This window comes from Bombina bombina, chromosome 4 (assembly GCF_027579735.1).
Source record: "Bombina bombina isolate aBomBom1 chromosome 4, aBomBom1.pri, whole genome shotgun sequence".
NCBI lineage: Eukaryota > Metazoa > Chordata > Amphibia > Anura > Bombinatoridae > Bombina > Bombina bombina.
In genome coordinates this window covers 1,053,665,573-1,053,737,661 of record NC_069502.1, presented here as the reverse complement: position 1 = coordinate 1,053,737,661, position 72,089 = coordinate 1,053,665,573, and positions in this window count along the sequence as shown.

Here is a 72,089-nt window from a genome sequence, read left to right as displayed (position 1 = left end):
AACTTAAATATAATTAAAATAAATTAAATAAAACCTACTATTAATAACTATATAATTCCTATTTAAAACTAAATACCTGTAAAATAAACCCTAAGCTAGCTAAAATATATAACTAATAGTTACATTTTAGCTATCTTAGGGTTTATTTTTATTTCACAGGCAAGTTTGTATTTATTTTAAATAGGTAGAATAGTTACTAAATAGTTATTAACTATTTACCAACTACCTAGCTAAAATAAATACAAATTTACCTGTAAAATAAAACCTAACCTTACACTACAATTAAATAAATTACCTAAATTAAATACAATTAACTAAATTAAATACAAATACCTAAATTACAAAAACAAACAAACACTAAATTACACAAAATAAAAAACAAATTAAGAGATATTTAAACTAATTTCACCTAATCTAATAGCCCTATCAAAATAAAAAAGCCCCCCAAAATAAAAAAAAACCTAGCCTAAACTAAACTACCAATAGCCCTTTAAAGGGCCTTAAAGAAATCAGCTCTTTTACCTGTAAAAAAAAAATACAAACAACCCCCCAACAGTAAAACCCACCACCCACACAACCAACCCCCCCAAATAAATCCCTAACTAAAAAAACCTAAGCTCCCCATTGCCCTGAAAAGGGCATTTGGGTGGGCATTGCCCTTAAAAGGGCATTGAGCTCTATTGCTGCCCAAACCCTAATCTAAAAATAAAACCCACAAATAAACCCTGAAGATCCACTTACAGTTTTGAAGAGCCGACATCCATCCTCAATGAAGCGGCAAGAAGTCCTCAACGAAGCGGGGAGAAGTGGTCCTCCAGACAGGCAGAAGTCTTCATCCAGATGGCATTGTCTATCTTCATCCATCCGGCGCGGAGCGGGTCCATCTTCAAGACATCCTGCGTGGAGCATCCTCTTCTTACGACGACTCCCGACGAATGAAGGTTCCTTTAAGTGACATCATCCAAGATCGTGTCCCTTAGATTCCGATTGGCTGATAGAATTCTATCAGCCAATCGGAATTAAGGTTGAAAAAAAATCCTATTGGCTGATGCAATCAGCCAATAGGATTGAAGTTCAATCCTATTGGCTGATCCAATCGGCCAATAGGATTAAGCTCGCATTCTATTGGCTGAGTGGAACAGCCAATAGAATGCAAGCTCAATCCTATTGGCTGATTGCATCAGCCAGTAGGATTTCTCCTACATTGGTGTGTCCGGTCCACGGCTTCATCCTTACTTGTGGGATATTCTCATTCCCTACAGGAAATGGCAAAGAGAGCACACAGCAAAAGCTGTCCATATAGCCCCCCCTCTGGCTCTGCCCCCCAGTCATTCTCTTTGCCGCTCTGAACAAGTAGCATCTCCACGGGGATGGTAAAGAGTATGTGGTGTTAGTTGTAGTTTTATTTCTTCTATCAAGAGTTTGTTATTTTAAAATAGTGCCAGTTTGTACTATTTACGCTACAACAGAAAGTGATGAAGATTTCTGTTAAAAGAGGAGTATGATTTTAGCACCAGTAACTAAAATGCATTGCTGTTCCCACGCAGGACTGTTGAAACCAGAGAACTTCAGTTGGGGGGAACAGTTTGCAGACTTATCTGCTTCAGGTATGACCAGTCTCATTTCTAACAAGACCTAGTAATGCTAGAAGACTGTCAGTTTTCCCTTATGGGATCGGTAAGCCATTTTCTTAGACTCAGTAACAGAATTAAGGCTTATAAATTGGGCTCTATGCTGGTTGACACTATTGTGGGCTAAATCAATTTATTTTTATCATATTTATATGACATTTGGAGTGTTTTGTGAACTTTGAAACACTTTTGGGAACGTTTATTTGCGCCTGGCAGTTGTTTATACGCCTAATCTAGTCAGAAAGGCCCCTTCACTCTGGTATGCAGAGGGAGGAGGCCTCATTTTCGCGCCTCAGTTGCGCAGTTACTTTCTATAGGCAGTGCATGCAGCTTCACGTGAGAGGGTCCTGTGGCTGAGAAAAGGACTCAGAAAGGCTTATTGCTGTGGTGAATAACCCCTAAGGAAGGTAAAAGCCGCAGCAAAGTCTGTGGCAGGGACTGTAGTGTGTTTAAACCGGTAATTTGAACTATTAGCTCCGGTTTGCTCATTTAAGGGTTTAGAGACTTGAAATTTGGTGTGCAATACTTTCAAAGCATTAAGACACTGGGGTGTAAATTTCATAAAGATCGGATATTTCTTTGATAGTTTTTCGAACATTCAGATATAAAGTGTGCTCTTTTTATTATTTAAAGAGACAGTAACGGTTTTGTCTAAATTTGTTTTTATTGCATTAATAACCTGCCTAAATCTGTCTAACATGTCTGTACCTTCAGATAGCATATGTTCTGTGTGTATGGAAGCCAAGGTGGTTCCCCCATTAAATGTATGTGCAAATTGTGCCATGGCGTCCAAACAAAGTAAGGACAGTACTGTCACATTTAATAAGGTAGCCCAAGATGATTCTTCAAATGAAGGTAGTGGGGATAGTTCATCATCCTCTCCTTCTGTGTCAACTCCAGTTTTGCCCGCGCAGGCGATACCTAGTACATCTAGCGCGCCAATGCTTGTTACTATGCAGCAATTAACAGCAGTAATGGATAATTCTATAGCAGCTCTTTTATCCAAACTGCCTGCATTTCCCAGAAAGCGTGATTGCTCAGTTTTAAATACAGAGGATGAGCAAGTAGGCGCTGACGATAATTTATCTGTTATACCCTCACATCAATCTGAGTTGGCAGTGAGGGAGGGTCTGTCTGAGGGAGAAATTTCTGATTCAGGAAAAATTTCTCAGCAGGCAGAACCTGATATTGTGGCATTTAAATTTAAGCTAGAACATCTCCGCTCACTGCTTAAGGAGGTGCTAGCTACCCTTGATGATTGTGATTCTTTGGTGATTCCAGAGAAGTTGTGCAAAATGGACAAATTCTTAGAGGTCCCAGTGCACGCTGATGCTTTTCCGATACCCAAGAGGGTGGCGGACATAGTGACTAAGGAGTGGGAGAAGCCAGGTGTACCTTTTGTTCCACCTCCTATATTTAAGAAAATGTTCCCCATTGTCGACCCCAGAAGGGACGCATGGCAAACGGTCCCTAAGGTAGAGGGGGCAGTTTCAACGTTAGCTAAGCGCACAACTATTCCTATAGAGGACAGTTGCACTTTCAAAGATCCTATGGATAAAAAATTGGAAGGATTGCTTAAAAAGATTTTTGTTCAGCAAGGTTTCCTTCTTCAACCAATTTAGTGCATTATTCCTGTCGCCACGGCGGCGTCTTTTTGGTTCGAGGAACTAGAAAATTCGCTCCAAAAGGAGACTCCATATGATGAAGTCATGGACAGAATTCACGCACTAAAGTTGGCTAATTCCTTTATTTTGGATGCCGCTTTTCAATTGGCAAAATTAGCTGCGAAAAATTCAGGTTTTGCAATAGTGGCGCGCAGGGCGCTTTGGCTAAAATCTTGGTCGGCGGATGTGTCGTCCAAAACAAAATTGCTTAATATTCCTTTTAAAGGTAAGACCCTTTTCGGGCCAGAATTGAAGGAGATTATTTCAGACATCACTGGGGGAAAGGGCCATGCCCTCCCACAGGATAGGCCTTTCAAGGCTAAGAACAAATCTAATTTTCGTTCCTTTCGCAATTTCAGGAACGGACCGGCTCCTAACTCTGCAGCCTCTAGACAAGAGGGTAACGCTTCCCAGCCTAAACCAGCATGGAAACCATTGCAAGGCTGGAACAAGGGTAAACAGGCCAAGAAGCCTGCTGCTGCTACCAAGACAGCATGAAGGGGTAGCCCCCGATCCGGGACCGGATCTAGTAGGGGGCAGACTTTCTCTCTTTGCTCAGGCTTGGGCAAGAGATGTTCCAGATCCCTGGGCACTAGAAATAGTCTCTCAGGGGTATCTTCTAGAGTTCAAGGAACTTCCTCCAAGGCGAAGGTTCCACATGTCTTGCTTATCTTCAGACCAGATATAGAGACAGGCATTCTTACATTGCGTAGGAGACCTATTAAAGATGGGAGTGATACACCCAGTTCCAACAGCGGAACAAGGTCTGGGTTTTTACTCAAACCTGTTTGTAGTTCCCAAAAAAGAGGGAACTTTCAGGCCAATTCTGGATTTAAAAATTCTAAACAAATTCCTCAGAGTTCCATCATTCAAAATGGAAACCATTCGGATGATTTTACCAACAATCCAGGAGGGTCAATATATGACTACCGTGGACTTAAAGGATGTGTACCTGCATATTCCTATCCACAAGGATCATCATCAGTTCCTGAGGTTCGCCTTTCTGGACAAACATTACCAGTTCGTGGCTCTTCCATTCGGTTTAGCCACTGCTCCCAGAATTTTCACAAAGGTGCTAGGGTCCCTTCTAGCGGTCCTAAGGCCGAGGGGCATTGCTGTAGCACCTTACCTAGACGACATTCTAATCCAAGCGTCGTCCCTTTCCAAAGCAAGGGCTCATACAGACATTGTTTTAGCCTTTCTCAGGTCTCACGGGTGGAAGGTGAACATAGAAAAGAGTTCCCTGTCTCCGTCCACAAGGGTTCCTTTTCTGGGAACAATAATAGATTCTGTAGAAATGAAGATTTTTCTGACAGAGGTCAGAAAGTTAAAGCTTCTAAACGCTTGTCGAGTTCTTCAATCTATTCCTCAGCCTTCCATAGCTCAGTGCATGGAGGTAATAGGACTAATGGTTGCAGCAATGGACGTGGTTCCTTTTGCTCAAATTCATTTAAGACCATTGCAACTGTGCATGCTCAAACAGTGGAATGGGGATTATGCAGACTTGTCTCCCCAGATTCAAGTAGACCAGGTAACCAGAGACTCACTCCTCTGGTGGTTGACTCAGGATCACCTGTCTCAGGGAATGAGTTTCCGCAGACCAGAGTGGGTCATTGTCACGACCGACGCCAGTCTCTTAGGCTGGGGCGCGGTCTGGGACTCCCTGAAAGCTCAGGGTCTATGGTCTCGGGAAGAGTCTCTTCTCCCGATAAACATTTTGGAACTGAGAGCGATATTCAATGCGCTCCTGGCTTGGCCTCAACTAGCGAAGGCCAGATTCATAAGATTCCAGTCGGACAACATGACGACTGTAGCGTACATCAATCATCAGGGGGAACAAAGAGTTCCCTGGCGATGAGAGAAGTATCCAAGATCATCAAATGGGCGGAGGATCACTCCTGCCATCTATCTGCAATTCACATCCCAGGAGTAGACAACTGGGAGGCAGATTATTTGAGTCGGGGGAGTGGGAACTTCACCCGGAGGTCTTTGCCCAGTTAACTCAACTATGGGGCATTCCAGATATGGATCTGATGGCGTCTCGTCAGAACTCCAAGGTTCCTCGCTACGGGTCCAGATCCAGGGATCCCAAGGTGACACTAGTGGATGCATTGGTGGCGCCTTGGTCGTTCAATCTAGCTTATGTGTTTCCACCGTTCCCTCTCCTTCCCAGGCTTGTAGCCAGGATCAAACAGGAGAAGGCCTCAGTGATTCTAATATCTCCTGCATGGCCACGCAGGACTTGGTATGCAGACCTGGTGAATATGTCATCGGCTCCACCATGGAAGCTACCTTTGGGGCAGGATCTTCTAGTACAAGGTCCATTCGAACATCCAAATCTAGTCTCTCTGCAACTGACTGCTTGGAAATTGAACGCTTGATTCTATCTAAGCGTGGGTTTTCAGATTCGGTTATAGATACTCTGGTTCAGGCCAGAAAACCAGTGACTAGGAAAATTTACCATAAGATATGGCAAAAATATATCTGTTGGTGCGAATCCAATTGATACTCTTGGAGTAAAATTAAAATTCCTAGGATACTTTCCTTTCTCCAAGAGGGTTTGGATAAAGGTTTGTCAGCTAGTTCTCTAAAAGGACAGATATCTGCTCTGTCTGTTTTGTTGCACAAACGTCTGGCAGCTGTGCCAGATGTACAGGCGTTTGTACAGGCGTTAGTCAGAATCAAGCCTGTCTTCAGACCTATGACTCCTCCATGGAGTCTAAACTTAGTTCTTTCAGTTCTTCAAGGGGTTCCGTTTGAACCCTTACATTCCATAGATATTAAGTTACTATCTTGGAAAGTTCTGTTTTTGGTTGCTATTTCTTCTGCTAGAAGAGTTTCTGAATTGTCTGCTTTGCAGTGTACTTCACCCTATCTGGTATTCCATACAGATAAGGTAGTTTTACGTACCAAGCCTGGTTTTCTTCCAAAAGTGGTTTCCAACAGGAATATTAATCAGGAGATAGTTGTTCCTTCTCTGTGTCCAAATCCAGTTTCGAAGAAGGAACGTTTGTTACATAACCTAGACGTGGTCCGTGCTTTAAAATTCTATTTAGAAGCAACAATGGATTTCAGACAGACATCATCCTTGTTTGTCGTTTATTCTGGTAAGAGGAGAGGGCAGAAAGCTACTGCTACCTCTCTTTCCTTTTGGCTGAAAAGCATCATCCGAATGGCTTATGAGACTGCCGGACGGCAGCCTCCTGAACGAATTACAGCTCACTCTACTAAAGCTGTGGCTTCCACATGGGCCTTCAAGAATCAGGCTTCTGTTGAACAGATCTGTAAGGCAGCGACTTGGTCTTCTCTGCATACTTTTGCCAAATTTTACAAATTCGATACTTATGCTTCTTCGGAGGCTGTTTTTGGGAGAAAGGTTTTGCAAGCTGTGGTGCCTTCCGTTTAGGTTACCTGACTTATTCCCTCCCTTCATCCGTGTCCTAAAGCTTTGGTATTGGTTCCCACAAGTAAGGATGAAGCCGTGGACCGGACACACCAATGTAGGAGAAAACAGAATTTATGTTTACCTGATAAATTTCTTTCTCCTACGGTGTGTCCGGTCCACGGCCCGCCCTGGCTTTTAGTCAGGTTTAAAATTTTTATTTTTCTGTACACTACAGTCACCACGGCACCTTATAGTTTCTCCTTTTTCTCCTAACCGTCGGTCGAATGACTGGGGGGCGGAGCCAGAGGGGGGGCTATATGGACAGCTTTTGCTGTGTGCTCTCTTTGCCATTTCCTGTAGGGAATGAGAATATCCCACAAGTAAGGATGAAGCCGTGGACCGGACACACCGTAGGAGAAAGAAATTTATCAGGTAAACATAAATTCTGTTTTTTTCAACCTTAATTCCGATTGGCTGATAGAATTCTATCAGCCAATCGGAATCAAAGGGATGCCATATTGGATGATGTCACTTAAAGGAACGTTCATTTGTTGGGAGTCGTCGTAAGAAGAGGATACTCCGCGCCGGATGTCTTGAAGATGGACCCGCTCCGCGCCGGATTGATGCAGATAGAAGATGCCATCTGGATGAAGACTTCTGCCCATCTGGAGAACCACTTTTCCCGGCTTGGATGAAGACTTCTCCCGGCTTCGTTGAGGACTTCTTGCCGCTTTGTTGAGGACTTCTCCTGGCATCGTTGAGGATGGATGTCGGCTCTTCAAAACTGTAAGTGGATCTTCAGGGGGTTAGTGTTAGGTTTTTTAAGGCTTTATTGGGTGGGTTTTATTTTTAGGTTAGGGTTTGGGCAGCAATAGAGCTAAATGACCTTTTAAGGGCAATGCCCATCCAAATGCCCTTTTCAGGGTAATGGGGAGCTTAGGTTTTTTTTTTGTTAGGATTTTATTTGGGGGGTTGGTTGTGTGGGTGGTGGGTTTTACTGTTGGGGGGTTGTTTGTATTTTTGTTACAGGTAAAAGAGCTGATTTCTTTGGGGCAATGCCCCGCAAAAGGCGCGTTTAAGGGCTATTGGTAGTTTAGTTTAGGCTGGGGGGGGGTTATTTTGGGGGGGGGGCTTTTTTATTTTGATAGGGCTATTAGATTAGGTGTAATTAGTTTAAATATCTTGTAATTTGTTTTTTATTTTGTGTAATTTAGTGTTTGTTTTTTTGTAATTTAGCTAATTGTATTTAATTTAGTTAATTGTATTTAATTTATGTAATTTATTTAATTGTAGTGTAAGGTTAGGTGTTAGTGTAACTAAGGTTAGGTTTTATTTTACAGGTAAATTTGTATTTATTTTAGCTAGGTAGTTTAGGGGTTAATAAGTATAATGTAGGTGTCGGCGATGTCGGGGGCGGGAAAATTAGGGGTCAATAAGTGTAAGGTTAGGGGTGTTTAGACTCGGGGTTTATGTTAAGGTGTTAGGTGTAAACATAAATTTTGTTTCCCCATAGAAAACAATGGGGCTGCGTTACGGAGCTTTATGCTGCTTTTTTGCAGGTGTTAGGCTTTTTTTCAGCCGGCTCTCCCCATTGATGTCTATGGGGAAATCGTGCACAAGCACGTACAGCCAGCTCACCGCTGACTTAAGCAGCTCTGGTATTTGAATGCGTTATGGAGCACAATTATGCTCTACGCTCACTTCTTGCCTGATAACGTCAGGTTTATAAAAACCTGTAATACCAGCGCTGTAGGTAAGTGAGCGGTGACAATAACGTGCAAGTTAGTACAGCACCCCTTATAACGCAAAACTCGTAATCTAGCCGAGAGTTAGTACCTGTAGTAGTTATTTCAGAGTAAGGGAGCTGTAGAAAACTATACTGCTAAGTAGTTGTCATATTGTATCATGGTGTATGTGTTCCGTATGTAGAAACCATAATTGTGAAGGAACGTAATAAAAGTGCGAAATCACAACCTCAATGTGAATGCAATTGTGCAAAATACTACGTGATAAAATCTAGAATAATGATACTCTTTAACTTTAAATATGTACTTAATGTATAGATATAGAAATCGGATAAAATACAATAAAGGGCTGTGAATCAAAAGTACTTTGTGTTAAGAGAGACCTACTACCAATGGCTGATTGGAACAGCCAATAAAATGCGAGCTCAATCCTATTGGCTGATTGTAATTAGTTTAAATATCTTGTAATTTGTTTTTTATTTTCTGTAATTTAGTGTTTGTTTGTTTTTGTAATTTAGCTAATTGTATTTAATTTATTTAGTTGTATTTAATTTAGGTAATTTTTTAAATTGTAGTGTAGTATTAGGTGTTAGTGTAACTTAGGTTAGGTTTTATTTTACAGGTAAATTTGTATTTATTTTAGCTAGGTAGTTAGTAAATAGTTAATAACTATTTAGTAACTATTCTACCTAGTTAAAATAAATACAAACTTGCCTGTGAAATAAAAATAAAACCTAAGATAGATACAATGTAACTATTAGTTATATTGTAGCTATCTTAGGGTTTATTTTATATGTAATTATTTAGGTAATGATAGTAATTTTATTTAGATTTATTTTAATTATATTTAAGTTAGTGGCGGCGACGTTGGGGGCGGCAGATTAGGGGTTAATAAATGTAGATAGGTGGTGGCGATGTTAGGGACAGCAGATTATGGGTTAATAATATTTAAATAATCTTTGGGAGGCAGGAGTGCAGCGGTTTAGGGGTTAATAAATTAAGGTAAGTGGCGGCGATGTTAGGCGCGGCAGATTAATGGTTAATAATATATAACTAGTGTTTGCGAGGCGGGAGTGCGGCTGTTTAGGGGTTAATATGTTTATTATAGTGGCGGCGATGTCCGTAGCGGCAGATTAGGGATTAATAATTTTATTATAGTGTTTGCGATGCGGGAGGGCCTCGGTTTAAGGGTAAATACGTAGTTTATGGGTGTTAGTGTACTTTTTAGCACTTTAGTTATGAGTTCTATGCTACAGCGTTGTAGTGTAAAACTCATAACTACTGACTTTAAAATGTGGTACGAATCTTGACGGGATAGGGTGTACCGCTGACTTTTTGGCCTCCCAGGACAAGCTCGTAATACCGGCGCCATGGAAGTCCCATAGAAGAAAGACTATACGCAATTTGCGTAAGTTGATTTGCGGTAAGGCTAAAAAAGTGTGCGGTGCCCCTAAATCTGCAGGACTCGTAATACCAGTGGTAGTAAAAAAGCAGCGTTATGAGGCATTACGCTGCTTTTTTACTCATAACGCAAGACTCGTAATCTAGCCGTCTATTTTTTAACGATTGTATTAGTGTGGATTTCTTGTATTTTCCAAGTTTTACCACTAATATTATTTATAAGTTATATAATTTTACGAGTATGTATATATCTTTTTACTAGGCTTAGATTTTTTTAAACTGATATAATATTCTTCTCACCTATCTATATTATTATGGAACTTTTATTAGCTGGGGATCACTGTAATCTAATATTACACATTTCTATATTTCTATACCTAATTCAATTTTAACAATCTGGCTAATTTTTCCATTCTGTGAAAAGTATCTATTCCAGTATACTCTATATAACTCATACCAATATTGCTTTTATTTGTAGGATTTTATGTTTTTTAAATTTAATTTTTAATTTGATTGTTAGCATTGAAAATTAGATACTCATATTGTATACTTAGTCAATGTGTATTTTTATATTGTATTTTATGTATAACATTCGGCTTGAGGTTATTTCCTATAGAAATAGATTTAAATGTTTAGCCATCATTCTATAATTGGCATCTAATATAGCTTGTATACATTCCCCGCAACAAAACTGGATTGTCAGACTTAACTCGTATTACTATAAGTGCCGCCAATTCGTAGGACGCTAGTAATATGTTGTTACACTGCAGGGATATATCGTCACATTACTATTGAAAGCTCTAACCAATAGAGTGAATAAACCACCACGTGGTATAACTTGTCACTCAGAAGAGGTCAAGTGACCGATAATCCACCAATCGGTTACTCCATTCCCAAAGGGGGCGTGTCGCCGCTCCGGTTGATTAAATGTACGTTTCCTAGCAGATGGTTAGATCCTCTGATGAAGAAGGTTGTCAAGACTGTACCTTCGAAACGCGTCAGGGTAAACTAGTCTTCTGCCCTATTACATCCAACTACATGATCTATGCTGTGGACTGTCCTTTTTTTGTGCCGTTTTACATGCTGTTATTTTGACTGTGGGTCTGTGGACCGTACATATCTATGCTTTTAATTACCTCATATGTTATTGAGGTCTCTTAGTGTGAGTAATATACTCATAATAAATTGATTTGTGTGCCTATTTCAAACAGGGTTGCACTATCATTCTTTATCTGTTTTACATGCATACAGCTATATGAGCAAAGACACCGGCAAGAGATTCTACCAACACTGCGCAATACTTACCTCATATAGATTGGGGATAAGGAGTGTAAGTAGATACCCTACGGGGTTTTCCTTCTCCAGGCACTGTGGATTTCTATTCTATTTTATATATATTTCACCATTCATCACACATTTGGCTTTGTTTTGGTGTGAACCTACCCTTTGAACTCTATGAACTGCTCCACCCATTACATAATCTTTTGCTCCTGGCATTGAAATTTTAAGAGACTGTATATATTTTAATTTTGGGTGTGTGCTTGTTCTTTTCGATGTCACAGCACTATTGGGTTTATACTTATGTGCACTATATATATATTATCGATATTGACCTACTGTGAATTGATATCATTCATTGTATATTGTATCTATTTTTTCAGTGTAAACTGTATATTGTATATATCAGGATTCTCTGAATATCAGGATTCTTTTAGTTATTTTCTCCTCGCTTCTGTATCTAACTACTTCTACACCTTTCCATACTTATCTATCTATAGGGGTATACATATATATACAAAGGGGTCTCTAAACAGATACTCTTGACACATCTCTGTCCAGTTAGTTCAGTGCGCCCTTTATTATCTATCTTTCCTCTTGTCTTCACATATATATTTATATTTGGGTTTGTTTAATTTTTTTAGGGACCTGCATTTATTAAGTTTATTGTCTCTGTGAACCAATACTCTTTAGGACCTTATGGATTCTGACAAAAATATATCTATGTCCTTTGATAAATGTTTATATTGTCTTGAGGTTCAGGTTATTCCTCCTGTGCAGTTTTGTTCCACATGTGTGAATAAAATGTTACTTTCCAAAAATAAAGATACCCTCTCTAAACAATCTGTCTCTCAGGATATTGTTGTCCAGGACATGCCTCAGCTTTCTCCTCAGACGTCTCTGTCCTTGGCAGTTATTAAAGCAGTGCCCTGCGGTTCCTCTCAGTCAGTACCTGGGGGTGTATATTTACCAGGTGATTTTGCTGCGCAACTTACTTCTGCGGATTCTGCATCTCTGAGTGCCTTACCTATTTCAGGTAAAAGCAAGAGAAAATCTAAGAACATTTCCTCTAAGTCAGGAATTTTTGATTACGCCAAAGCTGCCTTAGTCAGTTTGTCTCAGTTATCTGAGGATGACCATTCTTCAATAGCTTCTAAGGGCAAAATCTCTGATTCAGAATCTACTAGTACGGCGGATTCAGAGAACGTTAGTTTTAGATTTAAGCTTGAACACCTCCGTTTGTTATTGAAAGAGGTTCTAGCTACTCTGGAGTATTCTGAACCTACAGTTGCAGAGACTTCTAAGGTTAATAAACTAAATAGAGTTTTTGATGTCAAGCCTAGATCTGTGGAAGTACTTCCTGTTCGAGATCGCATGTCAGACATTATTTCTCAGGAATGGGAGAAGCCGGTGTCCCTGTGCGAGAACTTTGGCGCACTGTTCCTAAAGTGGATGGAGCTATATCCACGTTAGCCAAGAGATCCACAATTCCTCTAGAGCAGAGGTCGCCAACCTTTCGGACATCAGTGACCACTAAACTCACAATTTTGAATCCCGTGGACCACTAACATGATTTTTTTTAAAAGGTACAAACCTCTATAATGTGTGTATATATATATATATATATATATATATATTGTATATATATATATATATATACACATTCACACATACTGTACATAACTAGTATAACCATAGCTAAGTTTACATTATGTATATATTTACACATTTTTAAGAGTATTTTTTTGGAATTAACTAATTGAATGACAGAACTGAGGGGTACTTCCGAATGACAGATGAAGGGCGAGTGCCAACTTTTGAGCTGCAAATAGAGAGGCAGAAAGTGGGAACAAAATAATTATGTTTAAAATGACCACAAGACTTCCAAGTTACCTCCCCGGTTAGGAATTATTCAAAACTACTTATGATCATGGACAGAGATTGGAGTAATAAATGAAGTTATATCATAAAGCTCTTAATATGGATGTGTGCTAACCATGACTGATGTTACTGGCAATTACTATAATACTGGTGGGATATGGCTGATCTGCTGGATGGCAATTAATGGAATTCAGGTAGAATGGCTTTGTGTGCTGGAAATTTATTAGAATGAAAAATAATTAATATTTAATAATAAAAAAAAGAAAATGGAGGGGAGGAAGACAAACAGTGATGTAAATCTAAGTCCATCTGAAGGAATTAAGAAAACTATTACAAAGAGACAGGTAAAGGGAAGAAAATAAATGAAATATAAGAGATACAATTTTTTTTCAGATTTTCTTTTTTTATATACTATACTTCCACTATTTCAAGCCAAGACTATATCAACCTCTCTGAGCAGTGTGCTGGGCAGGATGAGTTAAATATATAATCTAGTAATGCAAGTTGTGCAGTACTATGCAACGTGCGTAGGGAGATTGTAATTTAACTCCTCCGTCGGTTTTCACTGATGTCCAGACAGGCACTGTAGAGAGTTGCGGCGCGACGAGGGTGACACCATCAGAGAAGATTAATTCCTACTTGATGGTGTCAGGGACCACCAACATCTTCTCGTGGACCACCAGTGGTCCATGGACCACTGGTTGGCGACCGCTGCTCTAGAGGATAGTACCTCCTTCAAGGACCCTATGGATAGGAAGCCGGAGGGGTGCTTAAGAAAAATGTTTCTTCACCAAGGACTACTATGGCAGCCAGTTGCTAGTATGACGGCAGTCGCTGGTGCGGCCTCTTACTGGTGCGACTCTTTATCAGAACTAATTTTAGAGGAGACTACAGTGGAGGAGATCCAAGACAGGATCAAGGTTTTTAAACTGGCTAATACCTTCATTTGTGATGCCATTATGCAAGTAGTACGTCTGAGCACTAAGACTTCTAGTCTTGCCATTCTATCTCTTAGAGCCTTGTGGCTAAAGTCTTGGTCAACAGATATGGTTTATAAATCTAGGCTTCTATCTCTTCCATTTAAAGGGAAGACCTTGTTTGTTCCTGGTCTTGCTGAGGTCATCTCCACGGTCTTGGGTGGAAAGGGAGCCTTTCTGCCCCAGGATAAGAAGATAAGACCTAACGGTTGTCAGACTTCTAATTTTTGTTCCTTTTTCAATTTCTAAGGACAGAAATCCTCTTCTTCATCTTCCAAATCTAAACAGACCAAGTCCTCCTGGAGATCTAACCAACCTTGGAATAAGGGCAAGCAGTCCATGAAGCCTTCCTCTGAAAACAAATCAGCATGAAGGGTTTGCCCTCCAATTCGATTATATATCAAGTCGGGGGCAGACTTTCTTTTTTTTCAAGAGGCTTGGATTTGCGATGTTCCTGATCCTTGGGTGGTGGAGGTAGTCTCTCAGGGATACAAGATAGGTTTCAAATTTCGTCCTCCGAGAGGCAGATTTCTCCTGTCCAGATTATCAGAAAACCAGGAAAAAAGAGAGACCTTCTTAAACTGCATCAGGGATCTCTCTTCTTTAGGAGTGATCGCTCCTGTTCCTCTAGCAGAACAGGGTCGAGGATTCTATCCCAACCTATTTGTGGTTCCCAAAAAGGAGGGAATTTTTCAACCCATTCTAGACCTGAAGTGCCTCAACAAATTTCTCAGGGTTCCATCCTTCAAAATATAGACGATTCGCTCTATTCTCCCCTTAGTTCAGGAGGGTCAGTACATGACCACTATCGACCTGATGCTTCACAAGGATCATTTTCAGTTCCTATGGTTTGCCTTCCTGGACAAGCACTTCTGCCTTGCCACAGCCCAAAAATCTTTACAAAGGTTCTAGGGGCTCTTTTGGCCATAGCCAGATCTCAAGGAATTGTAGTGGCACCTTACCTGGACGATATTACCTACATGTTCCTATTCACAATGATCATTTTGAGTTCCTACGGTTTGCCTTCCTGGACAAGCACTTCCAATTTGTAGCCCTACCTTGCGGCCTAGCCACAGCCCACAAATCTTTACAAAGGTTCTAGGGGGCTCTTTTGGCCGTAGCCAGATCTCAAGGAATTGCAGTGGCACCTTACCTGGACGATATCTTGGTTCAGGTGCCGTCTTTTCATTTAGCAAAATCCCATACAGATTCTCTGTTGTTGATTTTTCCGATCTCACTGTTGAAAGGTGAATCTGGAAAAGAGTTCCTTGGTGCCAAATACCAGGGTATGTTATTTTGGGGACGATCATAGACTCAATCTCCATGAAGATTTTCTTAATAGAAGTCAGAAAATCCAAACTTCTTTCTGCCTGTCTTTCTCTTTAGTCATCTGTCCGCCCTTCGGTGGCGCAGTGTATGGAAGTAATCAGTCTAATGGTGGTTTCCATGAACATTATTCCTTTTGCTTGATTCCATCTGAGACTTCTACAGTTATGCATGCTCAGACAATGGAACAAAGACCACTAAGATCTCTCTAAGAGGATAGTCCTAAACAACCTGACGAGAGACTCTCTGTCCTGGTGGCTCTCTCAGGACCATCTGTACCAAAGCACATGCTTCTTGATACCATCCTGGGAGATTGTGACTACAGATGCCAGTCTTTCAGGCTGGGGGGCAGTTTGGGTGGGGTTCCTTAAGAGCTCAGGGAATTTGGACTCAGATGGAGTCTGCCCTTCCAATAAATATCTTGGAAGTGAGAGCAATCTTCAATGCTCTGATAGCTTGGCCTCAATTGAGTTTTGTCCGGTTTATCAGATTTTAATCGGACAACATCACTTTGGTGGCTTATGTCAACCATCAAGGAGGAACAAGAAGTTCCTTAGTGATGAAGGAGGTGTCTCGCATCCTTCAATGGGCAGAGTCTCACAACAGTCACATTTCTGCCATCCACATCCCAGGGGTGAAAGGAAAGGCATATTATCTGAGCAGACAGAAGTTTCACCCAGGGGAGTGGGCTCCTTATCCGGAGGTATTCTCAATGATAACTCTCAGGTGGGGAGTTCTGGATTTGGATCTAATGGCGTCCCATCTAAACCCCAAGCTTTCAAGATACGGATCCAGATCAAGGGATCCGCAAGCAGCTCTGGTGGACGCTCTTGCGGTTCTGTGGGATTTTGGTCTGATTTACCTGTTTCCTCCAGTCGCCCTCCTTCCTCGGGTTGTCAGGGTATTGGTGAGTAATATTCAATATATATATATATATATATATATATATATATATCAACAGATATGTGTTGTATTTCAATTTTCAATCCATTTGTCAAGATTTGGAAGCTAAACTCAGAAATAAACCCGCCCTTTTTCTGGTTACACATCAGAGAACAAAGGAGCAAACGTTTGTATAGATAAAACTGATGGGCCACATCAAAGTAATTTTAGCACATGGAACTCTCAGTTTTGTGTGACCATATATGGGCTTCCTGTCTAAAAGGTTTAGTTCACCACAGACCCCCCTGTAAAGACAGAAGACATTCAGTCTAATCTGACCTTTGAAGCTAGCTGAATCTCAGGGGATGTAGTAATTAGCATTTGTGTGATATACAAATAAGAGTTCCTTTGAAGGTCCAATACAAATATACGTCTGGAAAAGTGCTAGCTCAGATGCCAGCATATGGGAGACTAAATCTCAAATAAATACTCAGATCATATTGAAAACATCTATATATATGTATTGATCTGAGAATTATACTATATTGAATAAATGTCTGCTGCATTGAATAATTAGCTGAATTGGTAAATTTAAAATGTGTTCCAAAACCTCAGAATAATAACACTGCTTCTTTTATTTCAGGCATCTGATAAACCAGTGAGATTCCAAATATGAATGAATACAGAAAATAAGTTATCATATTAATATGTCATAAATAGGGGTCCATATTTTAAACATTGTTGAGACGTGCCATAATAAAATTGAATATATATAGTCAATAATAATAATGCTCATATATATATATATATATATATATATATATATATATATATATATATATATATATATATATATATATATATTAATATATATATATATATATAATCTGTCATGATTGAATTGCTACAGAACTCTATTGCAGGTACTGATGATATTTAGAGATATACTCAAAATGATGGCAATATAACAGCAAAATATGAAATGAAATATTGTTAGGGTTCCTGAAAGTTTGACTGATGTCATACTGAAATCATTGGTTTATACTACTAGTCCACTCATAGGAATATGACTTTTACCCCGTCTCTTAAACCAGTCTGCCTTACTCCTCCCTTTTTTTTTTCTCCCTTTCCTCATCCCCTCTTCTGTTTTTCCGTCTTATCAATTCTTCCTTTCTTATCTTTCTCTTTAGTTCTCTTCGATACATCCGGCTAGATCCCTAAACAAAGACTCTGGATGGGGGACTTTCCCCTAATCTTTCCTTCTGATCATTATATTTAATTTGAAAGCTTTGATTCTCCCCCCAGTGGGCGTGGCTTCACACTTTGCCGTTCCCATAGGGGCTTGTTATAAAAGTTTGACATTTTTATGTTTTTGACTAGTGAAACACAAATAATTGTAAAACAATAAGGAACTATGTACCATTTTGTGTCTGTATTAGCGATATTATGTTTCCTTAATAAAGAAAAAATTATTGCAAAAAAAAATAATATATGACTTTTAAATACATTTTTTAAAATATAAAATAGAAGGAAATATTATCATATGTGTGTGTGTGTGTATATATATATATATATGTGTATATATATATATATATACACACACACACACACACACATATATATACATATATATATATATATATATGAAAATACATTCAGTTTACTTGTCGTCCCCCCGGTGTTTTGTGCGAGAATTGCAACCTAAAGGTATTTTAGATTATCAAAGAATTTAAAATAGCCATATGCATTCTCAAAAGACAAGCAATTCTCAAGAGACAAGCTCCGATTAAGGGCGTTCACAAATTTCACTGCGTGATTAGAAAAGAGGTGGGTTTTATCACAGAGATAAAAACTCCTGCACAAAAAGAATGCTGGTGGATCCTGCTTAACTGGACTTACTGACTTAAACTGCTGCCTTGGAAATACACAGTTTTGTGCATCTTCTCTTATATGACGGTGAAAATAATTTATCTGGAAAAGCTGAATTCTCATACTGGTTTGCTAGTGATGTATATGGTTATTTTATATTTCAACTATATTTTAACAAAGGTATTCTATAACTAAATTGTAGCTGTAATTTGTAAGTGTAAATTATAAGTACAGGTAGGGGTTCCATAGTCCTGTGTAGTTTAGAAATAATTATATTGGTGCTAAATAATTTTATTGATGGAAAAGACTCTGTATACTATATTTATAAGTCAGTCTTATTTATTGTGAAATCTCTTAGAAATTGCATATAAATTGGCTGCTGTGCTAATAATATACAATTTCTCTGGTTGTTATTAATTAAGCATTGTAACTTAGTGACCCGTATAGTGGCAGTAAATTAGAGTTGCTGGTTTTTTGTTTTTTTAATAATTTTTTATTGACATATAATGATAACAAACAGTAATAAAAGTCCAAAAATAGGCACAGATAGCAATACAATGTAAGTGAAATATGGGAGAGATGAGAAGTATCATCAACATTGTACATATTAAACATACAAACATGAAAGCCATTGAGATGTAGAAAGACAATATTCAGTTATATTATAGTATACATTATAACCAGACTAGTAAACTCCCATGTAGCTTGAGTATGTTCACCTCACTAACTGTGCTTAAGATACATAGAGGACTAACGAAAACTTATATGGACCTATTATGATATCTCTTTTTTTTTTTAATATATAATATCGCTGTATGGTAACTACTGGACCGGTCACTTTTGGACCAACTGATGCACTAAAGAAATATTAAATAGTAGTTACTTAGGGGCCACTCTTGGGCCACATGGAAAAAAACTTGTGTGGGGGGGGGGGGGGTGAGTTAGTAAACTTTGGGCCATATAATGAAGCCGGTGTGTAAAACAGATAATAAGGGTAAGATGCTGACATTTGAGAACTCTATAGCAACAGAACATATAAAGAAATAAAATATTACTCATGGGCAGAGTCTAGCTAGCATTTATGGAGCAAACAATATGATTCACATAGTACTATATAAGGATTAAATAAAAGTGTAGCTGCATTAAATCAAATTAAAGGGAGCAGAGGGCTCGAGCATATACAATAGATGCCCTGCGAGGAGCTGTATGCAGGGGGAGCTTGGTACTAAATTCCAGGAAATAAACTTACGTGGGCTTGAACTGATTCTGCTCAGAGAGAAGAAATTATTTGTACATAGACAAAGTTGCTGAGACCATATAACCCCAAGCTAATATGCAACTCTCTAAATATAAACACAATTGAATGAAAATATATCAGACCCCTCTTCATAGTCACAGTGTAATGCGACTTCCAATATACGCATTCCTGTAAATAGAAAAATAAATAGATTATGCCGACGTGCCGCCCCGGCTGCTGGAGGCACACCACTGGGCATAGGTCAAAAGTTTAAATGAGAGAGGGCAGATAAAGACATACTAGAAATATGGTCCTGGAGCAATGGTCCCAATCAACTGTAAAGTATGTACTGGGAAGGGAAACATATTTGTTCAGCCTAACTAGTAACATGGCTATTTAGTAATAACTCAACTCCAATCAAATACTAACATCAAAAATACATAGATGTGTCCTTAACAATAAAGTCCCATGCAGCTATAAGCTGGAGATTACCAAGTTAGTTAGTTCAATGTCAGTAACTAAGGCTTACTAGAGGATCAGCTGTCAAGTCCAAAGGTCTGTCCCGACCTCCGCACACTTCACCCTATGCCTTCTCTTGCAGAGGGCCACCTGCCCCCAGGGCTGTCAAATAAGTCTACATATCTGGCTAGCTGGGAAACATGGCGCTGGAAAGACAATCCACTTAAGTTCCACCTGTGAGTGATTAGCTTCTCTGAAGGCACTAATCTCTGCATTTTCTCATTCTTGGCCCCCACATCTGCATATTGAGTCTCTCTTGTACCCCTTTCCCTCAGATGTTGCATATTTCGGGCTTTCGTCGCTCTACTGGGGCGATGTTTAGGCACATAGCAAAAGTGAGGGAGTCTCTGTGCACGGCTAACCTTTTTAGTAGCAATTGCGTTCCGAGGAGTTTTCCGTCTCAGCGCCACGTGGAGAGAGTGACATCTTGTTCCCCAGATCCGTGACAACTGTGCCGGGGACTCCGATTTCTCTGGGGGCCAGAACCCACCACCTGCTGAGGCTCCATGTGTGCCAGCATCTGCATCAGGCTCCGTTGCAGATCGCGAAAGTGCTGAGCCAGGGCAGCCCGGATCCTCTGCTCCCAAAGATCGACTGCCTCCATTGCAGTTAAGCAATTATGTTCCATATAGTAAATAGATAGGTTTGGATGTCAGCTACTGGAAAGTTACTACTCAAACCCGGGAAACCGGAGGGGTTAGATAGGAGTAGAATTTTGAAGCTGCTGCCTCATTGTAATGATCCGCCATCTTTAGCTTATCTGATGCCTTGTTGCGTGGCGTGTCTTTTCCTCTGTACCGGGTCACACATAAAAAGAAAAGCATGTATGTGCTCCCAGACTCATTCTTGAATTATCTCAGTTGGTTGGAGCTTAACTTTGTGTAGCCAAATAGATAGGTAGGTCTCTTTTGCAGGCTTAGAGTCGGGAGCTCTGTAGGAGTGCGGCCATCTACCTCGTCGGCTAGCCCCGCCCCCCAGAAATATATTTTATGGTTTGCTTTGTATAGAAAATTGTAACAGCATAGACATACAGTATATAATTGATTCATAATCTATTTTCTACATACATTTTCAATGTGTATATAAAGGTAACTGATCAGAAATAAGGATTAAATGTTAAATTTTAGTTAGAATTATTGTTGTGTAAATATACCCACATCGTTTGGAGGTTACTGCTGAAATATAATAAATAATAGGGTAACCTAGGATATATATAACATAACTGGAGTACACCGCTAAGATAATATTTATGATGATCTTCTATTAATCAAATAACTAACAGGGGGACAGCCCATATAAAACAGGAGCAGGCTTCAGTGATTCTAATTGCTCAAGCTTTGCCTCGCAGAATTTGGTTTGTGGACCTAGTGAAGATGTCATCTCTCCCCCCCCATGGAAATTTCTACTGAGGAAGGACCTTCTACTTCAGGGTCCTATTCTTTATCCAAATCTAGATTCTCTGAAGCTGCCTGCATGGAGATTGAACGCCTAGTCTTCTCTAGACAGGGGTTTTATGAAAGGGTTATCGACACCTAAATCCAGGATCGTAAACCGTTAACTCGCAAGATATATCATAAAGTTTGGCGCACATACCTTTTACTGGTGCAAATCTCTGTGTTTCCCTTGGAATAAAGTGAGGGTTCCCCCGCATTCTGTTCTTTCTCCAGCAGGGTCTGGAGAAGGGTTTGTCAGTTAGTTCTCTGAAGGGTCAGATTTCTGTCTTCTCTGTTCTGTTACATAAACGTTTGGCAGACTTACCAGATATTCATTCATTTGTTCAGGCCCTGGTCAGAATCAGGCCTGTGTTTAAACCTGTTGCTCCTCCTTAGAGTCTTAATCATGTTCTTAGGGTTCTGCAACAGAGAGCCTTTGCACTCTGATGATATTAAAGGGACACTCAGGTAAAATTAAATTTTCATGATTCAAATACAGGATGTAATTTTAAACATCTTTCCAATTTACTTCCATTAAAAAAAATGTGCACAGTCTTTTATATTTACAGTTTTTTAGTCACCAGCTCCTACTGAGCATGTGCAAGAATTCACAGACTATATGTATATGCATTTGTGATTGGCTGATTGCAGGGGGAGTGGAAATATACATAACTTTGAAATGTGTTAGAAAATATTCTACTACTTATTTTAAATTCAGAGTAAATGCTATTGTATTGTCTTGTTATCTTGCATCTGTTGATTATGCAAAGCTACTGTGTTTACTGGTCCTTTAAGTTATTTTCTTGGAAAGTTTTGTTTTTGCTAGCCATTTCTTCTGCTCGTAGAGTCTCAGAGCCTGGTTTATTTTCCATGCGGATAAGGCGGTCCTTTGTACCAAATTGGGATTTCTTCCTAAGGTGGTTTCGGACCGTAATATCAATCAGGAAATTGTTGTTCCTTCGTTCTGTCCTAATCCTTCTTCTCATAAGGAACGTCTATTACACAACCTGGATGTAGTTTATGCTTTAAAATTCTTTCTGCAGGCTACTAAGGAATTTTGGCAATCTTCTGCTCTTTTTTTTTTTTTTTTTTCTTTCTGGCAAACGTAAGTGCCAGAAGGCCACTTCAACTACTCTTTCCTTTTGGTTGAGGAGTGTCATTCAGTTGGCCTATGAGACAACATGACAACAGCCTCCTGAGAGGATTGCGGCTCATTCAACTAGGGCTGTCTCTTCTTCCTGGGCTTTTAAAAACAAGGCTTCTGTGGAGCAAATTCATTCCATTCTGTGTCCTCTAGCTTTGGTATTGGTTCCCACTATTAATCGGAATGGATTTGTGCCATTGGAAAGAAAACAAAATTTATGGTTACCTGATAAATTATTTTATTTCCTGGCATGGAGAGTCCACAACCTGCCCTTATCTAAATTTTTAGACGGATTGTTATTTTATTTTGTCAATTTCTAAACTTCAGGCACCTCTATATCCTTTGTGTCCTCTTCTCTTTCCTTATTCCTTCAGCTGAATGACTGGGGGATTGTGGGAAGTAGGAGGGATATTTAAAGCTTTGCTGGGGTGTTCTTTGCCTCCTCCTGGTAGCCAGGAGTTGAATTCCCACTAGTAATTGGAATGGATTTGTGGACTCTCCATGCTATTGGAAAGAAATGAAGATTTTTGTTTTATTCTTAAAACTACTGACATTTCTCCCAAGTTTCAAATAATAAATAATAATTTTGTAGTGGTCTCTTATTTTTTTTTTCTAGAGGTGTGTGTATGTGTATATGTGTGTATATATATATATATATATATATATATATATATATATATATATATATATATATATATATATATACTGTATATATGTACAGGCATACCTCATTTTATTGCGTTTAACTTTATTGCCCTTTGCAGGTATTGCATTTTCTACAAACTAAAGGTTTTGGGCAACCCTGCATTGTGCAAATCTATCTGGGACATTTTTCCAACATATATACAAATATAAACACATAAGTACACATGTATATATACACACACATATATTTATATATATATATATAAAAGGAACAAACAAGGCTTAGGTCTTTAGCACTATCTCTAGATTCCTGAGAACTCCTAGTTGACAAAAAGTGTCTCCTAATACTTCAGGGTTTTGCCGCCATTGAGCAGATGAGTATAGGAAGATCGCTCACGATTTGCAATTTCAATCAAACAAGAAATTGCTAATAGTGTAGTTTGCCCAAAATATCAAAAACTATATTAATCAATCACAAGACTCTCACCTTGTTTTACCTCATCTTTATGAGGTATGTAAAACGTCTTAGGAGGTGGAGATTACCACTCTGTTTCTAGTTGAGTCCCAATTGGAGGTTTTGTAAATACTAGCTTGATATGTATGTAAATATGTGTTGGGATTCTATTCCCTTACATTAAACCACTTCGACGTGTAATATAAAAAAAAATAGGGAAAGAGCCCATACAATCATAAAAAAGAATATGTTTACAAAAGATGTTACTTTAAAGGACCAGTCAACACAGTAGATTTGCATAATCAACAAATGCAAGATAACAAGACAATGAAATAGCACTTAGTCTGAACTTCAAATGAGTAGATTTTTTTTCTGACAATTTTAAAAGTTGTGTTTTTTTCCACTCCCCCTGTACCATGTGACAACCATCAGCCAATCACAAATGCATACACGTACCATGTGACAGCCATCAGCCATTCACAAATGCATACACACTTATTCTTGCACATGCTCAGTAGGAGCTGGTGACTCAAAAAGTTTTTAAATATAAAAATACTGTGCACATTTAGTTAATGGAAGTAAATTAGAAAGATGTTTAAAGGGCCATTATACACTCATTTTTTCTTTGCATAAATGTTTTGTAGATGATCTATTTATAAAGCCCATAAAGTTTTTTTTTTTTTTAAATGTATAATTTTGCTTATTTTTAAAGAACATTGCTCTGATTTTCAGACTCCTAACCAAGCCCCAAAGTTTAATTTGAATACCGTCAGCTACCTTCTCCAGCTTGCTCCTGTTTGTGTAAAGGGTCTTTTCATATGCAAAAGAAGGGAGAGGGTCATGTGCTGTATAATGCCCTGGTAGTCTTATGATAAAAGTTTATGAAAACCATCTTATACATATGTATAGATAAAAACTTGGTTGTCTGGTGAAGCATTGGACGTGTATCTGGCGAGTTTACAGTTTAGAGATACTAGAAGTGCACTACGGACGCTAAGCGGAAGTGACATCACTGTATGTTGAATTCCTTACGCGTTTCGTAGAAGTTGTTTCTACTTTATCAGAGGAGGATTCATATCTGTCCTATGCTTCCTTTTATCAGTTTGTTTCTGGAAGAGATAGTTTCACTGATCTGCTTCTATCACAGGGTGTGAGACTACATAAGCTTTAAAGGAGCAGTAAACCTAGAAAATAATGTTATATAATTCTGCACATAGTGCAGAACAGGAGCGAGCTACATTGAGTGTAATGGCGTGATCGGGCCGGGCTGTGACTAGACAGCTGCTCAGATGCGCTCAGAGGGAAAACAAGACCCACTCAGTAGAGCACAGAGGGCGGATCTTAAAAACCCTCTCTTTTTTTTTTTTCTTTTTAAAAACCCTCTTTTTTTTTTTTTTTTTCTTTTTAAAAACCCTCTTTTTTTTATAAAAATTCCAGCGGCAATATTATGTTACTGCCCCTTTAAGATGGTGGTGACCAGTATGAAGAGATGGAGCTTCAGTAACCAGCATCTTTAAATTGTTTTGCAAAGAGCTACAGAAACAGGTGAAATGCAATAACAAAACCGAGTAGTATTTTTTCTGATGTAGTTGTGCTTAGCAGTTTAATGTCACTTTACATTTTATAAGCATAGTATTGTGGTTATTCCCCATCTGCCTCTAATCATGGGTGCTGCCATATTGAAGTTTAGCTTTCACAGCATTCCAGCACTGATGTGTTTGCAGATACCTGTAGTGTAATCTAGGTTTCATAATGGCCGCACCCATGGTCAGAGGGAGGTGCATAAAATGTGTTTAACAGTAAATTAATTTTCATTTCAATCGTTCTAAAAGCTTTTCAAAATGAATGTACCTTTTATAATGCAATACATACACTATAGGTAAAATATCAGTACAGTAAACCTTTAATATATCTTTTAGAAACTATACTAAATAAGAAAAAAAAAATATGTTTCATGATGTAAGTATTGTTGCCAAGCCAGAAACTGGCAATTAAAGGGACAGTCTACACTAAAAAAATTGTTTAAAAAAATAGACAATCCCTTTATTAACAACATAGTTATATTAATATAATTTTTACCTCTGTGATTACCTTGTATCTAAGCCTCTGCAGACTGCCCCATTACCTCATTTCTTTTGACAGACATTCATTTTAGCCAATCAGTGCTGACTCATAAATAACTCCACGAAAGCATAGTTTTAAATATATATGTATATGCTATATATCATCCCACTCTCACCAACTTTAAAGCCCACAAACTGCCTAGTGCATTCATTTTTTTATTTAAAAAAAAAATATAATGCCTCCTATTTTGAGGGCATTTGTGGCACTTTTAGAAAATTAACCAGATATCTGATCTCTGGTTAATTTTCTGAGCGCTAATTGCTACCACGAGCTCGCGGTAGCAATAACCAGCCACTTGTAATGGCTGGTTAATTATCCCGCAAATTTGCCTGTTTGCGGGCACTTGATAATTTAGCACTCCACTTGTAGTCTAGCCCTAAATACATTTGATACACCTCACTCTAGTCATAGGTACTGCCATATTGGGTCTATGAGTAAGGCATATCCGAAACGCGTAAGACCTAGTTCTTTCACTCTGTGCTTTATGGATGCTTTTTGATCTTATTAAATTGAGTTTGCATTTATCTCCCTGCATCTGATCCTGCATTTTTGTTGTTGCTGCCATATTGGAACCAAGGTTACACTGCAAGTATCTAAAGGTGAGTTACTGCACATGAGCAAACTGGTCAGCACTGCGAGTATTAGCCTCAATACTATGTGTATTAAACATATCTAGTGTTTAATGTCCCTTTTAAAGGGACATGAAACTATATTTTTTTTCTTTGATTATTCAGATAGAGCACACAGTTTTAAATAACTTTCTAGTTTACTAATATTATCAAATTTGCTGCATTTTCTTGGTATCCTTTGTTGAAGAAGCATTAATGTACTACTGGAAGCTAGCTATGCTGAATATATCAGGTGAGCAAATATCAAGGAACATATATGTGCAGCTACCAGTCACCAGTTAGCTCTGAGTAGTGCATTGCTGCTCCTGAACATATCTAAGTATGCATTTCAACAAATGATACAAAGAGAACCAAACAAATTAGATCATATAAGCAAATTGGAAAGTTGTTTAAAATGTCATGCGGTATTTGAATCGTCATTTTGACTTAACTGCCTCTTTAACAGGTTAAAAAGTGTTACACTTCCTTCTATCTTGTAAAACAAAAACACTTTTTATATTTATGCTGGTGAGGCATGTCATTGTCCACCAATAGAGTTGTTGGAATTTAGCATATCAGCCAATGAGCTTGTATCCCACTGACCACAGGCAAAACTGCTGTTTTTGATTGGTCTAAAGGCACCACTTGCTATAAAGTGGGATTCCGTTTTTACAATGTCATGTGTTTTTAAATAACCCCCTGAGCTTTACAGACTGCTGTACAGATCACCGTGGAAAGAATGCCAGTGTTATCATACAGACAGCATGAGCTCATTACATACATTCCTCATGCACAGTCACTGTCTAATACTGGGCTTACAGACCAGGACAACTGCAAACAGCCCAGAAAACTCTCTTCTACCTAACCACATGTATGTGATGCCTGATTATAGTTGTAATGTTATTTATTAATGGCCCATATATTATCCTTCTATAGATTTATATCAAATGATTCTGTATTGTGGCCCTCATGTTAAACATAAGTGACACCCTAAGAATTCTCAGTCTTATAAAGAATCTATGGAACAAATATAAAATGTTTAAAGCTTTGAATGCACATAAACGAAACAGAATGGGACAATAGTCAATACATTTTGAACAAGATTTTTACTCTTTTCTGTTGTGTTCTCTCATTCATCACCTTTAGAACCCCACAGGTGCTGTGACAAACTAGTGTGTCCTAAAGTCCTAGTTGAGAGTCACTAATATACATTAATGGTACATTTACCACCCTCATATCTGTTTCCACCTAGCCTATTGTAAGCTATTTTTAGCCTTGACTTATGCAGTAGATTAGTAGTTCTCAACAACAGTCATGAAAACAAACTTCCGTGGCCCTAGTACACAGGAAATGCCCCATCTGACATCTCTCTGCATATTTCTGCATTTTGGTATGTACTACTGGCACAACCTTGCTTGTCAGGTACTCCTGGCTGCCATCTCGGCAGGCAGACTCAGTTTTAGCTTCCATTCCTAAAAGTTATATTACATATAATTCCTGCAAGTTTTCTAAACAATCAAATGGTTAAATATCTGCTGCAAGTATTAAACAGCAGTAATTTAGCTGTTTGATTAACCTGTACAGATAATTAAGGGTTAAATGTTAGTTTTGTGTCGGTCTTCAGGGGAACCAGGAAATATTTAAACCTAAAGGGGGGTTAATTTCTAATAGATATATATATATATATATATATATATATATATACACACACAACCTTTTGTGTGTGTGTGTGTAACTAAATGCATAAATCAATAGAAATCCAGAATAAAGTCTATGTGTGTTTGTGTCTTTTTGGCTCACCACCTAAAACTTCAGGACAGCTAACAACCTTAATGCCCTAGAAGTAAGCTTTTTGCACTCGTATTATGAATTGAAAGTAAACTGTTTTTGCTCTAGCGCTAACCCGACGAGCGTGCACGTTCACATATTCCTCCATATAAGTCAATGGACCAAAAAAAGTGGGGGGAAACTTAACACCCCACTTTCGAGCAAACCCGATTGCATATTCGCATGTGCACTAACCCGACATGAAAATATGAATATTTAACATTCCAATGCTCTTCACATAGAAGAATCTGTTCTATTTATTCATAAATACATATTTCTACATATATCTGAAGGTATTTTTGTACAATATATATATATATATATACATATATATATATATATATATATATATATATATATACACACAGACTCCCTGTGTGTATATATATATATATATATATATATATATATAAAGAGAGAGGATTATATATAGGTATAGATATATACATATATATATATATATTTATAGGAATATCTATTTAGAAATACATAAAACATATTCTGCTATGTGCAGAAAATTGGAATGGAACATATACGCCTAGATTACGAGTTCTGCGTTAGCCTTAAAAAGCAGCGTTAAGGGGTCCTAACGCTGCTTTTTAATGCCCGCTGGTATTACGAGTATGGCAGGTACAGGTGTACCGCTCACTTTTCTTCCAAGACTTTTGGCTACCGCAAATCCCCTTACGTCAATTGCGTATCCTATCTTTTTAATGGGATTTGCCTAACGCCTGTATTACGAGTCTTGGAAGAAGTGAGCGGTACAGTCTCTACCTCCAAGACTCCTACCACATAAAAAAGTCAGTAGTTAAGAGTTTTATGGGCTAATGCCGGAACATAAAGCTCTTAACTACAGTGCTAAAAAGTACACTAACACCCATAAACTACCTATGAACCCCTAAAACGAGGCCCCCCCCACATCGCAAACACTATAATAAAATTATTCAACCCCTAATCGGCCGACCGGACATCGCCGCCACCTACATTATACCTATGAACCCCTAATCTGCTGCCCCTAACATCGGCAACACCTACATTATATTTATTAACCCCTAATCTGCCCCCCCCCACGTCGCCGCCACCTACCTACACTTATTAACCCCTAATCTGCCGACCGGACATCGCCGCCACTATAATAAATGTATTAACCCCTAAACCGCCACACTCCCGCCTCGCAAACACTATAATAAATTGTATTAACCCCTAATCTGCCCCACCCCAATGTCGCCGCAACCTACCTACAATTATTAACCCCTTATCTGCGGCCCCCAACGTCGCCGCTAGTATAATAAAGTGATTAACCCCTAAACCTAAGTCTAACCCTAACACCCCCCTAAGTTAAATCTATTTTTAATACATCTAAATAAAATTTCTAAAATTAAATAAATTAATCCTATTTAAAACTAAATACTTACCTATAAAATAAACCCTAATATAGCTACAATATAACTAATAGTTACATGGTAGCTATTTTAGGATTTATATTTATTTTACAGGCAACTTTGTATTTATTTTAGCCAGGTACAATAGCTATTAAATAGTTAATAACTATTTAATAGCTACCTAGTTAAAATAATTACAAAATTATCTGTAAAATAAATCCTAACCTAAGTTACAAATACACCTAACACTACACTATCAATAAATTAATTAAATAAATTACCTACAATTATCTAAACTCAAATACAATTAAATAAACTAAACTATAGTACAAAAAAAAGCAAACACTAAATTACAACAAAAAAAAATTACAAGAATTTTAATCTAATTACACCTAATCTAAGCCCCCTAATAAAATAAAAAAGCCCCCCAAAATAATAAAATTCCCTACCCTATACTAAATTACAAAAGTAATCAGCTCTTTTACCAGCCCTTAAAAGGGCTTTTTGCGGGGCATTGCCCCAAAGTAATCAGCTCTTTTACCTGTAAAAAAAATACAAGACCACCCACACACCCCTACTCTAAAACCCACCCGATCCCCCCTTAAAAAAAACTAACACTACCCCCTTGAAGATCACCCTACCTTGAGTCGTGTTCACCCAGCCGGGCACCGATGGGCCAGAAGAGGACATCCGGACCGGCAGAAGTCTTCATCCTATCCGGGCAGAAGAGGACATCCGGACCGGCAGACATCTTCATCCAGGCGGCATCTTCTATCTTTATCCTTCCGGAGCGGAGCCATCTTCTATCCAGCCAACGCGGAGCCATCCTCTTCTTCCGATGTCCTAACGCAGAATGAAGGTTCCTTTAAATGACGTCATCCAAGATGGCGTCCCTCGAATTCCGATTGGCTGATAGGATTCTATCAGCCAATTGGAATTAAGGTAGGAAAAATCCGATTGGTTGATTTAATCAGCCAATTGGATTGAAGTTCAATCTGAATGGCTGATTGGATGAGCCAATAGAATGCGAGGTCATCGGTGCCTGGGTGGGTGAACACGGCTCAAGGTAGGGTGGTCTTCAGGGGGGTAGTGTTAGGTTTTTTTAAGGGGGGATCGGGTGGGTTTTTGAGTAGGGGTGTGTGGGTGGTGGGTTTTAATGTTGGGGGGGGTCTTGTATTTTTTTTTTACAGTTAAAAGAGCTGATTACTTTGGGGCAATGCCCCGCAAAAAGCCCTTTTAAGGGCTGGTAAAAGAGCTGATTACTTTTGTAATTTATTATAGGGTAGGGAATTTTATTTTTTGGGGGGGCTTTTTTATTTTATTAGGGGGCTTAGATTAGGTGTAATTTTTTTGTAATTTAGTGTTTGTTTTTTGTACTATAGTTTATTTAATTGTATTTGAGTTTAGATAATTGTAGGTAATTTATTTAATTAATTTATTGATAGTGCAGTGTTAGGTGTATTTGTAACTTAGGTTAGGATTTATTTTACAGATAATTTTGTAATTATTTTAACTAGGTAGCTATTCAATAGTTGTTAACTATTTAATAGCTATTCTACCTAGTTAAAATAAATACAAAGTTGCCTGTAAAATAAATATAAATCCTAAAATAGCTACAATGTAACTATTAGTTATATTGTAGCTATATTAGGGTTTATTTTATAGGTAAGTATTAAGTTTTAAATATGAATAATTTATTTAATTATAGTAATTTTATTTAGATTTCTTTAAATTATATTTAATTTAGGGGGGTGTTAGGGTTAGGGTTAATTTTAGGTTTAGGGGTTAATTACTTTATAGTAGCGGCGACGTTGGGGGCGGAAGATTAGGGGTTAATAATTGTAGGTAGGTGGCGGCGATGTTAGGGAGGGCAGATTAGGGGTTAATACAATTTATTATAGTGTTTGCGAAGCGGGAGTGCGGTGGTTTAGGGGTTAATACATTTATTATAGTGGCGGCGATGTCCGGTCGGCAGATTAGGGGTTAATAATTGTAGTTAGGTGGCGGCGACGTTGGGGGCGGAAGATTAGGGGTTAATAAATATAATGTAGGTGTCGGCGATGTTGGGGGCAGCAGATTAGGGGTTCATAGGGATAATGTAGGTGGCGGCGTTGTCCGGAGCGGCAGATTAGGGGTTAATAATATAATGTAGGTGTCAGCGATAGCGGGGGCGGCAGATTATGGGTTAATAAGTGTAAGGTTAGGGGTGTTTAGACTCGGGGTTCATTTTAGGGTGTTAGGTGTAGACTTAGAAAGTGTTTCCCCATAGGAAACAATGGGGCTGCGTTAGGAGCTGAACGCTGCTTTTTTGCAGGTGTTAGGTTTTTTTTCAGCCAGCTCAGCCCCATTGTATCCTATGGGGAAATCGTGCACAAGCACGTTTTTCCAGCTTACCGCTACCGTAAGCAATGCTGGTATTGAGGTGAGAAGTGGAGCTAAATTTTGCTCAACGCTCACTTTTCTGAGGCTAACGCAGCCATTCAGAAAACTCGTAATACCAGCGTTGTTTAATGTAAGCGCTGGGGGGAAAAAAGGAGCGTTAGCCCGCAAGTTTTTACCGACAAAACTCGTAATCTAGGCGATAGTAAATACATAGTTAAACATTTGATTACATATGAATATTGCATAAAAATGTTTCATGTTTTCATTTACTTAATTGCAAAGGGCTCCAATGCATGCATACAGTATATATGTGTGTGTGTGTGTGTACATATTAATGTGTTTATATGTGTATATACTGTATGTCTGTAAATACATATATTCACATGTGTATACACACACAAACACACACATACAGGTAGCCCTCAGTTTACGCCGGGGTTAGGTTCCAGAAGGAATGGTTGTAAATCGAAACCATTGTAAATTGAAACCCAGTTTATAATGTAAGTCAATGGGAAGTGAGGGAGATAGGTTCCAGGCCCCTCTCAAAATTGTCATAAGTAACACCTAATACATTATTTTTAAAGCTTTGAAATTAAGACTTTAAATGCTAAACAGCATTATAAACCTAATAAAATAATCACACAACAGAATATATAATTAAACTAAGTTAAATGAACAAAAACATTTGCTAAACAGCATTATAAACCTAATAAAATAATCACACAACACAGACTTCACTTGCATTTTTCTGCAAACAGTTCTTTCTATGCATTCCAATCTGGACTGATTTATAGACAGGAAGATCTTGTTCCTTTGAAATCTGCTTGATAGCTCAGCTCTGGTTAAACTGATCAATTTCAGCTTGCTTGGCTTTGCTGCAACACAGCTCCACCTACTGGCTATTTTAATAAATGCACTGCTTCTCAATGCTTTTCAATAGCAGTCACATGACTGGAAAAAAGGTTGTTATTCTGAAACGGTGTAAATTGAACCGTTGTAAAACGAGGGCCACCTGTATATATATACATATACATCTTTAGGCATTTATATGTATCTATGTTAAAGCCCTTTGTCTGCCTTTTTTTTCTAACAGTTGAGATCTCATATTTTTGAGCCTTTATAACTTTTGTGTGCAATATTTTTTCTTAATAATTTTATTAGATGGTTTTATTATGAGTCTGTGTACTTTATAATGTAATTTTGATGTGTTTTGTATAACTTTTTATCTTTGCGAAACAGATAACCAGAGCTCTGAAGTCGCAGTAATCATTCTAGCATAAATCGCGATTTACTCCAGCAATCTCGTTTACTTTCAACTTGTAATACGAGCGATAAAGGGCCACTAAACCCAAAATCTTTCTTTCATGATTCAGGTAGAGAATACAAATTTAAACAACATTACAATTTACTTCTATTATTTATTTTGCTTAATTTTTTAGATATCCTTAGTTGAAGAAAAAGCAATGCACATGGGTGAGCCAATCACACGAGGCTTCTGTGTGCAGCAACCAATCAGCAGCTACTGAGCATATCTAGATATGCTTTCCAGCAAAGAATATCAAGAGAATAAAACAAATGAGATAATAGAAGTAAATTAGAAAGATGTTTAAAATTGCATTCTCTTTCTAAATTATGAAAGAAAAAATGTGGGCTTCGTGTCCCTTTAAGCCTGACGAGCGCACTCGTAATCTGGTGACCTCAATTTGTTGCACTTGACTCCAGTGTTGTAATCACAAACAAGGCGGCCATCTATGGCCAGGGTGACAGGAAATCAAGTATGTCTGCCAAAATAGCTTCCTGCTTCTTGGTAATTGTGCAGCCACTAGGTACAGCCCCTTACAATGGCCATATAATATTTAACCTCATTCCTACAAGTAAAATGTATTATTTGTATGTGCATACTTGCTAACTGTCCTCTCCTCTTGTCCTGTGGTTTAACTATCTCAGGAATCTGTCCTTCATTGTAAACAATCTGCCCTGAGGCGCGGGCTTGGTATGAATGCCGGACTGTGGTAATCAGACATGAAGTCTTAATCTTATTCATATATTTGTTTTCAATTTTTGTATGTTTAATCTTCTGCATTTTACATTAGAACAGCAGAATAATATGATAATAGGTCCCATTTGGTGGACTGACATCGGTGATTAGTTTATAGATTACAATGAAAATAATAATAATGTTCGATATTTTGTAAATATTGTGTACAGTTTAAATCAGTGTTAATTTTGACGGCAAGTTTCAATTTAGTCTTAGTTTTAGTCTTTTGACTAAAATGCCATTTTAGTTTTAGTCGTATTTTAGTCATCTGAATTGTTTTAGTTTTAGTCTAGTTTTAGTCGACTGAATCTCCAGTAGATTTAGTCGACTAGTCTACTAAAATCTAAGGGGTGTAGTTAAAGTGTAATGCATTATTTAAACAATATAAAAACTTTAACAGTTCTCTGTTAATAATTAAAACAAGTATCAAGTAACTCAACACAACAAAAAGTTTCTGCAGATAGCACAGGCATAGCATAACTTAAACCCATATTCATAGGTTATGCTTATTTCTATAGGAAGAATCAATTGATTGTTTACAGATTCGAAAAATTTTCGGCAATGATATTAGCACTGCTCTAGAACTTCCAAACTCATTATATACTCCTGGAGTAAAGGTTTATTAACCTGTTTTTATTTATGGTATTAAGGTTTGAACATGCAATACAAATTTAACAGATTTAACTGTTGTGGTATATAACATGTCTTTATTTTTCTTAAAATTTAATAAAATTAAGTTTCGTAAATTTTACAAAAGAGCAGTAATTGGTTATGGATTGATTAGAACACCTTGCATAAAATGTTTTTGTCAGCAAATTTTGATTTAGTTTTAGTCATAGTCTTTTGACTAAAATGCCATTTTAGTTTTAGTCGTATTTTAGTCATTAGAATTTCTTTAGTTTTATAGTCATTTTAGTCTAGTTTTAGTCGACGAAATTAACACTGGTTTAAATGTGGTGTTTTGAGGTAGAGCAGAGTGGGAGCTATGGAAACAGTGGGAGTATGCAGTACTTCAATTGACTTTTTACCTAAGTGCTCAGTTGTAAAGTGCCCCTCAAATGTTTCTTGAAGTGCTGGCAACTATGCTCACGTGTTTGCTACTGTACATTTTAGTTGCCTTTCTTTCTAACGCCTAGATTTAGAGTTTTGCGGCCAAAGGGGTGCGTTAGCTATGCGTGTTTTTTTCCCCCCGCACCTTTTAAACAACCCTGGTATTTATCAGAAGGTCTGCGTTAGGCTCCAAAAAGGGAGCATACAGGCATATTTACCGCCACCGCAACTCTCAATACCAGCGTTGCTTACGGACGCGGCCAGCTTCAAAAACGTGCTCGTGCACGATTCCCCCATAGGAAACAATGGGGCAGTTTGAAATGAAAAAAAACCTAACACCTGCAAAAAAGCAGCGTTCAGCTACTAACGCAGCCCCATTGTTTCCTATGGGGAAACAGTTTCTAAGTCTGCACCTAACACCCTAACATGTACCCCGAGTCTAAACACCCCTAACCTTACACTTATTAACCCCTAATCTGCCGCCCCCGCTATCGCTGACCCCTGCATATTATTTTTAACCCCTAATCTGCCGCTTCGTACACTGCCGCAACCTATGTTATCCCTATATACCCCTAATCTGCTGCCCCTAACACCGCCGACCCCTATATTATATTTATTAACCCCTAATCTGCCGCCCCCAACGTCGCCGCCACCTACCTACAATTATTAACCCCTAATCTGCCAACGGACCTCACCGCTACTCTAATAAATGTATTAACCCCTAAAGCTAAGTCTAACACTAACACCCCCCTAAGTTAAATATAATTTAAATCTAACGAAATAAAATAAATCTTATTAAATAAATTATTCCTATTTAAAGCTAAATACTTACCTGTAAAATAAACCCTCATATAGCTACAATATAAATAATAATTATATTGTAGCTATTTTAGGATTAATATTTATTTTACAGGCAACTTTGTATTTATTTTAACCAGGTACAATAGCTATTAAATAGTTAATAACTATTTAATAGTTACCTAGTTAAAATAATTACAAAATTACCTGTAAAATAAATCCTAACCAAAGTTACAATTAAACCTAACACTACACTATCAATAAATTAATTAAATAAACTATCTACAATTATCTACAATTAAATCAACTAAACTAAATTACAAAAAAAAACAAACACTAAATTACAAAAAATAAAAAAAGATTACAAGATTTTTAAAATAATTACACCTACTCTAAGCCCCCTAAAAAAATAACAAAGCCCCCCAAAATAAAAAAATGCCCTACCCTATTCTAAAATAAAAATTTTACAGCTCTTTTACCTTACCAGCCCTTAAAAGGGCCTTTTGCGGGCCATGCCCCAACGAAAACAGCTCTTTTGTCTGTAAAAAAAACATACAATACCCCCCCAACATTACAACCCACCACCCACATACCCCTAATCTAACCCAAACCCCCTTAAAAAACCTAACACTAAGCCCCTGAAGATCTTCCTACCTTATCTTCACCACGCCGGGTATCACCGATCCGTCCAGAAGAGGGTCCGAAGTCTTCATCCTATCCGGCAAGAACAGGTCCAGAAGAGAGTCCGAAGTCTTCATCCTATCCGGCAAGAAGAGGGCATCCGGACCGGTAGACATCTTCATCCAAGCGGCATCTTCTATCTTCTTCCATCCGGCGCGGAGCGGGACCATCTTGAAGCAGCCAACGCGGATCCATCCTCTTCTAACGACGTCCTAAGTCCGAATGAAAGTTCCTTTAAATTACGTCATCCAAGATGGCGTCCTTCGAACTTCGGACCCTCTTCTGGATGGATCGGTGATACCCGGCGTGGTGAAGATAAGGTAGGAAGATCTTTAAGGGCTTAGTGTTAGGTTTTTTAAGGGGGGTTTGGGTTAGATTAGGGGTATGTGGGTGGTGGGTTGTAATGTTGGGGGGGTATTGTATGTTTTTTTACAGGCAAAAGAGCTGTTTTCTTTGGGGCATGCCTCGCAAAAGGCCCTTTTAAGGGCTGGTAAGGTAAAAGAGCTGTAAAAATTTTATTTTAGAATAGGGTAGGGCATTTTTTTATTTTGGGGGGCTTTGTTATTTTTTTAGAGGGCTTAGAGTAGGTGTAATTAGTTTAAAAATCTTGCAATCTTTTTTTTTGTAATTTAGTGTTTGTTTGTTTTTGTAATTTAGTGTTTGTTTTTGTAATTTAGTTTAGTTGATTTAATTGTAGATAATTGTAGATAGTTTATTTAATTAATTTATTGATAGTGTAGTGTTAGGTTTAATTGTAATTTAGGTTAGGATTTATTTTACAGATAATTTTGTAATTATTTTAACTAGGTAACTATTAAATAGTTATTAACTATTTAATAGCTATTGTACCTGGTTAAAATAAATACAAGTTGCCTGTAAAATAAATATTAATCCTAAAATAGCTACAATATGATTATTATTTATATTGTAGCTATATTAGGGTTTATTTTACAGGTAAGTATTTAGCTTTAAATAGGATTAATTTATTTAATAAGAATTATTTTATTTTGTTAGAATAAAATTATATTTAACTTAGGGGGGTGTTAGGGTTAGACTTAGCTTTAGGGGTTAATACATTTATTAGAGTAGTGGTGAGGTCCGGTCGGCAGATTAGGGGTTAATAATTGTAGGTAGGTAGCGGCGACGTTGGGGCGGGCAGATTAGGGGGTAATAAATATTATGTAGGGGTTGGCGATGTTAGGGGCAGCAGATTAGGGGTACATAGGTAGTTTATGGGTGTTAGTGTACTTTAGAGCACAGTAGTTAAGAGCTTTATGAACCGGCGTTAGCCCATAAAGCTCTTAACTCCTGGCTTTTTTCTGCGGCTGGAGTCTTGTCGTAGATTTCTAACGCTCACTTCAGCCAAGATTCTAAATACCGGCGTTAGAAAGATCCCATTGAAAAGATAGGATACGCAATTGACGTAAGGGGATCTGCGGTATGGAAAAGTCGCGGCTGGAAAGTGAACGTTAGACCCTTACCTACAAGACTCTAAATATCAGCGTTAGGACAAAACCAGCGTTAGGACCCCCTAACGCTGGTTTTGAGGGCTAACGCAGAACTCTAAATCTAGGCATAATAAAATATTTAGCCTTGCAAATCTCCTATAGCCCTTTGATGACCAGGTTACTTTGTCTACATCGGAACAACGTTCTGATGTAAACAAATTAAAATCCTGCGATCGTGCATGCGATCACGAGATTTCAATGATGGGATTGGGTCGTCCCTATAACACTAGGCACGCCCTCCAGACCGCGATCGCATCCAGGAAGTGCCGTTGGATTCAGGGCAGCCAAATGGCAAGGACATTCTATTCCGTCCTAACGGCGCTAAAGCATTGCGTGGCTAGGGCGGAATGGAACGCCATAACGGCCTTAAAAGGTTAGTACATTTTATTTTTTTCTTAATTGTTACCCTTCTCTTCACCTCTCATCTCTGTCTTCTTATATTTTTCTATTTTTTTTCCACTTCTTTTCTTTATTCTCTCCGCATCTGTATTGTGGTATAGATGATAGAAATGTTACATCTGTGTTAAAGAGACAGTAAACACCTAGTAATGGCAAGACATGTCTGTTGTGTTTCTATAGAACAACAAATCAGCCAATTCTTAAAGGGATAGGAAAGTCAAAATTAAATTCAGAGCATGTAATTTTAAGACACTTAAATTCACTTATTTTTTCAAATGTACATTGTTCTCTTGGTATCAGTGTTGAAAAAGAATATGTACATATCCTAAACTAGTGGGAGCTAGCTGCGATTAGTGCCTGCACACATTTTGTCTCTTACGATTGGCTGACTAGATGTGTTCATCTTGCTCCCAGTTGTGCATTGCTGCTTCTTCAGCAAAGAATATCAAGAGAATGAAGCAAATTTGATAACAGAAGTAAGCTTGAAAGTCGTTTAAACGGACAGTCTACATTTTTATTGTTTAAAAAGATAGACAATCCCTTTATTACCCATTTCTAAATTTTGCATAACCTACACTGTTATATTAATACACTTTTTAACTCTGTGATTACCTTGTATCTAAGCCTCTGCAGACTGCCCCTTATCTCAGTTCTTTTGACAGACTTGTATTTTAGCCAATCAGTGCTGACTCATAAATAACTTTATTTATATGGCGCACATGAACTAGCAGTGTCTAACTGAAAAACTGTCAAAATGCACTGAGATAAGAGACAGCCTTCAGTGGATTAGAAATCAGTTTAAGCCTACCTAGGTTTAGATTTTAACAAAGAATACCTAGAGAACTAAGCAAATTTGATGATAAAAGTAAATTGGAAAGTTGTTTAAAATTGCATGCCCTATCTGAATCATGAAAGTTTAATTTTGGCGTGACTGTCCCAGTTAAAATTGTATGTTCTTTCTAAATCCTGAATAAATCTTTTGGGCTTCATGTCCCTTTATTGATTTTAAAACAAATAAACATAATTTTTACAGCAATTATTTTCAAAAGCCAAACTCCACCCACTATTTGCCTTATTTTGAAGAGCTTATCTGTGCTTTAGTCAGCAGACTACCAGGCTAGCCACGGTTAGAAAGCTAGTATAAAGTACTCTGTTTTGCAGTTATCAGTTAGTCAGTTAGGGACAGATATGTAACAGATTTAGCCTAGAGGGGCAAGATTACATATGCATATATATAGGTTTTTACGCGGTTTTGGTTATTAATATTATTATTATCAGGTATTTGTAGAGCGCCAACAGATTCCGCAGCGCTGAATATAAATGCGGTGCATATTTCACCTGTCGCCCGCAATTTTTACTCCCATAAGCTAACATAGAACCGCGTCACAAATCGGTATCACATATTCAGCGCAAGGACTTACACAGCGAAAATGGAGAAATTTTAATCCATTTTCACCTCGCCACACATAGGCAGGCGCAGCAAGACTTGCGCTGAGTATGTGAGCACTGTAACCCCATGAAAATAGTAACTAACACCTAACACATGCGCAATATCTACCTGTCAACCGCCAATCCCCACCGCAATAACTAATAAACTATATTAACCCCTAATCCGCCAACCCCCACATCGCAAAACATCTAATGAACCTCTGCCAACCCCCCACAACGCTATATACCTAATAAAGTAATTAACCCCTAAACCACCATCACCCTTCAACGCAATATACCTTAATAAACTATTAACCCCAATTCGCCATTCACTCATATTGCAAAGTACCTATTAACCCTTTGAGTGCTAATGACGGCTCTGAGCCGTCACAGAGTTTCTCACTCTGGGGCTAATGACGGCTCAGAGCCGTCACTAGCACTCTCCCACATTGAGGAAGCTCTGGGGGCTCCTAACCGCTTCTACCCCGACGATCGTGCCTGTAGAGTGACAGGCATCACCGGGGCTTCACGTGATGCACGATGACGTCACGCGCAATGACGTGATGACGTCACCGCTCAACTTTATTTATACTTAACAATGGAGAAGGGGACATGCTGCTTAGAAGCCTGTATCTCAGGCATCTAAGCAGCTACAGACCTCCAAGACCCACTGTTGGAAAGGTAATCGCCTAACCTTTCCAACAGTGTATGTCTTGAGGGTCTGTAAAAAAAAAGAGTTCAACATTTTTTTTCAAAACTTAAAAAATTAAAAAAAACTTAGAAAATATTAGCATTCAGGTGGGAAAGTGCTTAGCACTCAAAGGGTTAAAACTATTAACCCCTAAACCGTCATCCCCCATCAACACAATAAACTTAATTAACCTATTAACCCCTAATCCGCCATTAACCCACATCGCAACAAACCTAATAAATCAATTAACCTCTAATCCGCCAAATCCCGACAACGAAAATAACTAATTAAATTATTAAGCCCCCTAACCTAACACCCCCTAAATTAACTACAATTACCTAATTTAAAAAATACTAAATTACAAACAATTAAAATAAAAGCTAGCATTACTTAAACAATAAAAAGTTTACCTGTAACATAACATAAAATAATAAACCAAATTATCAAAAATAAAAAAATTAAACTTAATCCCTATGAAAATAAAAAAATAAAGCCACCCTAATCGAATGCTAAACTACCAATAGCCCTTAAAAGGGCCTTTTGTAGTGTATTGCCCTAAATTAAACAGCTCTTTTACCTTAAAAAATACTAAATCCCCCCTCTAACAGTAAAAACCCCCACCCACTAAACCCCCAAAATAAAAAACCTAACACTAAAAAATCAAGACCCTGGACATCACTTGTTTATTGTTGGGTTAATTTATCCACCAATCAGCAAGAACAACCCAGGTTGTTCACCAAAAATAGACCGGCATCTAAACTTACATTCTTGCTTTTCAAATAAAGACACCGAGAGAATGAAGAAAGTTTGATAATAGGAGTAAATTAGAAAGTTGCTAAAAATCGCATACTCTATCTGAATCACGAAAGAAAAAATTTGGGTTCAGTGTCCCTTTAAGGGCAGTAAAAGAGCTAAATGCCCTTTTAGGGGCAATGGGTAGTTTAGGATTTTTTAGTGTTAGGTTTTTTTTGTTTGGGGGGTTTGGTGGGTGGGGGTTTTACTGTTAGTGGGGGGACTTAGTATCTTCATCATTGTGTATACCCTGTAGCTTGTTTCTTTGCTAGTACCAGCACATGTTTATGGGACAAAGGAATCCTGGAAAGAGCACAGCTAAAAGAACTATTTGTACACAAAGAGAATCACATTATTCAATAGCTGCTTGGCATCCTCGGGTCCAAACACTTTAACTGCCAAAAAGCAATTAGTGCTCCCACTTCTATATCTTATTTTTAACTTAGTCAGTGCATCTTTTGCTTTACAGACCTCATTTTAGTAAATATAGAAGCACTTATTTTATTTCTCTTAATTTCACCTTCTCCTAATTTATTTCTCACTCATTTTCTTTTGCTCAACCCTTTTCATCCTATTCTATTTTATGAAACATTTAAACAAAATTAGTCCTATGTAGACTGAAACCTTTAATGGACATCCCGATGCAATAATAAAATGATCTTATTCATTAGATCATACAATTTTTGCAATAGTGTCTTTTCAAAATGGTGTGGCAGTAAAATCAAAAAACTTAAAAGTAAATTGGAAAGTTATTTAAAATGACATGCCCTATTTGACTTCACTGTCCCCTTATCACCAATTTTGCTTTGTTCTCTTGGTGGTATTAGTTGAAAGCTAAACCTAGGAGGCTCATATTCTAATTCCTTAGACCTTGAAGGCCGCCTCTAATCTGAATAAATTTTGACAGTTTTTCACCACTAGAGGGCGTTAGTTCATGTGTGTCACATAGATAAAATTGAGCTCACGCACGTGAAGTTGTATGAAACAGCACTGATTGGCTAAAATGCAAGTCTGTCAAAAGAACTGAAATAAGGGGGCAGTCTGCAGAGGCTTAGATACAAGGTAATTACAGAGGTAAAATGTGTATTATTATAACTGTGTTGGTAATGCAAAACTGAGGAATTGGGTAATAAAGGGATAATCTTTTTAATCAACAACATTTCTAGTGTTGACTGTCCGTTTAAACTTTAATGAGTCAGGGATAGTTGGCGATTTAAAACAAAACTTAAAGGGATACTGAACTTTCATGATTCAGATAGAGTATGCGATTTTAAGCAACTTTCTAATTTACTCCTATTACTATTTTTTTCTTACTTCTCTTGGTATCTTTATTTGAAAAAGCAGGAATGTAAGCTTTTTTTTATTCAGAATTCTGGATAGCTCTTGCTGATTGCTGGCTACCAATCACCAAGCGCTACCCAGATGCTGAACCAAAGATGGACTGGCTCGTAAGCTTACATTCCTACTTTTTCAAATAAAGATACCAAGAGAACAAAGAAAAATCGATAATAGGAGTCCATTAGAAAGTTGCTTAAAACTGCATGCTCTATCTGAATCATGAACGAAAAAATGTGGGTTCAATATCTCTTTAACAATTTGTTATTTTAACTGCCCACTGGCTGTGCTATCTATTATTACTTTAAAACAGTATAATTTTTCTGTATGTAGCAACCAGCTAATGCCTGGTTTCTCAACAGCCAGGCCGTGGCCCAGTACCGGGCCGTGATAGCCCTGCTGGTGGGCCCCGACCTGTCATGCCCCCACTGCACACTCTTACCCCACTGCACACTAGGGGCAGACTGAGACCAATCAAGGCCCCAGGAAAACTGTCTCACACTGACCCAAATGTATTCAATGCTATGCAAATGAACATGGTAGCCTCCCTGCCCTGCCCCCAACATGCCCCTCAACCTCCAGAGCCAGGTCCCCCAACATTAAGGGCCTCCAACCTTCAGGGCCAGACCCCATACTCCATGGCCCTCACAGCGACAGACCCCCGGCAGGACCCTCCACACTCCAGGGCCCCCACTAAACCCACACTTAACTGCTTAGTTACTGATAGGGCAAATGAAAACTCCAGCTTAAAGGGACACTGAACCCAATTTTTTTCTTTTGTGATTCAGATAGAGCATGAAATTTTAAGCAACTTTCTAATTTACTCCTATTATCAAATTTTCTTCATTCTCTTGGTATCTTTATTTAAAAATCAAGAATGTAAGTTTAAATTCCGGCCCATTTTTGGTGAACAACCTGGGTTGTTCTTGCTGATTGGTGGATAAATTCACCCACCAATAAACAAGTGCTGTCCAGGGTCCTAAACCAAAAAATTGCTTAGATGCCTTCTTTTTCAAATAAAGATAGCAAGAGAACAAAGAAAAATTGATAATAGGAGTAAATTAGAAAGTTGCTTAAAATTGCATGTTCTATCTGAATCACAAAAGAAAAAAATTGGGTTCAGTGTCCCTTTAAGGAACGCACCAGGATCCGTGGAGATGCCATTTGTGGGTCCCTCGGCCCAGGTCCTATTTGCCTGACTGATCAGCCCGCTTCTGCTGCTTACTATATATATATATATATATATATATATATATATATATATATATATATATATATATAGATAGATAGATAGATAGATAGATAGATATATAGATAGATAGATATAGATATATATATAGATATACACATACTACCGGGCCCTGGACATATCCAGCTCAAATTAACCGGGCCTTGAGGTCACTTATGTTGAGAACCACTGAGCTAAGGGACAGGGATAAGAAGGAGGTGGGTTACTTAGGAGTTATGGGAAGCCTCTCAAAAGAGAGGGGAAGGTATTAAGTCTCTTATAATATCCTTAGAGGGTAAATCCACGTATCCCTATATAGACAGTGCCTAATACCCAAATATTATTGATCCAGAAAAATAAGGAGAAAACACAGAAGGTATTTATGGGCACACTGTCAGGGTGCCAGGAATCAGACTGAGACCAGAAGTGCAAAAATAATCACACCTTTATTAATAGCAAAAAATAATAAAAAGTCCACAAGTCAAATAACAAGCCAGGAGTCAAAACCAGAGCTGGTAGTCAGACAAGCTGAGTCAGGAGCCAAAGCGAATAGTCAGACGAGCTGGAATCAGGAACAAGGAAAACAGCAGAGTCAAGAACAAGCCAGGGATCAGGAAGGACGTCAGGCAGCCAGGTAATACACAGGAACTCTCACAAACAGGTCTGAGACAACGCAAAGGCAAAGCATACTGATCAGAGGCCCTTTAAATAATAAGTGATGACATCACAATTTTGAGACTGCATCCTGTCTCACATGGATGATGCACACCAGTCTGGCCATAAAAGGAAGTGCAGGAAATGAGCAGCATCCCCCCACAATGCACCATAGTTAGGAAGAGAGGTGAGTAAAATGGCTGCCAGCAGCACATGGCAAATACAACAGGGAGAAAACCCTGACACACACTTAACATAATAGACTTAATATATCAAATGAGGAATGGATAGGGAGGACTGATATAACTAGTTAAAATATAATTTTTATAGTTTTAAATTATTAAAATGATATAAAATTGGGCAAACAAGTACATATATTACACTGATATGGAGATGCATAAAGACCTATAATATATGTATCAGAGTTAGTATATCTTTACTGATTGTCTATGGCGGGGTTTAAGCAGTCTGTGAATTACACATAGATGTATCTACAGGATTCGAGAATCGAACAAACTCTTGTTGCACAAGTTCCTGGATACAATGTTATTGTTATAAAATATAACAGAACCCAACCACAGTGATATCTAAATTCTAACTCACTATAATAAAAAATTATCTGACTTAAGGTCAGACTCCAAAATATCTCCTGTGTATTAAGAAAAGTGAATGATAATGGGATCATCCATTAAAGTGTGCCCATAAATACCTTCTGTGTTTTCTCCTTATTTTTCTGGGTTACTTAGGAGGCCAATTCTATAAAGTTAGCAAGTTTTCAACGCCAACACTCACAGGGGCAACCCTCATGGAATTCTAGAAAAAAACGGGTCTATCCCTGTGAGTGGCAAGATGTCTCTCATACAAATAATGAGAGCTCTCTGCTAGGTAAAAGTTCGCAATGAAGGGTGAAGTACAGAGGGTGACCGGCATTACCCATAATACAAATCAAAATGAGCCTGCTTTCAGTGCACTGTACCTTTAAATTTGCTGTAATTATGCAAAGGTTTTCCTTTCAGAATAATTAGTGTTTTGAGTATTTTGGTGAATATTTACCACTTTTTAACTGGCAAGGAAAAACAGTGAGAACTGCAGTACAAATTTTTTTATAGAATTATGCTGGGATTATAGAGATCATTTCATATATGTCAATGGAACACCCATTTTCAGACGCTTTGTATTTTGTACATTTAAAGTGAAGGTTAAGTTTAAGCATATTAAATACAGAAGTGCATTTATTAATCTTACCCTAACCTAATCGCTAAGTTAATTTTTTTTTTCTTTTCTAATTAACTTATTTTTAAATCGTTAGCTCCCTACCGTTCCTATGTCTAACTCCTCCCACATACCAGTTCTGGCTTTTCTTGTGTTTGACGTAGAAAGCGGTCCCATCCGCGTTCTACGTCCTTCTAAAACACATTCACAATGAAACAGCGCATGCACCACTCAGCAATTTAACAGTCTTCAGCGCGAAACGAGAATGCGTGTTTACTGTGAGATTAATCAATAGAGTGTAGCGCATGCACATATCCTCAAGTAGACGGATGACGTAGGGTCACGGCCGCCTAACGGCCAAAATTTCAACTGGCTGAACTAAAAACATGACCCAAAGAAAAAACAAGCAAAAAAAAAACGGGTTGATTTAGCAAAGCGGCAAAAATGGAATTAAAAGTGAGATTACTGGCTTTAGACTAAAAAATAAAATAAATAATGAATTAAAGTCCTATTGATTTTTTTTACAAAGAATTGGATTGTGGATCAGCATCAAGGTAACTTTACCTTCACTTTAAGTACAATTTTCTTGCTTTTTTGTATATCCAGTGTACTTAAATTACGAATTACGTTGTGCATAATAATGTGTTAATACGATTTATTCCTGTGTAATATCTGAACTATGCAAGTTTAATTTTGACTTTTTTATTCCTTTAACATTTACTGCATTTAGCCACCAATCAGCAAGCTCTACCCAGGGGCTGAACTAATGGTGGGCCGGCTCGTAAGCTTACACTCCTGCTTTTTCAAATGAAGATACAAAGAGAACGAAGAAAAATTGATAATAGGAGTAAATTAGAAAGTGTCTTAAAATTGCTGCTCTATCTGAATCATAAAAGAAAAAGTGGGTTTTAATTAAGTTTATAAATTCCTTAATCAGTCCTTAGAATTGCAGGATCCTGTTCTATACAGTGGCAAAATAAAACTTTGCAAGCCACATTTCACAGTGTGGGAAATGTTTAAAAGCCCACTCTTGTAAAGGGTAAAAGTCACAGCCATTGTTTTATGTGAGATAGTAATATCCTGAACTTTTTAAAGCAAAACCTCTCCAAATAAAAAAAAAAAGAGTTAGAAAAATATATAATGAACGATTTTACAATATAAAGCATATAAATAACACATCATACACACATGTACTGTTTACCCATAATACTCCAACTCACTTGTATGATTAATCAATTTAGTTTTGCTATTCTTTTGGAAGTGAAAAGGTTAATTTCACACATGAAAATTGCTATTGCCCCTTAACACTGTACAATGCTATCAATAATAATAATCCCTGCATTTTGACACATTTCTGTGGTACAGACAAAAGGAATGAGCTATTTTTGCTTCTAGATAATTGTTTAATAGATTTAAGGGGTATTGTTCATCCTGCTTTAAGAGTTAAACAGATTATATATTTGGAGCAGACTCTTTTTAGTAGCAGGTTGATCATATGCAAGTCTTTTTGGCCACATAGTAATTAAATAAAAGTTGAGAAACAACTAAATTTTTTTGTTAATCTCAGTGAATTATTCTGAGATAAATAAATATATATACGTGTGTGTGGTAAATGTGTGTGTGTGTATATATATGTATATATATATATATATATTTATCATGATTAAGCAAGAGGAGAGAGAAATCTAGGAGTGTAATCCTAGTTAAGAAAAGATAGGGATTTCAGCACTCTTTTTGGAAAATAAAGCTCATTAGACCAAAATGAGTTTTTAAACAGTGAATTCTTTAATCCAATTATGAACAGAGAAAACTTCCAGCTATATATACACCACTCCCCCTGAGGAAAGGACTCAATACTTATTGTATTAGTAAAAGGGAGTTTCGAAAAGAAAACAAAATTTACTTCAAAATATACTAGAGTTAGTGTTATAAACCTGACCGGTCAGGGGTGCACATTTAGTACATGGATACACAACCAAACCCTACATTGATTTGTAGATTGACACCTGTATATAACCTCTACACCCTGCTGCTCACAGAACCCCTTTAAAAGAGGTATAGCCTGGGCAGGTTTTAAAAAGAATGGGATCTAAGAGGTTAATTAGGGGTATCAAAGACAGAAGCAAGTCACAGTTTGTTATCGCAATTACAATATGGTATGCAATTAATAGCGTATATTGGTATACAGACATGAAATGTAAAGCCTGAAATTCGAGATTCACTACACCTAGCTGCTCACAGTACTCCAGTTAAGGAGAGTATAATACCGGGCAGTACAACAAGTGGTAATATCTACCAGGATCTAAGTGATCTCTAAGTTAGGCTTTGTTTACACTTAACAAAACGCATTTGAGCGACTTTTTGCAATAAATACAGACAGTATGTGCCCTTATTATGCTTTTTTGTATTTTGTTAGTTTGTCATGCAAAGCTTTGCTGTAGAAAGAAATAAGCAGAAGTGTAGAATTGTAGCATAGAGCACAATGCAAAATATCTTCTTAATAGTGCTGTAATCGTGGAAGTGCTGACACATAAAGCTGCATTAAAGGAAACATTGTAGCAAGCAGAAGAGAGAGCAATTCAAATGCTGTTAGTTAAAAGTTCAGCTTAGCGTATGTAAAACAATGTTGCAATTCTTGGCAGCTATTGTAGCAATATCCGTGAATTTCTTTTGTAAACGTATTCCTCACAAAGCAATCAAACATTGCAGTTTTCACTGGTAACCATATTGTTATATTCGACCGTATTACAGTTCATATCAGTGAACCTTACTGTGACACATACGACCTTGTTTAGTTCATTCAGACGTATCTCCGATCCTCAGAGTGCCGTTATTACACTTCTGTAAATTTCACCGCAGGTACCTTCAACCATGCGGTTTAGGAGGCTGTGTTTGTGGCGTGCACCACGTAGGCCGGTCGGCTTAGCCAATGCCGACGCGCGTTTCACCCGCAGGGCTGTTAGACACACCGGGCTTCGTCAGGGCGGTATACTGAATGGACTCCATTAGTCCTCTTTTTATAGTGTTTTGTAAGAGCGCCCCTGCTGGAGGTGAGAATATAATGCATATCTAGTTGAACAGAACCAAAATTAAAAGAACAACTAAATGAACACACATATTAATTTTTAAATGTGCTATACTTAAAAACAAACAGGTAACTCTAGAATTTATGACCTTTTAGCTAGATATCATATCTTAGTATATATCAAATATTTTCCCTTATTTATATACTATATTTTGGTTACAATGTTTTTAATATAAGTCTGAAGGTATGCTTTTTAGAGCAGGGCTTTCATGGAATTCATTCTGTCCTATAGAAAACAGGCCATATCAAGTTTATCATTTAAGCCATCAGGTAGTTGGGTCCCCAACTCAAAGATCCATCTGCATTCTTTTTGCAAGAGGACCTTGTCGTTGTCGCCCCCTCTGCCATTGGTGATTCCTCTATCTATACAGATGAATTTCAGAGAATCAGGATTACAATCATGTACCAGTTCGTAATGTTTTGCGATATTGCTCTTCTGGTTTTTGTTTTTTACATCGTCTCGATGCTCAGCGATTCGGTCTTTTATGGCTCTCCTCGTTTTGCCCACATAGAAACGTGGGCAGTTACAGGAGAGTAAGTAGATCACTCCTTCAGTATTGCAATTAGTGAAGTGTTTTAACTTGTATCTCTTCCCTGAACGGGTTCCAAAGTCTTTAGTTTTTACCATAAATTTGCATACCACACAACGACCACAAGGGTGGTTGCCAAGTGACCTATGTTTTGTCAGCCAGTCTGTCTGTCTCTGTTCAGACCTATATTGACTTCTTACTAGTTTATCCTTCAGATTACTAGCTCGTCTGGCAGTGATATTCGGATAGGCTCCAACTTCTTTTGATACTCCTACATCACTCACAAGAATTCTCCAGTTCTTTGCCAGGATCTCCTTTAAAGCATTCCAATGGCAGTTATAGTCTGTAATTAGCCTTATTTTTGAATCTATTGGTTTTTCTCTCTGTGCAAGAAGTGTGTTTCTATTCGTATGTGCAGCATTACTAAATGCCTTCTTTACATTACGCTTAGAATATCCTCTGTCTAAGAACCTTTTTTGCATCTCCACGCCATGTTTTAGGAATCTTTCTTTTGTCGAGCAATTTCTACGAAGCCGCAGAAATTGCCCTTTTGGAATGCCTTTTATCAAATGTGTTGGGTGGTGACTAGAAGCTAAGAGGAGACTGTTAGTAGCAGTACTCTTCCGAAAGTTTTCAGTCACTAACATTCCTTGTTCAATTTTTACATTGACATCGAGGAACGAGATTTCCTCCTTACTATATTGCAGGGTTAGTGAAATGTTGCTATTATTTATGTTGAGGGTTCGAACGAATTCTTTTAGAATGTTCTCTGAGCCCTCCCAAATTAGGAAGACATCATCCACATATCTTATCCACATGTGGATGTTTTCTTCAAAGAGAGGGTTTTGGAACACTTCATCCATTTCCCACTTTCCCAGATGTAGGCACGCATACGTTGGGGCACATGTGGCACCCATTGCAGTGCCTCTTTTTTGCTTGTATATTTTATTATCAAACATAAATACGTTGTTATTAAGCACGAATGTTAGTAGTTCCACCACAAAGTCTGTGTGGTTTTGTACATTAGTGCCTCTTGTCATGAGAAAGTGCTTGCATGCTTCTATTCCCACTTCATGTGGGATGGATGAGTATAAGCCCTCAACATCTAAACATACCAACCAGGCTTCCTGAGGAACTGATAGCCCATCCACTTTCCTGAGGAAGTCTGCAGTATCTAGTATGAAGGATGGCATGGTGTTCAGAAATGGTCTTAGAAAGTGGTCAATATAGTTCCCCAGATTCTCTGTGAGGCTACCTATTCCTGCAATTATTGGACGGCCTGGAGGATTAGTGGAGTTTTTATGTATTTTGGGGATGCAGTAAAATACTGGCATCACTGGATGTTCAGGGTAGAGATATTTAAATTCTGTTGCAGTAATGGTTTTCCTCTCTTTTGCACTCTTTAACATATTAAAGAGGGAAAACTGCAGAGAGGAAGTAGGATTGAAGGTTAAACATTGATATTGGGTTCTGTCTAGAAGTTGGCGTTTAGCCTCAAGGACATACATACCTTCGTCCCATAGGACTAAGTTACCGCCCTTGTCCGCCTGTTTTATGATCAGTCCTTTAGCACTCATTAGTTCTCCAAGCGCTTTTCTTTCTGACTTGCTTAGATTATCATTTACTAACCCAGTGAAAGAAAGATCCGCCACTTCTTTCTCTACCTGCCTCACAAAGATGTTAACAGCAGGTACCATCGATAATTGTGGCATATATTTAGATTTTGCTTTAAAATTTGTTTTAGTCGTTTTGCATTCACTGGTGCTAATGGCTTGTGAGGGATCATATTGACTCCCTTCGTTTTCAGCCAGTAGAGCTTGGAGATCTATAATTGAGGCATTATCTTCCATGGTAAGAGATACATCTTCCACCAGATGTCTGCTCTTTCCTTTCATTATTTGCGACAGGACTACCCGTCTAGCAAAAAGATGAAGGTCCTTGATAAAGTTAAATTTGTCAAGGGTGTTCGTAGGACAGAATGATAAGCCTTTTTTAAGAACCTCAACATGAGATATGCCAAGTTTAAAGGTCGATAGGTTGATAATTTGCAAGTCATTTTCTGGTTGATTTAGAATCCCCTGCGACTCCGAGGTCTTCGGGGTCTGCCCTGGGAATAGTTCCTCTGGGTTTGATCGTAATTCTGTTGGCGACGTTGTCTGGAGGGATATCGTCTCTCTTCTAAATTTGAACTTGTCCCCCCTCTTCCTTCTCTTCCTACCACCTCTCCTCCTTCCCCTAAAAAAGAATTCTTATTTTCTGGGGTACCTCTGGAATGATCTATTTCTACGTCAGAGCTGTCTGTGCCTGAATCATAGGCTCCCCTTGCTGATAGATAACTATAAACTTTGTTGTTTTTATAGTCATCATTGTCTCTAGAGAATTTTCTTCCTTTTCTTAGTTTTATGTCTGTTTGTAATCTTGCTATCTGCTCTTTTATTTCATCATTCAATTTTGCAAAATTAGAGTTTGTTTCAAACATATTAACTATTTTTAGAGACTCTTCAGCTTGATTTATAGTTTTTTCTAGTCTTTCTTTGTTTCGTTTCACCATTTTATTCATGAGGATGATGGAGCAGTCCGAAAGACTTGTATTCCAATCTTCCATAAACTCCTCCCCACCCTCATCTTCTCTCAAATTTGTCCCAGGGTCTAGCCTTAGGCGTAGGCCTCTGGGTATAATTTTTGTTTTTATATAATTTTCAAGACTAGACGTCTCTGCTCTGAGTTTTACTTGTTTGACCAGTAATTTCTTGTAGTTTTTAAAGGCACCATAGATATTTACTGGTGTGTTGTTTTTATCCTGACTCTCTTCTAAATTAGATATAGATAGAGATGCTGTAAGTTCAGCTTCCCAGTTTTCGTCGGACAGCATGAAAGCCATGTTGTAGCCTTAACCTCCGTGAAGTTTTGCACAGATAGCCCAAAGATCTCCCTGATTATTCACAATTGAAAAGGCCAATAATATACAGCTAAAGGGGTTTTCCACTCTGGAAACCTTATAAAGTATATGGGCCTAGGCCCAAGTATCCCAGGTATACAATACAAACAATAACAAATATCAGAGGGAACGCAATTGCTGTAAAAGAGCTTTTTATATGTAAAGCCGACAGTAAACCTTCTAGTTCTGTCAGTATTTAAATTGTAATGGTGCAGACCCTTATAAATAATTTATCATGATTAAGCAAGAGGAGAGAGAAATCTAGGAGTGTAATCCTAGTTAAGAAAAGATAGGGATTTCAGCACTCTTTTTGGAAAATAAAGCTCATTAGACCAAAATGAGTTTTTAAACAGTGAATTCTTTAATCCAATTATGAACAGAGAAAACTTCCAGCTATATATACACCACTCCCCCTGAGGAAAGGACTCAATACTTATTGTATTAGTAAAAGGGAGTTTCGAAAAGAAAACAAAATTTACTTCAAAATATACTAGAGTTAGTGTTATAAACCTGACCGGTCAGGGGTGCACATTTAGTACATGGATACACAACCAAACCCTACATTGATTTGTAGATTGACACCTGTATATAACCTCTACACCCTGCTGCTCACAGAACCCCTTTAAAAGAGGTATAGCCTGGGCAGGTTTTAAAAAGAATGGGATCTAAGAGGTTAATTAGGGGTATCAAAGACAGAAGCAAGTCACAGTTTGTTATCGCAATTACAATATGGTATGCAATTAATAGCGTATATTGGTATACAGACATGAAATGTAAAGCCTGAAATTCGAGATTCACTACACCTAGCTGCTCACAGTACTCCAGTTAAGGAGAGTATAATACCGGGCAGTACAACAAGTGGTAATATCTACCAGGATCTAAGTGATCTCTAAGTTAGGCTTTGTTTACACTTAACAAAACGCATTTGAGCGACTTTTTGCAATAAATACAGACAGTATGTGCCCTTATTATGCTTTTTTGTATTTTGTTAGTTTGTCATGCAAAGCTTTGCTGTAGAAAGAAATAAGCAGAAGTGTAGAATTGTAGCATAGAGCACAATGCAAAATATCTTCTTAATAGTGCTGTAATCGTGGAAGTGCTGACACATAAAGCTGCATTAAAGGAAACATTGTAGCAAGCAGAAGAGAGAGCAATTCAAATGCTGTTAGTTAAAAGTTCAGCTTAGCGTATGTAAAACAATGTTGCAATTCTTGGCAGCTATTGTAGCAATATCCGTGAATTTCTTTTGTAAACGTATTCCTCACAAAGCAATCAAACATTGCAGTTTTCACTGGTAACCATATTGTTATATTCGACCGTATTACAGTTCATATCAGTGAACCTTACTGTGACACATACGACCTTGTTTAGTTCATTCAGACGTATCTCCGATCCTCAGAGTGCCGTTATTACACTTCTGTAAATTTCACCGCAGGTACCTTCAACCATGCGGTTTAGGAGGCTGTGTTTGTGGCGTGCACCACGTAGGCCGGTCGGCTTAGCCAATGCCGACGCGCGTTTCACCCGCAGGGCTGTTAGACACACCGGGCTTCGTCAGGGCGGTATACTGAATGGACTCCATTAGTCCTCTTTTTATAGTGTTTTGTAAGAGCGCCCCTGCTGGAGGTGAGAATATAATGCATATCTAGTTGAACAGAACCAAAATTAAAAGAACAACTAAATGAACACACATATTAATTTTTAAATGTGCTATACTTAAAAACAAACAGGTAACTCTAGAATTTATGACCTTTTAGCTAGATATCATATCTTAGTATATATCAAATATTTTCCCTTATTTATATACTATATTTTGGTTACAATGTTTTTAATATAAGTCTGAAGGTATGCTTTTTAGAGCAGGGCTTTCATGGAATTCATTCTGTCCTATAGAAAACAGGCCATATCAAGTTTATCATTTAAGCCATCAGGTAGTTGGGTCCCCAACTCAAAGATCCATCTGCATTCTTTTTGCAAGAGGACCTTGTCGTTGTCGCCCCCTCTGCCATTGGTGATTCCTCTATCTATACAGATGAATTTCAGAGAATCAGGATTACAATCATGTACCAGTTCGTAATGTTTTGCGATATTGCTCTTCTGGTTTTTGTTTTTTACATCGTCTCGATGCTCAGCGATTCGGTCTTTTATGGCTCTCCTCGTTTTGCCCACATAGAAACGTGGGCAGTTACAGGAGAGTAAGTAGATCACTCCTTCAGTATTGCAATTAGTGAAGTGTTTTAACTTGTATCTCTTCCCTGAACGGGTTCCAAAGTCTTTAGTTTTTACCATAAATTTGCATACCACACAACGACCACAAGGGTGGTTGCCAAGTGACCTATGTTTTGTCAGCCAGTCTGTCTGTCTCTGTTCAGACCTATATTGACTTCTTACTAGTTTATCCTTCAGATTACTAGCTCGTCTGGCAGTGATATTCGGATAGGCTCCAACTTCTTTTGATACTCCTACATCACTCACAAGAATTCTCCAGTTCTTTGCCAGGATCTCCTTTAAAGCATTCCAATGGCAGTTATAGTCTGTAATTAGCCTTATTTTTGAATCTATTGGTTTTTCTCTCTGTGCAAGAAGTGTGTTTCTATTCGTATGTGCAGCATTACTAAATGCCTTCTTTACATTACGCTTAGAATATCCTCTGTCTAAGAACCTTTTTTGCATCTCCACGCCATGTTTTAGGAATCTTTCTTTTGTCGAGCAATTTCTACGAAGCCGCAGAAATTGCCCTTTTGGAATGCCTTTTATCAAATGTGTTGGGTGGTGACTAGAAGCTAAGAGGAGACTGTTAGTAGCAGTACTCTTCCGAAAGTTTTCAGTCACTAACATTCCTTGTTCAATTTTTACATTGACATCGAGGAACGAGATTTCCTCCTTACTATATTGCAGGGTTAGTGAAATGTTGCTATTATTTATGTTGAGGGTTCGAACGAATTCTTTTAGAATGTTCTCTGAGCCCTCCCAAATTAGGAAGACATCATCCACATATCTTATCCACATGTGGATGTTTTCTTCAAAGAGAGGGTTTTGGAACACTTCATCCATTTCCCACTTTCCCAGATGTAGGCACGCATACGTTGGGGCACATGTGGCACCCATTGCAGTGCCTCTTTTTTGCTTGTATATTTTATTATCAAACATAAATACGTTGTTATTAAGCACGAATGTTAGTAGTTCCACCACAAAGTCTGTGTGGTTTTGTACATTAGTGCCTCTTGTCATGAGAAAGTGCTTGCATGCTTCTATTCCCACTTCATGTGGGATGGATGAGTATAAGCCCTCAACATCTAAACATACCAACCAGGCTTCCTGAGGAACTGATAGCCCATCCACTTTCCTGAGGAAGTCTGCAGTATCTAGTATGAAGGATGGCATGGTGTTCAGAAATGGTCTTAGAAAGTGGTCAATATAGTTCCCCAGATTCTCTGTGAGGCTACCTATTCCTGCAATTATTGGACGGCCTGGAGGATTAGTGGAGTTTTTATGTATTTTGGGGATGCAGTAAAATACTGGCATCACTGGATGTTCAGGGTAGAGATATTTAAATTCTGTTGCAGTAATGGTTTTCCTCTCTTTTGCACTCTTTAACATATTAAAGAGGGAAAACTGCAGAGAGGAAGTAGGATTGAAGGTTAAACATTGATATTGGGTTCTGTCTAGAAGTTGGCGTTTAGCCTCAAGGACATACATACCTTCGTCCCATAGGACTAAGTTACCGCCCTTGTCCGCCTGTTTTATGATCAGTCCTTTAGCACTCATTAGTTCTCCAAGCGCTTTTCTTTCTGACTTGCTTAGATTATCATTTACTAACCCAGTGAAAGAAAGATCCGCCACTTCTTTCTCTACCTGCCTCACAAAGATGTTAACAGCAGGTACCATCGATAATTGTGGCATATATTTAGATTTTGCTTTAAAATTTGTTTTAGTCGTTTTGCATTCACTGGTGCTAATGGCTTGTGAGGGATCATATTGACTCCCTTCGTTTTCAGCCAGTAGAGCTTGGAGATCTATAATTGAGGCATTATCTTCCATGGTAAGAGATACATCTTCCACCAGATGTCTGCTCTTTCCTTTCATTATTTGCGACAGGACTACCCGTCTAGCAAAAAGATGAAGGTCCTTGATAAAGTTAAATTTGTCAAGGGTGTTCGTAGGACAGAATGATAAGCCTTTTTTAAGAACCTCAACATGAGATATGCCAAGTTTAAAGGTCGATAGGTTGATAATTTGCAAGTCATTTTCTGGTTGATTTAGAATCCCCTGCGACTCCGAGGTCTTCGGGGTCTGCCCTGGGAATAGTTCCTCTGGGTTTGATCGTAATTCTGTTGGCGACGTTGTCTGGAGGGATATCGTCTCTCTTCTAAATTTGAACTTGTCCCCCCTCTTCCTTCTCTTCCTACCACCTCTCCTCCTTCCCCTAAAAAAGAATTCTTATTTTCTGGGGTACCTCTGGAATGATCTATTTCTACGTCAGAGCTGTCTGTGCCTGAATCATAGGCTCCCCTTGCTGATAGATAACTATAAACTTTGTTGTTTTTATAGTCATCATTGTCTCTAGAGAATTTTCTTCCTTTTCTTAGTTTTATGTCTGTTTGTAATCTTGCTATCTGCTCTTTTATTTCATCATTCAATTTTGCAAAATTAGAGTTTGTTTCAAACATATTAACTATTTTTAGAGACTCTTCAGCTTGATTTATAGTTTTTTCTAGTCTTTCTTTGTTTCGTTTCACCATTTTATTCATGAGGATGATGGAGCAGTCCGAAAGACTTGTATTCCAATCTTCCATAAACTCCTCCCCACCCTCATCTTCTCTCAAATTTGTCCCAGGGTCTAGCCTTAGGCGTAGGCCTCTGGGTATAATTTTTGTTTTTATATAATTTTCAAGACTAGACGTCTCTGCTCTGAGTTTTACTTGTTTGACCAGTAATTTCTTGTAGTTTTTAAAGGCACCATAGATATTTACTGGTGTGTTGTTTTTATCCTGACTCTCTTCTAAATTAGATATAGATAGAGATGCTGTAAGTTCAGCTTCCCAGTTTTCGTCGGACAGCATGAAAGCCATGTTGTAGCCTTAACCTCCGTGAAGTTTTGCACAGATAGCCCAAAGATCTCCCTGATTATTCACAATTGAAAAGGCCAATAATATACAGCTAAAGGGGTTTTCCACTCTGGAAACCTTATAAAGTATATGGGCCTAGGCCCAAGTATCCCAGGTATACAATACAAACAATAACAAATATCAGAGGGAACGCAATTGCTGTAAAAGAGCTTTTTATATGTAAAGCCGACAGTAAACCTTCTAGTTCTGTCAGTATTTAAATTGTAATGGTGCAGACCCTTATAAATAATTTATCATGATTAAGCAAGAGGAGAGAGAAATCTAGGAGTGTAATCCTAGTTAAGAAAAGATAGGGATTTCAGCACTCTTTTTGGAAAATAAAGCTCATTAGACCAAAATGAGTTTTTAAACAGTGAATTCTTTAATCCAATTATGAACAGAGAAAACTTCCAGCTATATATACACCACTCCCCCTGAGGAAAGGACTCAATACTTATTGTATTAGTAAAAGGGAGTTTCGAAAAGAAAACAAAATTTACTTCAAAATATACTAGAGTTAGTGTTATAAACCTGACCGGTCAGGGGTGCACATTTAGTACATGGATACACAACCAAACCCTACATTGATTTGTAGATTGACACCTGTATATAACCTCTACACCCTGCTGCTCACAGAACCCCTTTAAAAGAGGTATAGCCTGGGCAGGTTTTAAAAAGAATGGGATCTAAGAGGTTAATTAGGGGTATCAAAGACAGAAGCAAGTCACAGTTTGTTATCGCAATTACAATATGGTATGCAATTAATAGCGTATATTGGTATACAGACATGAAATGTAAAGCCTGAAATTCGAGATTCACTACACCTAGCTGCTCACAGTACTCCAGTTAAGGAGAGTATAATACCGGGCAGTACAACAAGTGGTAATATCTACCAGGATCTAAGTGATCTCTAAGTTAGGCTTTGTTTACACTTAACAAAACGCATTTGAGCGACTTTTTGCAATAAATACAGACAGTATGTGCCCTTATTATGCTTTTTTGTATTTTGTTAGTTTGTCATGCAAAGCTTTGCTGTAGAAAGAAATAAGCAGAAGTGTAGAATTGTAGCATAGAGCACAATGCAAAATATCTTCTTAATAGTGCTGTAATCGTGGAAGTGCTGACACATAAAGCTGCATTAAAGGAAACATTGTAGCAAGCAGAAGAGAGAGCAATTCAAATGCTGTTAGTTAAAAGTTCAGCTTAGCGTATGTAAAACAATGTTGCAATTCTTGGCAGCTATTGTAGCAATATCCGTGAATTTCTTTTGTAAACGTATTCCTCACAAAGCAATCAAACATTGCAGTTTTCACTGGTAACCATATTGTTATATTCGACCGTATTACAGTTCATATCAGTGAACCTTACTGTGACACATACGACCTTGTTTAGTTCATTCAGACGTATCTCCGATCCTCAGAGTGCCGTTATTACACTTCTGTAAATTTCACCGCAGGTACCTTCAACCATGCGGTTTAGGAGGCTGTGTTTGTGGCGTGCACCACGTAGGCCGGTCGGCTTAGCCAATGCCGACGCGCGTTTCACCCGCAGGGCTGTTAGACACACCGGGCTTCGTCAGGGCGGTATACTGAATGGACTCCATTAGTCCTCTTTTTATAGTGTTTTGTAAGAGCGCCCCTGCTGGAGGTGAGAATATAATGCATATCTAGTTGAACAGAACCAAAATTAAAAGAACAACTAAATGAACACACATATTAATTTTTAAATGTGCTATACTTAAAAACAAACAGGTAACTCTAGAATTTATGACCTTTTAGCTAAAGTCGCTCAAATGCGTTTTGTTAAGTGTAAACAAAGCCTAACTTAGAGATCACTTAGATCCTGGTAGATATTACCACTTGTTGTACTGCCCGGTATTATACTCTCCTTAACTGGAGTACTGTGAGCAGCTAGGTGTAGTGAATCTCGAATTTCAGGCTTTACATTTCATGTCTGTATACCAATATACGCTATTAATTGCATACCATATTGTAATTGCGATAACAAACTGTGACTTGCTTCTGTCTTTGATACCCCTAATTAACCTCTTAGATCCCATTCTTTTTAAAACCTGCCCAGGCTATACCTCTTTTAAAGGGGTTCTGTGAGCAGCAGGGTGTAGAGGTTATATACAGGTGTCAATCTACAAATCAATGTAGGGTTTGGTTGTGTATCCATGTACTAAATGTGCACCCCTGACCGGTCAGGTTTATAACACTAACTCTAGTATATTTTGAAGTAAATTTTGTTTTCTTTTCGAAACTCCCTTTTACTAATACAATAAGTATTGAGTCCTTTCCTCAGGGGGAGTGGTGTATATATAGCTGGAAGTTTTCTCTGTTCATAATTGGATTAAAGAATTCACTGTTTAAAAACTCATTTTGGTCTAATGAGCTTTATTTTCCAAAAAGAGTGCTGAAATCCCTATCTTTTCTTAACTAGGATTACACTCCTAGATTTCTCTCTCCTCTTGCTTAATCATGATAAATTATTTATAAGGGTCTGCACCATTACAATTTAAATACTGACAGAACTAGAAGGTTTACTGTCGGCTTTACATATAAAAAGCTCTTTTACAGCAATTGCGTTCCCTCTGATATTTGTTATTATATATATATATATATATATATATATATATATATATATATATATATATACATAGACGAGTAAAGTGCACTCCAGATTCAAACAATCAGCAGCTTCGGGTGCTAGCAAAAATGGGATATATCAAAAAACAAGAAGCACTCCAGAAGACTTTCAAATGATGTCACCTTTAATTAGTGAACGTTTTCGGGCAATAAACTGCCCGTCCTTGTAAGTTTGAGGACGGGCAGTTTATTGCCCGAAAACGTTCACTAATTAAAGGTGACATCATTTGAAAGTCTTCTGGAGTGCTTCTTGTTTTTTGATATATATATATATATATATATATATATATATAAAAAGGAAAACAATATACAGAGTTGCAAGATGGAAAAAAACACACAATATTCTGTACAAATGAACTAAGAACTGATACTCTCCTTTAGGTCAGACCGCAGCCTTCTTGCAGTCTCTCCCTTGTGACTGTGTATAGATAGATAGTAGTAGTAGATGGCGCTGGTCTATTGAGTGATTTTCTCTAGTAAGTGAAGAGAAAAAAGGCTTGATGCATATATTGAAGCCAGTTAATATGGGTGCAGTATACTCACTCCATAAGATGAATCTTTACAGCTGAAAGGGAACGTAGCGTCAGATGGCAAGAGTCCACAGGTTCCTGGAGTCAAATACTGAATTTTCAGGTTTATCCAAAAGTGGACTATAAATGAATAGAGACCCAAATGACAAAAGTATCCAGTGTATAATTGAAAAAATGTAGTAACTTACTCCATAAATAAGGAGATTCCAGCTCAGCACAGCAAAACAAGATCTTGACAATCTTTCAACAAAGGATAAAAGGTTTATTTGCTCAACGCGTTTCAACGTATTACACGTCTTTATCAAGAGCATACATTAAAACAAGTAAAACAGGTAAGTAAAACAATACTTGGTTAAACAGGTAAGACACTCAATACTTGGTTTTACTTACCTGTTTTACTTGTTTTAATGTATGCTCTTGATAAAGACGTGTAATACGTTGAAACGCGTTGAGCAAATAAAACCTTTTATCCTTTGTTGAAAGATTGTCAAGATCTTGTTTTGCTGTGCTGAGCTTGAATCTCCTTATTTATGGAGTAAGTTACTACATTTTTTCAATTATACACTGGATACTTTTGTCATTTGGGTCTCTATTCATTTATAGTCCACTTTTGGATAAACCTGAAAATTCAGTATTTGACTCCAGGAACCTGTGGACTCTTGCCATCTGACGCTACGTTCCCTTTCAGCTGTAAAGATTCATCTTATGGAGTGAGTATACTGCACCCATATTAACTGGCTTCAATATATGCATCAAGCCTTTTTTCTCTTCACTTACTAGAGAAAATCACTCAATAGACCAGCGCCATCTACTACTACTATATATATATATATATATATATATATATAGTTTGTTTTACTCCAAATAACTAATTATATACATTTCCAAGTAATTACTCAAACGTATACTTTAAAATAAATAATTTGTAATAAAAATATTTGTTAATTTAACATCATTACTAAATTCAAGATTTATATTATAGATTAAGCTAAAAAAATAGATTATGCATAGTACTTTATTATGTTATTCATTTATTATTATGTATGAAATGTGAATCTTGGTGGTTTATATGCACAACTCTATTAGTGGGAGTTATCCATATAAGACATTTTCACAGGGCCCGGTGATCTAAAAGTCTAAGGCCTAGATTTGGAGTTCGGCGGTAGCCGTCAAAACCAGCGTTAGAGGCTCCTAACGCTGGTTTTGGCCGCCCGCTGGTATTTGGAGTCAGTGATTAAAGGGTCTAACGCTAACTTTTCAGCCGCGACTTTTCAATACCGCAGATCCCCCTACGCCATTTGCGTATCCTATCTTTTCAATGGGATCTTCCTAACGCCGGTATTTAGAGTCGTTTCTGAAGTGAGCGTTAGAGCTCTAACGACAAAACTCCAGCCGCCTGAAAATAGCAGGAGTTAAGAGCTTTCTGGGCTAACACCGGTTCATAAAGCTCTTAACTACTGTACCCTAAAGTACACTAACACCCATAAACTACCTATGTACCCCTAAACCGAGCTCCCCCCACATCGCGCGCAACTCGATTAAATTTTTTTAACCCCTAATCTGCCGACCGCCACCTACGTTATACTTATGTACCCCTAATCTGCTGCCCCTAACCCCGCCGACCCCTATATTATATTTATTAACCCCTAACCTGCCCCCCACAACGTCGCCGCCAGCTACTTAAAATAATTAACCCCTAATCTTCCGACCGCAAAGCGCCGCCACCTACGTTATCCCTATGTACCCCTAATCTGCTGCCCCTAACACCGCCGACCCCTATATTATATTTATTAACCCCTAATCTGCCCCCCTCAACGTCGCCGACACCTGCCTACACTTATTAACCCCTAATCTGCCGAGCGGACCGCACCGCTACTATAATAAAGTTATTAACCCCTAACCCGCCTCACTAACCCTATCATAAATAGTATTAACCCCTAATCTGCCCTCCCTAACATCGCCGACACCTAACTTCAATTATTAACCCCTAATCTGATGACCGGAGCTCATCGCTACTATAATAAATGGATTAACCCCTAAAGCTAAGTCTAACCCTAACACTAACACCCCCCTAACTTAAATATAATTTACATCTAACGAAATAAATTAACTCTTATTAAATAAATTATTCCTATTTAAAGCTAAATACTTACCTGTAAAATAAACCCTAATATAGCTACAATATAAATTATAATTATATTATAGCTATTTTAGGATTAATATTTATTTTACAGGCAACTTTGTAATTATTTTAACCAGGTACAATAGCTATTAAATAGTTAAGAACTATTTAATAGTTACCTAGTTAAAATAATAACAAATTTACCTGTAAAATAAATCCTAACCTAAGATATAATTAAACCTAACACTACCCTATCAATAAATTAATTAAATAAACTAAACTACCTACAATTACCTACAATTAACCTAACACTACACTATCAATAAATTAATTAAACACAATTCCTACAAATAAATACAATTAAATAAACTAGCTAAAGTACAAAAAATAAAAAAGAACTAAGTTACAAAAAATAAAAAAATATTTACAAACATAAGAAAAATATTACAACAATTTTAAACTAATTACACCTACTCTAAGCCCCCTAATAAAATAACAAAGCCCCCCAAAATAAAAAATTCCCTACCCTATTCTAAATTAAAAAAGTTACAAGCTCTTTTACCTTACCAGCCCTGAACAGGGCCCTTTGCGGGGCATGCCCCAAGAATTTCAGCTCTTTTGCCTGTAAAAAAAAACATACAATACCCCCCCCCCCCAACATTACAACCTACCACCCACATACCCCTAATCTAACCCAAACCCCCCTTAAAGAAACCTAACACTAAGCCCCTGAAGATCATCCTACCTTGTCTTCACCATACCAGGTTCACCGATCCGTCCTGGCTCCAACATCTTCATCCAACCCAAGCGGGGGTTGGCGATCCATCATCCGGTGGCTGAAGAGGTCCAGAAGAGGCTCCAAAGTCTTCCTCCTATCCGGCAAGAAGAGGACATCCGGACCGGCAAACATCTTCTCCAAGCGGCATCTTCGATCTTCTTCCATCCGGTGCGGAGCGGGTCCATCTTGAAGCAGGCGACGCGGATCCATCCTCTTCTTCCGTTGTCTCCCGACGAATGACGGTTCCTTTAAGGGACGTCATCCAAGATGGCGTCCCTCGAATTCCGATTGGCTGATAGGATTCTATCAGCCAATCGGAATTAAGGTAGGAATTTTCTGATTGGCTGATGGAATCAGCCAATCAGAATCAAGTTCAATCCGATTGGCTGATCCAATCAGCCAATCAGATTGAGCTCGCATTCTATTGGCTGATCGGAACAGCCAATAGAATGCGAGCTCAATCTGATTGGCTGATTGGATCAGCCAATCGGATTGAACTTGATTCTGATTGGCTGATTCCATCAGCCAATCAGAAAATTCCTACCTTAATTCCGATTGGCTGATAGAATCCTATCAGCCAATCGGAATTCGAGGGACGCCATCTTGGATGACGTCCCTTAAAGGAACCGTCATTCGTCGGGAGACAACGGAAGAAGAGGATGGATCCGCGTCGCCTGCTTCAAGATGGACCCGCTCCGCACCGGATTGAAGAAGATCGAAGATGCCGCTTGGAGAAGATGTTTGCCGGTTCGGATGTCCTCTTCTTGCCGGATAGGAGGAAGACTTTGGAGCCTCTTCTGGACCTCTTCAGCCACCGGATGATGGATCGCCAACCCCCGCTTGGGTTGGATGAAGATGTTGGAGCCAGGACGGATCGGTGATACCTGGATGGTGAAGACAAGGTAGGAAGATCTTCAGGGGCTTAGTGTTAGGTTTCTTTAAGGGGGGTTTGGGTTAGATTAGGGGTATGTGGGTGGTGGGTTGTAATGTTGGGGGGGGGTATTGTATGTTTTTTTTTACAGGCAAAAGAGCTGAAATTCTTGGGGCATGCCCCGCAAAGGGCCCTGTTCAGGGCTGGTAAGGTAAAAGAGCTTGTAACTTTTTTAATTTAGAATAGGGTAGGGAATTTTTTATTTTGGGGGGCTTTGTTATTTTATTAGGGGGCTTAGAGTAGGTGTAATTAGTTTAAAATTGTTGTAATATTTTTCTTATGTTTGTAAATATTTTTTTATTTTTTGTAACTTAGTTCTTTTTTATTTTTTGTACTTTAGCTAGTTTATTTAATTGTATTTATTTGTAGGAATTGTGTTTAATTAATTTATTGATAGTGTAGTGTTAGGTTAATTGTAGGTAATTGTAGGTAGTTTATTTAATTAATGTATTGATAGGGTAGTGTTAGGTTTAATTATATCTTAGGTTAGGATTTATTTTACAGGTAAATTTGTTATTATTTTAACTAGGTAACTATTAAATAGTTCTTAACTATTTAATAGCTATTGTACCTGGTTAAAATAATTACAAAGTTGCCTGTAAAATAAATATTAATCCTAAAATAGCTATAATATAATTATAATTTATATTGTAGCTATATTAGGATTTATTTTACAGGTAAGTATTTAGCTTTAAATAGGAATAAGTTATTTAATAAGAGTTAATTTATTTCGTTAGAGTTAGACTTAGCTTTAGGGGTTAATACATTTATTAGAATAGCGGTGAGGTCCGCTCCGCAGATTAGGGGTTAATAATTGAAGGTAGGTGTCGGCGATGTTAGGGAGGGCAGATTAGGGGTTAATACTATTTATGATAGGGTTAGTGAGGCGGATTAGGGGTTAATAACTTTATTATAGTAGCGCTCAGGTCCGCTCGGCAGATTAGGGGTTAATAAGTGTAGGCAGGTGTCGGCGACGTTGAGGGGGGCAGATTAGGGGTTAATAAATATAATATAGGGGTCGGCGATGTTAGGGCAGCAGATTAGGGGTACATAGGGATAACGTAGGTTGCGGCGGTTTACGGAGCGGCAGATTAGGGGTTAAAAAAATATGCAGGGGTCAGCGATAGCGGGGGCGGCAGAATAGGGGTTAATAAGTGTAAGGTTAGGGGTGTTTAGACTCGGGGTACATGTTAGAGTGTTAGGTGCAGACGTAGGAAGTGTTTCCCCATAGGAAACAATGGGGCTGCGTTAGGAGCTGAACGCTGCTTTTTTGCAGGTGTTAGGTTTTTTTTCAGCTCAAACAGCCCCATTGTTTCCTATGGGGGAATCGTGCACGAGCACGTTTTTGAGGCTGGCCGCGTCCGTAAGCAACTCTGGTATCGAGAGTTGCATTTGCGGTAAAAATGCTCTACGCTCCTTTTTTGGAGCCTAACGCAGCATTTGTTTGAACTCTCGATACCAGAGTTAAATTTATGGTGCGGCCAGAAAAAAACCCGCGGAGCGTTAACAGCCCTTCTACCGCCAAACTCCAAATCTAGGCCTAAGATAATCTAACAATTCTTGTCAGTATTCCTGAGGTCCATCAAAGAATTTTAGGACAGCAAATTTTACCTTGTGAGCTGTTTGATGTTGAGTGATTTCTCTCCATGCCGGCGAGCTTTAGATGATCAGGCCCAAAGTGTTGTGTGTGCAGTGAGAATGAGGGTGCAGTGTGTACTGCAACAATAAACAAAAAGTATGTTTAGTGACAATGTGAGAAACCTAGGTTAAAACATGGTGGTGCCCATTATTTTATAGAGATTAAAACTTTACAATTATTTCTTCAATATTCAAACAGCCCATTTTATTTAAAAAAAAACAACACACACATCTACATATTATTCTCAGGTCAATCGTTGCTTTGAATACAGTTATTTGTCTAGCATTTATGTATCCCTTTAAAAGGACAGTCTACACCAGAATTTGTATTGTTTAAAAAACTAGATAATCCCTTTATTACCCATTACCCAGTTTTGCATAACCAACACAGTTATATTAATATACTTTTTACCTCTGTGATTACCTTGTATCTAAGCCTCTGCAGACCACCCCCTGATCAAATGACTTTTTATTTATTATATATTGACTTGAATTTTAGACAATTTGTGCTGTGTTGTGCTGACTCTTAAATAACCCAAAGGGTGTGAGCATGTTATCTATATGGCCCACATGAACTAGCAGTTTCCTGTTGTGAAAAACAAATTAAAAAGCCTGTGATATGAGGCTGTCTGTAGTGGCTTAGAAACAGGCAGATATTTAGAGGTTTAAATGTTATAAAATATATTAATATAACAGTGTTGGTTGTGCAAAGCTGGGGAATGGGTAGTAAAGGTGTTGTCTATCTTTTTAAACAATAACAATTTTAGTGTTGACTGTCCCTTTAAAAGATTGATATTAAAGAGGTAAAGGATTTCCTAATGCCCTGTTACAATAACAATAATCACTATATTGCTTAGATAAACTGAAGCATATTATTTACAAAAAGGAACATTACATTTCTGATTTTTTAATATGGGGAAGTAGAGAAACTTCAAAATGACATCAACAAATTATAGTAATTATAAAAGTATTAATGTCATTATACTCATGTAGTAAAAAGGTGCAGCCGTTAGCACTTTATAATATCATTATGTCAAGAGGTATTAATCAGCACTCATTTCTTCATATTTTATATAATTTACTATTACCACAGTGAGCAAATGTTGCAGCTTTGTATATGAATCTTTATCTATTCGCTTCATGAGCTTATTCTGCCCTACTCCTTAAAATAATCTCTGGAGTTGTCTCTAAAGCCTGCAAGTAAGCAGCCTGTGTACATTGGTGCTGTTTCTGAACAAACCAGATCTGTTTTGATGTGGCAGACAGTGGCGGCTGGTGACTTTTGAAGATGGGGGAGCACTAGCCCCGCCCCTCATATGGCTCCGCCCATTTTAATGTGGGTGTGTACATATACATAGGTACACTCTGCCAGTTACCTTAAAGGGACATTAAACCCAAAAGTTTTCTTTCATAATTCAGACAGAGAATACAATTTTAAACAACATTCCAATTTACTTCTATTATCTAATTTGCTTCATTCTTTAGATATATCTTTTGTCAAAGAAATAGCAATGCACATGGGCGAGCCAATCACAGGAGGCATCTATGTGCAGCCACCAATCAGAAGCTACTGAGCCTATCTAGATATGCTTTTCAGGAAAGAATATCAAGAGAATGAAGCAAATTAGATAATAGAAGTAAATTAGAAAGTTGTTTAAAATGGTATGCTCTATCTGAATCATGAAAGTTTATTTTTGAATAAACTATCCCTTTAAGGAGGACTAACACAGTTGCTAATCAATACCTATAATAGTAAACTTATGTTAAAGGGGCATTCTAATGCAAAAATAAACTAAGTGTTTTAGAGCATGTTATTTTCCCATTAGTATTAGTGTTTAAACCCCTTAAGTAAGTTAAACACATAGATGCACTTAATTCTTGAGCAGGACACAGCTGGTGAGCTAGTTAAAAGCATATGCACATACCCAATCAGCAGTCATCTCCTTCTCAGTAGTTATGTGTTTACCCCTTTTACCAGGATTAAAGAGATATTATTCAGAAAGAGCATACAATTTTATTAGACTTTTGAATTTATTTCTATTATTAAATTAACTTAATTCTCTTGATATCCTTTATTGAAAATCATAATCTCACAAAAAAACATGTTTTCTAAAACCTTCTAAAAATCCATCCAGGAAACACATTTCAATATAGGTATTCTTTATATTTTAACAGAATGTTTTTATGTGTATTGCTGACATAGCAGTAAGGAGAAAGAATAAAAAGGGAAAATAAGACTACCCTATGACTCCTTAGCACACAGGTACCAAACGTGTATATGATTTATTAATCCCATGGTTAGTATAGTAAATAGATACTGTAGTATTATTATTAGTTATTTGTAGAGTGCTAACAGATGCACAATCATAGCATTTTCATGACTAAATGTGAAAAAAATGCTACATTTTTGTTGTTAGGGCTTAACAAAACTCATATCCAGTTTATCCTTAAAAAGAATATATCTCCTAAAGGTACTCATTTTAGGGAAAATAACATTCCACAAACAGCTTTTTATCACGGAGAATGCCCAGTAATTGGCTTCAATGATCAGTGCTCTTTAGTTATATTTTGGAGCACACTTGTTTCTCAGCTCATTTTAGGTAGAATAAAAATGAACTATGCCCTTCAATCATACATGGTAAAATATCCCTAAGAAAAAATGGGGGTAACTGATGCATCCTAATAAAACCCGTGACTACCACAGCACTCAAACCTGCAACATGTCAATGTCATTGGTCCTAAACTGTACCACACATCCTATTTAGGCAAATAAATATTAGAAGTAATATTCCACAAAAGGTCTTAATACATTTAAAGACCTGCCGCCGCACTGTCCCTGGTAGCTAGTCTTAGCAGTCACCAAACTCACCACTCCGATGACAGTAGGTGTCGGCGTCGCAGTAGTATGTGGCCCTGGTTGGGCTCAACATGTGTTTTTGTTTCTACCCGGGCAGCACCTCGGATGACCCCATCTCCATACAAGGATTGACCCACTGGAACCTGGGAGGAGCGTCTCAAGCGTCATCACGTGACTGTTAGTGATGACGCTCAGACTCGGCTCTTCTCCTGTGTCACTGGCTGCTGCCTGGGCTCGCTCTTAACACCTCCCACCCCTCGCACAGGCTGAAGTGTGCGATCAGCCGTCTATGGGGATGAGGAGGCTGGGAGCTGCGCAGCAGCCAAATTTAGCATGCGCACAGACACAGTGCCATAGATTCTCTATCGCACGTGCGCTTAGGCCCTAGGGACCAACTATTAGATAGTACTACAGTGGCTGTGACACTGTGTGTGTATGTTCAAACAGTACAGGGGCCAGGCAGGGCATAAATAATAAAAATTGTATTAAAAAAACATTGAAACAAATTTATTTTTTTATTCTGGGGGTAAAAAAATATATAATTTTTTTCAATAGGGGGCTATTGAAAAATTATATATTTTTTTCTGGGTTTTTTTTTCTTTCTTCTGGGCTGCGGGGGGCACGTGCGAGTGTGCTCCAATGGAGTAGCCTCCACTGGTGGCAGAGATTATATCTAGCTTCCTAAATATTATTGAGTGCTGTTTGATATTTTACTGGAAAGCTTAAGACTTGAAAAGATTAATTTCTCCAACATTGGTGTGTCCGGTCCACGGCGTCATCCATAACTTGTGGGAATATTCTCTTCCCCAACAGGAAATGGCAAAGAGCACAGCAAAAGCTGTCCATATAGTCCCTCCTAGGCTCCGCCCACCCCAGTCATTCTCTTTGCCGTTGCATAGGCAGCATCTCCACGGAGATGGTGAAGAGTATGTGGTGTTTAGTTGTAGTTTTTTATTCTACTATCAAGAGTTTGTTATTTTAAAATAGTGCTGGTATGTACTATTTACTCTGAAACAGAAAAGGATGAAGAGTTCTGTTTGTGAGAGGAGTATGATTTTAGCAGCAGTAACTAAAATCGTTTGCTGTTTCCACATAGGACTGTTGAGATGAGATAACTTCAGTTGGGGGAAACAGTTAGCAGACTTCTCTGCTTAAGGTATGACTAGCCATATTTCTAACAAGACTGTGTAATGCTGGAGGGCTGTCATTTTTCCCCTCATGGGGACCGGTAAGCCATTTTCTTAGTCTCAAACAGAATAAAGGGCTTAATATGGGCTATAAAACTGGTTGACACTTTTATGGGCTAGATCGATTGCTTTATTTGGGCATTTTATACAGCTTGAGGTTGAAATTCACACTTTATAACTTTGGGGAACGTTATTTTCACGGCAGGCACTGGCTTAGACACCTTCCCAGTCAGGAAGGGCCTTCTTTGTAGTAGGCAGAGCCTCATTTTCGCGCCATTACTGCGCAGTTACTTTTGAGAGCAGGACATGCAGCTGCATGTGTATGGGTCTGGAAGGAGTTGAAAAGGTCCCTAGAAGGCTTCATCTGGTATCGTATACCCCCCCTGGGTTTGGTAAAGTCGCAGCAAAGGCTGTAGCTGAGACTGTAGAGGGGTTAAAACTATAAACGGCTCCGGTTTTGTCATTTTAAGGGTTAAAGGTCTGAAATGTGGGGTGCAATGCTTTGAATGCTTTAAGACACTGTGGTGAAAATTTCGTTAAAATTGAACAATTCCTTCATAGTTTTTCACATATTCAGTAAAAAAGTGTGCCCTGTTTAAAATTTAAAGAGACAGTAACGGTTTTATTTTAAAACGGTTTTTGTACTTTATTGACAAGTTTAAGCCTGTTTAACATGTCTGTGCCTTCAGATAAACTATGTTCTGTATGTATGGAAGCCAATGTGTCTCCCCCTTCAAAATTGTGTGATAATTGTGCCATAGCGTCCAAACAAAGTAAGGACAGTACTGCCACAGATAGTAAAGTTGCCCAAGATGATTCATCAGATGAAGGGAGTAGACATAGTTCTACATCATCTCCTTCTGTGTCTACACCAGTTTTGCCCACGCAGGAGACCCCTAGTACTTCTAGCGCGCCAATGCTTGTTACTATGCAACAATTGACGGCAGTAATGGATAACTCCATAGCAAATATTTTATCCAAAATGCCGGCATTTCAGAGAAAGCGCGATTGCTCTGTTTTAAACACTGTAGAGCAGGAGGGCGCTGATGATAATTACTCTGTCATACCCTCACACCAATCTGAAGTGGCTATGAGGGAGGTTTTGTCAGATGGGGAAATTTCTGATTCAGGTAAAATTTCTCAACAGGCAGAACCTGATGTTGTGACATTTAAATTTAAATTGGAGCATCTCCGCGCACTGCTTAAGGAGGTGTTATCTACACTGGATGATTGTGACAACCTGGTCATTCCAGAAAAATTGTGCAAGATGGACAAGTTCCTAGAGGTTCCGGTGCACCCCGACGCTTTTCCTATACCCAAGCGGGTGGCGGACATAGTGAATAAGGAGTGGGAGAAGCCCGGCATACCTTTTGTCCCCCCTCCTATATTTAAGAAATTATTTCCTATGGTCGACCCCAGAAAGGACTTATGGCAGACAGTCCCTAAGGTCAAGGGGGCAGTTTCTACACTAGCTAAGCGCACTACTATTCCTATCGAGGATAATTGTGCTTTCAAAGATCCTATGGATAAAAAATTGGAGGGTTTGCTTAAAAAGATTTTTGTACAGCAAGGTTACCTCCTGCAACCTATTTTGTGCATTATTCCTGTCACTACAGCAGCATGGTTCTGGTTCGAGGAGCTAGAAAAGTCGCTCAGTAGAGAGACTCTGTATGAGGAGGTTATGGACAGAATTCACGCACTTAAGTTAGCTAATTCCTTTATTTTAGATGCCGCTTTGCAGTTAGCAAGATTAGCGGCGAAAAATTCAGGGTTTGCAATTGTGGCGCGCAGAGCGCTCTGGCTAAAGTCTTGGTCAGCGGATGTATCCTCCAAGACAAAATTGCTTAATATCCCTTTCAAGGGTAAAACCCTTTTTGGGCCAGAATTGAAGGAGATTATCTCAGACATCACTGGGGGTAAGGGCCACGCCCTCCCACAAGATAGGCCTTTCAAGGCCAAGAATAAGTCTAATTTTCGTTCCTTTCGCAATTTCAGGAACGGACCGGCCTCCAACTCTGCAGCCTCTAGGCAAGAGGGTAATGCTTCGCAAACTAAACCAGCTTGGAAACCGATGCAAGGCTGGAACAAGGGTAAACAGGCCAAGAAGCCTGCTGCTTCTACCAAAACAG